This window comes from Xenopus laevis, chromosome 5L (assembly GCF_017654675.1).
Source record: "Xenopus laevis strain J_2021 chromosome 5L, Xenopus_laevis_v10.1, whole genome shotgun sequence".
Taxonomy (NCBI): domain Eukaryota; kingdom Metazoa; phylum Chordata; class Amphibia; order Anura; family Pipidae; genus Xenopus; species Xenopus laevis.
In genome coordinates, this window is record NC_054379.1 from 167,532,247 (window position 1) to 167,604,335 (window position 72,089).

Sequence of the window (72,089 nt, forward strand, 5' to 3'; positions counted from 1 at the left end):
GTCTAAAACATGAAAAGCGGAGATATAAAAGACATTTTAACCACCAGTTATAGTATCAAAGTGAAAACATACATTTGGAAAAGAATAAAAACATTGTATCAATACAAAAAAAGGTTAAAAATAATGTTACTAAATCACCGGTGGACAATTTTCATGAATTTGTTAATTATCTGAATACTGTACATCAAACAATTAAATTTACATCTGAAGTTAACCCTTTAGAGTTACATTTTTTGGACGTAAATGTGCAGGTGAGTGGCTCTTCGTTTACTACCACCGTTTATACTAAACCCACAGATCGAAACAATATCCTTAAACCATCAAGTTTCCATCCACCCGGTCTATTTAAAGGTCTGCCACGTAGCCAATTTATGCGGGTTAAACGTATCACGTCCACTGCTGAGCTATATAATCTTGAGTCAACTAAGATGGTAGATAAATTTGATGCGAGGGGGTACGACAGACCAACATTGTTGGCAACACAGAAGGAGGTGGGGGATATACCCAGGGTGACTGCTTTAACGAAAAAACCTCTAACAACAGCTAGTAAAATACAGAGAATTCCTTTTGTTACTTCTTATGATACCAATTCTTGGTTTTTTCGTAAGGTGATACTTAGACACTGGAAGGTTTTGAGTACAGACCAGAAGTATGGTCATTTGTTTAAATCTCCCCCCATTTTCTCTTATAGGAGAGGGAGGAATGTTGGTGAATTGATAAAGCGTAAGCCACCTCCTTCAAAAGGCAGTCGTAATCTGCTTGGTTCGCAGAGCAATGGTACTTTTCCTTGTAGGAATTGCAGCCATTGCAATGCTATTACCCCTGGCAGCTTTGTTACACACCCTCATTTGGGCACTAAGCATGACATTAAGGGATTTTTTACCTGTGACACGAAGGATGTGGTTTATTGTCTGAAGTGTCCGTGCGGACTGACCTATATTGGTCAGACAAGTCGGGCCATTAAATTGCGACTTAATGAACACAAGTCGAATATTCGTAATTATCGGCCGGCTCCGCCTCTTCCAAAAACCTCTTTAAAAAGTCTTAAAAATTCTGACGTCAGGACTGAAAGATTAAAACCTGAGACCTTATTGGCAAAACATTTCTTTATGCAGGGACATCAAGTATCCCAGCTGAGATGGCAAGTTTTAGAAAAAGTAATTTTTAAACCAGGTTTGGATAAAAAGAAATGTTTGTTACAGAGGGAATGCTATTGGATCTGGCTTCTCGAATCCCGGCACCCTAAAGGTCTTAATGAAGAATATAGTATGGCCTGTTTTTTGTAATTATTTCGCCTTCTCCCTCCACTCTAGATGAACAGCTTTGCCTTGGATGAACTCAGGGATAGATTTTTCTCTGCATATAAGGTTAGACAGTTTTTTCTTACGTTTGTTGAAATGTTATAATATTATCTCCTTATCTCTGCCTGTGGTGATTTAGTAACATTATTTTTAACCTTTTTTGTATTGATACAATGTTTTATTCTTTTCCAAATGTATGTTTTCACTTTGATACTATAACTGGTGGTTAAAATGTCTTTTATATCTCCGCTTTTCATGTTTTAGACACTGTGTTAGGCCAGAAGATTTGATTATGGACATTTATTCACTTATGAACATTTTATTCACCGAAGATAATGCTTTCACCTTTTCTTGCCAAGGATGCTTTGGCTTTTTTATCAGCACTTGCACTTTATTGACCTTTGAATTTTTAATGTAGTAATTTATTCATTGCTTGGGTCCACACCCATTTGGAATCACGTGACCCTTTTTCACCTATAAATTTTTAGTGCAATATGTGTTTGTTATGCTTGACAAAGGGGGTAACCCCGAAACGTTGCATGCTGCAATAAATACTTAGCAAGGTTTTTCCTGCTTGAAATATCCTGTGTGCCAGTGAAGTTTTTGTTCCAGTATTCTAGGGAGGTGGCCGATTCCTCCTGTTTGCTGTGCACCAGGTGTTCTCTATCCAATTGATTAGGGTGTGCGAGTGTTTCTTGAAATTCCTTACAACAGGTTACCCTATCCACCTTTCTAATAATTAAATCTCATATAACTATAGCCTGCCTTTCCTTCCTAGCACTCAGACCACCTGTATTAGAGATGCTGCCCCCAGGGTGCTCCGAGAATCAACCTGGTCCTACATATCAGTTCAAGTTCCTCCTCCTAACCCAAAATGGCGAATCTATTGCTTTGAACAAGCTGTGGACCAGTCCCCTACCCTTCACTCACCTGCTTCCCCCTTAACTGGGACAAACCTTTCTCCCTCATTAGTCTCCCTTCAACAACCACTACACTGGCCCTGTCAGTGGTTGCTCCATACACCTTGTTTCCTCCCATATGTTTGCAGCCCCCCTAGAGTTCCTCTTGATCTTTTGTGGTTTGAATGATGTGCACACATAGAGCCATGAACTACGCTGCACAAAAACTTCCCATGGTTCCTACACATGCAAAGCCCCTCCCCTTCAGTCCTTCCCACTGCAAATGAGCATGATGTCAAAGACTGTAAAGTGGCTTGCAACTTCATTGAATTGAAGCAGCTCCCCTGGTTTCATGTTAGTTTTGTATATGTGGGTTCCTAGAGCACATGCAGGAGATGAATATCAGAAGCCGCTGGATATATATACAGTAATTGTTACCATACTTCCTTCTAGATCAGAAATACACTCTCGTATATCTTGGAGGCACCATAACAGTTATTATGTTTAAGCACAATTATTGTTAAATCCCAAACATTTTGTACTGCTCTGCAAAATGTATCTACTGAATATAAATTGGGCCATAAGTGTTAATTCATTCATTCGCAATTTATGACAGGAACAACTGGTGATAAAATACTGTGTAGCGATGGGTAACTTTCTCGCATTTCATGTCACAGAAAAATGTGTGAATTTCCCAAGTATCCAATATTGCCTCCGAATATGCCATTAACTTCTGGACTTTGGCTGCAGAAGTGTCTTGGAAAACGAGGCACTTATTGTAGCTTTCTGGAGGGGGCTTCATTAGGATCTTAAGGATGAGCTGGTTATTTAGGATCCACCTACTTCTTTTGATGAATTTGTTGTCTTCATTGTCAATATAGATTCCCGAATGAGAGAGAAGTCTTCACTTAAGTTACAAACCCACAAACCCTCTGTTTCTACATTTGTTCAATCTGAGTTTCCTCCGTCTGTGGTTCCCGCATCACTGGTTCATGACGAACCTATGCAGATTGGAGCAACACACATCTCCTGAGGAGAGAACCCGTAGGAGAACTGCCGGCTGTTGGGCTTTGTTTTTTTCCAGATTCAACTTTTTTATTTCCTATCGTCCTGGTTTGAAGAATACGAAAGCGGATGCTTTGTCCAGATGTCTGGTTCAAAGAGAGGTTAATCCAATCCCACCAGCTCCTATTATCTCCCCTGACTTTTGATGGTCAGATCTTTCTAATTTGGAACAACCTCCCGGGCAAGATTTTTGTACCCCAGCAAAGGTTTTCCCAAGTCCTCAAATGGCCCATTCTTCTAAAATTTCCTGACATCCCTGCATCAAGAAGACTCACTACTTAATTTCAAGGTATTGCTGGTGGTCTTCTCTGGCTAAAGATGTTAAACTATTTGTCTCAGCCTGCTGTGTTTGCACAACAGAAGAGTCCTCATTCCTTTCCATGTAGTATTCTCCAACCCTTACCTATACCTACTCAACCCTGGTTAGATGTGGCTATGGACTTCATTGTGGACTTGCCTAAATCTCTGGATATGACTACTATTCTAGTAGTAGTAGACAGGTTCTCCAAGATGGCCTATTTTATTCTGAAGAAACTTCCATCTGCTGCTGGGTTAGCCCAAGTCTTCAATAAAGAGATGTTACGTTTACATGGTGTTCCTCAATCTATAGTGTCCGATCGGGGAGTGCAGTTTGTATCCAGATTTTGGCAAGCTTTTTCTAAACATCTGGGAATCAAGCTAAATTATTTTTCGGCTTATCATCCGCAAAGCAATGGTCAGACCGAGAGGACCAAACAGATCCTGGAACAGTTCTTATGTTGCTTTATTTCTCGAAACCAAGACAATTGGATTGAACTCCTTCCCTGGGCTGAGTTTGCTCATAATAACCTACAGTACAACACAATTCTCTGGGATGCTCTCCTTTTTTCGTTGTTTTTGGCTATAATCCTTCCGCTTTTCCATCTGATGTTTTCAAGACAGCGATTCCTGCAACTGATGCTCTTGTTCGTGATTTTAAAACCATTTGGTCTCAAGCTCATCAATCTCTTCTCAAAGCCTCTTCTTCTCAGAAACTTGCTGCCGATAAGCACCATCGTGCTAATCCTCCCTATGAAATCGGAGATTTTGTTTGGCTTTCCACTAAATACAGTATGTCAAGCTTTGTTTACCCTCTCCCAAGTTTGGACCTTGTTACAGTATGTGGGCCTCTTCAAGATTAAGGAGGGGATTAATCCTGTGTCCTCCTCCTGCTCCGATTATTCTCCATGATCAAGAATTCACGGTTCATGAGATTTTGGAAAGTGAGAGGCAAGGTCCAATATTTGGTTCATCTGAGGGTTTTGGACCAGAAGAAAGATCTTGGGTGAGAGTTGCAGATACTCATGCTCCTCAACTGATCAGGGCCTTTTACAGGAATTTCCAGATAAGTTTTGAGAGTCCCCGGAGGTTACTCCTGAAGTACTGTAAGATGAGTTGGGAGATTTCCCTTATCTCTTACCTCCCGGCGTGTCTCTTCACACACACTTCCGGGTTCGGAGGCCAAGTGACGATTTTGACATCATGATTTGGTGCCGAATATAAATTATTGCTGCCAAATACTCTTTAAAAGCCCAGTCCTCCATTTTAACAGTTCATAAGCTGATATTGTGTTTGAATTTCTGGTTTTTGACTTCTGCCTGACTTCTTGACTTTGATTCATGCTGCCTGCCTTGATGCCTTTGCCTGACCTTCGATGATATCTTTGCCTAATCCTTGCTGGTACCTAGTTTTGGACTTATTACTATTGCACTACGCCTTGTTGGTTACGCAGCGGAAAGCCCTAGGACCCAAAAAGGGCATTGGTAACACCGGAATCCACATGGGTGCCCTGTGAATCTGTATTGTCCCGCAGTCACTAAAGGTTCCAACTACTAGTATGTAGATAATTGACCCCCAACTGTAAGGGTAAATAAACCAGAAGCCTCTGTAACACAATACACATAGTTGTCTCCAAGTCCCCCTGTAAGAGCTGTGCACTGGATCCTACATTTAGACTAAACTGGGCATGCTCACCAAATGGCACCCCATTGGCCCAGCAGTATTAGCTATGAATGGCCCCTATAATGGCCCACCCAGACTATTACACGATTGGCCCCCCTGGAAGCTACCTTTGTGGTTGGCAGAAAGAATCAAACCCTGTTCTGCATCTACGACAGGGGATGTTCCCTTTCAGGCTTACAAAGGTGGCTACTTAGAATTCTAAACCATCGCAGCTGTATCCATATGTTCCAGTGACTAGTAGTAGCAGTGCCAACCCTGGCATCACTCACATGCAAAACTGGCTACCATAGAAACTCTGAGAAACTTTTTGTGTCCTACCCTATGCCCACATCCTCACAATGCTTGGTGCCATCACAGTGTGTACTTAGTCCTTTGCGTATATTTTTTTTATAATATACTGTTTATTAATGACCTTGAGGTGAGCTTTGTAAGTAAATTTTTTGCTGATGTTTTTGCATATTTTTTGCTGATTATACTACATTGTGCAAAATTATAATTTATATACAGGACATTGCTGCTTTTCAGAGCAATTTGACTAAATTGGAGAACTGGGTGGCAAATTGTCTAAATTAAGTTCAATGCCGATAAATGTAAACTCATTCAATTGGGTAGAAATAATATAAAAGCTATTTTTAATTTAAATTTAACTGTGTTGGGGTCCTCTTTTATTAAGAACGATTAGTTTAGAGGATCACATACTGCATAGCTCTATGCAGTGTCTGTCAGTGGCTACTGAAGCAAATAAAGTACTGTCTTACTTTAATTATTTTGAGGCATAAAAGCATAATTTTGCCTTTTTATAGGTCCCCGAAGAAGCTTCACCTGGAGTATACAGTGCAGTTTTGGGCCCCAGTCTTTAAGAATGATATTAATGAGCTGGAGAGAGTGCAGAGATGTGGGTCTAAACTGGTAAAAGGACTAGAAGAATTAAACTATGAGGAAAGACTGTTGGCCAGGGTTGTTTCTTTGAAGATAAGGCATTTGTGAGGGGACATGATTTCACATATACATTAGAGGACATTGCAGACAGATAACAAGGGATCTTTTTACACATAGAAAATAAAACCTACCCTTTACATAAATGGTTCTTCACAGTGAGGGCAGTGAGGGTGTGGAATAGCCTGATAATGTGATGGCAGATTAAATCAATGCCTTTAAAAGTAGCTTGTATCACATACTATGATCTCCATATCTCAAGGCTAGTAGATAAAAATCAGGGATAATATTTAAAAAATAGAATTATGTATGGTAGTATCCCGTTATACAGCTATGGTTGTGAAGAAGTGTTTCCAGAAAGATTATAGAAATTCAAATCTGTTAATGGATTTCCGTTCAGAAATCAAGCTAATCTTATTGTGTGTCAATGGTCAAATCTTTCACTGTACTTTCATAATCACTCATTGGCCCCACTGCACTTATAGAAAATAATTTGGGAAAAATAATTATTCAGACATTTAGTTTGGCAGGTTATATACAGACTTAAAAGGTTGAACTTGATGTCTTTTTTCAACCTAACTTACTATGTAACTTTTACATTTCAGTCCATTACAGTGGAAAAAAACTAGATTTTTTGGGATTTATTAAAGCTCAATGCTACAAAAAGTCAAAATTTGTGTTTCACTAATTTCTCACAGTTTTGCAAATTTCACAGGAAATTTGCAAATTTTTCGGCGAAGCAAAATGGGAGAAATTCGCCCATCAGTACCTCTAAGCAGAAGGTGTCATTTTAACTTTTATGGGGATGACTGGTTATTGTAGACAATGGATTGCAAACTATTCAAATTTGGTTCAGCCACTTCAGGAACTTCTAAAATAAGTTATCTTCCCCTGGCAAGTCTGATAATAAAATTCTGCCATGGACAGCAGATACTTCACAAGCTTTTTGATTAAAATTGTTTTAGGACCTCTAGACTAGTCCAAACCATTTGTGTTATTTTGTTGTGAATCCAATGTGCAAGATTATGGTGTTTTTGCTCAAAATGTTGTTACTGTGTAAGGGAACACATCTCAGGAGCTCTGGAGGCCTGAATTAGGATTTACAATTGGTCTGCAACAGTAAGGATCTTTAATCCTGGTGATGTCTTGTTACTTATGCCCACAGATGAAAGGAAGTTCCTGGCCAAATGGCAGGTGACTTGCGAATTCATTTTAAAAAGTTGGTGAAGTAAACTATAAGGTATGACAGCCTGATACGAAGAAACAGGTCCACATTTATCATGCATATTTATTAAAGCCGTAGAAGCATCAGGAGGTACTTGCATCAGAACCAGTGCCTCTGGACCATTCTGATACTGGAAATGAAAACAGCCAAAATCCTTTTTGTGTCATAGAAAGGAAGTAAAACATTTTTTGAGAAATAAGACTGCCTTCTCTGATCGTCCTGGGTGTACAAATCTCATTGAGTATGATATTGTTACTGAGCCTCAGGTAAAAGTAAAAGTTAAGCCATACACATGAGGCACACAGACAGGAAGTCTCTAAAGAGGTAAGGAAAATATTGGATCCAGGAGCGATAGAAATGATTGGTCTTGTAAAATTGCTTTGATCCCTAAGCCTGATGGGAGCAAAAAAGTTTTGCAATGACTTTCATGAATTCTAAAAAATCTCAAAATGTGATGCCTACCCCATTCCTATAGTAGATTAACTCATAAAGACATTTGGTCCCAGTGTCGGACTGGGACACCAGTGGCCCACCATAAAACCTTAGACCAGGGGCCCACTCTCAGTACTATTATTCTTCCTTTACTCACTCTATTTTCCTAGTCTCTTTTCTTTACATACTATAATCCATTATTCCATCTATTTAGCCTCTTTTTCTCATAGAAATAGAGAATGACCATGAAATAGGCCAAATGTTTAGCAGCATGAGGGCCACTGACACCTGGGAACCCCGGGAGTTTTCCTGGTATCCCTGTGGGCCAGTTCGACACTGTTTGGTCCTGCTAGGTATCTCATAAATCTAGATCGCATTAATGGTTATTGGCAGGTTCCTTTAAGTGAAGAGGCTAATGAAAATACTTATTTTTTAATCCTAAGGGTATTTTCCAATACAATGTGGTTTGGTTTACATGGAGCTCCAGCTACTTTTTTTAATGTGCCATGCCCTTATACCACATTATCACTATGTCTCAGCCTATTCAGATTATGTGGTTATTGTCAGATCTGATTGGGAGTCTTACTTGGCAAAGTATATTTTCACAGCCATTTATCAGGGTGGTGATACCTCTGGATAACAACGCTCTAGAAATACAATGTTACAGTGCTCTACTATGATAGTCAGGACAGAGCATTGTCTATTTATATTTCCAGCACAAATGATTGATCAAACAGCCTCACGTGTACTTTTTAACATTCGATTATATATATTTTTGCAACCTGGGTCAGAAGTGAGGGCCCTTGTGGATTTCAAAACCCGCACTAGTGACACTAAGATCAACTCCGCCTACAGGTTAGAGGCAATTATTAAGGGGCAGATTCACTAAGGGTCGAATTTCGAAGTTAAAAATACTTCGAAATTCGACCCTCGAATTTAAATCCTTCGACTTCGAATATCGAGGTCGAAGGATTTAGCGCTAAACGTTCGATCGAACGATCGAAGGAGTTTTCGTTCGATCGAACGATTAAATCCTTCGAATCGAACGATTCGAAGGATTTTAATCAAACGATCGAAGGAATATCCTTCGATCAAAAAAAGTTTAGCAAGCCTATGGGGACCTTCCCCATAGGCTAACATTGACTTCGGTAGGTTTTATCTGCCGAAGTAGGGGGTCGAAGTTTTTTTTAAAGGGAAAGTACTTCGACTATCGAATGGTCGAATAGTCGAACGATTTTTACTTCGAATCGTTCGATTTCGTTCGAATTCGAACAAATTTAACCAATTCGATGGTCGAAGTACCCAAAAAATACTTCGAAATTCGAATTTTTTTCATTCGAATCCTTCACTCGAAGTTAGTGAATCTGCCCCTTAATGTATGTAAAGGTGATAGAGATTCTACCTCATCTCATGAACGATTGAAACATTTGAATGTTTAATACAATGTAATCTACCAGCAGAAGTTACATGAGTTGCATGACCATATCAATAGACAGTGGGAATGTTCACCCTGCATCTGCACTTACAACAAATACACTGTGAACAGCTGTGTAGCATTTTGTTTTTAACTATTATGGGATAGATGATGTGCATTAAAAATAATGTTAGCACCTTCAAGTAAATGCCTATAACCTATTTGTCTCTCACAATGAAATAAGGCCTCCAGGGAAAAAATCCTTGAAGATAGAGAGGGAGTGGGCATGACTTGGGAAATAAACAAGGTCTGCAGGTAGTACCATAGTTGTGGGAGGATATGGTTTAGCATTATGGAATTTGATGTTTTGGCCAGGTCTAAGAATGAGTGGGCTTTAAAGGAGTAAGCTGGGGAAGTAGGGCATCCATCTTACCTGGTGGGAACAAACAACTTCAGGCTTTCCCACCCTTCAAGATATTGGGTATGAATTGCCACAGTAGATGGTGATGTGGGGCTACCATATGGCAGCTGCCAGGAAGGGAGGATACATATAGTAAGGTCTACATGGGATTTAAGAGATAGGCATGGGGCTAGGTTTGGACAAGGAGTACAAGTGTGCAAGTGACATGGGTAGGAAGAGGTTGAGGCTTAGTCTCAGTCTTGTTATGTGGTTTGTGTAAACTACTGGTGTTAAAATTTGTTATGGTGCTAAATGCAGCCTTCAGAGACTTGGATACATGGATGGATACAACCATGTTATAGTTAATGATAGACATGTCTATGTATAGCGTGTAAGAAATATTGATATAATGTTATTAATACTACCATAATAAATCAATCTGTGTCCTTTTGGTGTATTGTATGTTTTGGGGTGGGTCTTAGATAAAGTTTGGGGGTTGAGTTTACTCAAGTCAAAATCTGTTGGTGGCTGTCCCCTGTCCTTGTGTGGGAACTGCTGGGTTGGTCCATGAAAGGTATTACCGTTACGACTTCCTTCTTTCTCACAGCAGATTGGTGTATGCGGCTGTAGTTCTCACATGACCCAGAAGCAGCATTGCCCAAATAATAGATTCAATTATTTTATTATACCAGCCAACTAGCTACAAATCAACACAATGTCACAGTTTTTTTTAGGTCCTTTAAAATACAATACATTAAACTTAAAAACATGTGCCACTAAATATATTTATTATGGTACTTTGAAAATCATGTTAGGGATGCTGGATTTTTCAGTTTCAGCCAGATGAGGGGAACCAGCAAATTAAGGTTGTAATCTACTTCCAGGGCTGAATCCGCTTATTTGATACACGCTCGTCTATGTTTACCATTCCTCAACCACTTTGATTACTGGGAAGTAGTAAGAGCTCATTGTTTTCATCTTTCTTTTTAATTTTCTTTTATTCTTAGTTGTCTTTAACATGATCATGTTATTGATCGTTTTCTATTTTTATAACCCTTGTACTATCAGTTTCCTTGATTATACCATTCCTGTTTTTGGACTATGATTTAGTGTTACCAAGATTATATTTGCATCAGATTGTCTTTGTTGCTCGACCCTGGACTTCACAGCACTTATCTGTAGTAGAGGGCCAGTAGTCAAGACTGTTTAGCACCTGGCTTACGTCTCTGAGTATCTTTGCTTCCCTTTTCTGATTAAGTGCTTTCTTTATATAGCCCTCTTCTGCTACTGCATGAGATCCAGCACGCATTTAGTTGCATGTGATGCTACAGGAGTCCTGTGCCTCTGCTTTATGGGAGAGCAGGTACACTTTAATATGGCGTGCCTCCACCCAAGGTCAGGACAGGCTGAACTGTAATACCCCTCCCTGGGAACTTCTCTGATGCACAATACACATACACAGTGGAACGGTTGATGGATTTATTTGGCAGGATTACAGTGATCCAGGTAGCCTGCCAGCCAGGAGCAACTTCACTCAAATAACACAGCTGATGATCTCTGAAGGGAATCCCCACTTATGTGGCAGTTGCTTCAAAGTCCTGAGAAGGACTCCCTTTGGTTTTCTGTGCCCTGAGAAGAGCACGCTTTGCTTTTCAAAGCCCTAACAAGGACCCCTTTTCCTTCCGCACCCTAAAGAGAGCGAGCGTTTCTGCCACTGGGTTTCCGTACTAACTTTCCCACACAGAAACTCTGGGAGCATGAGCATACTTTGTATTCTTCTGCTTGTCTCTCCCAGCATGCCTTTCTCTCTCCCAGCAGCCCTTTCTCTCTCCCAGCAGCCCTTTCTTTCTCCCAGCAGCACTTCCTTTATCCCTCTTCCTTCCTGTCAGCTCACGTAGGGTCAATCCTAACACTTTGTCACCTGGAAACAACTCTCTGTACTTGACTTTAAGATCAAATTTTCTTTTGTTATTGGCACTCGACTTGCTAACATTCTCTTCAGCTAAGCGATAAGCAGTAGCCAAGCTTTCTCTCAACTGGGAAACATACTGAAAGTGGCCCCGATGTCTCACTCCATCTGTAGATACACCCAGCTGGAAATCAAAGGGCAACCGTGACTCCCTCCCAAACATCAAGACGTATAGAGAGAAACCAGTGCTATCATGCCAAGTACTGTTATAGGCATGCACCCTAGCCTCCAAATGCTTACTCCAGCTCCTTTAACCTCCACTGGCAGAGTACCTAGCCAACAATGTTCTATTAAATCTTTCAGGGAGGGCATCTCCCTGAGGATGGTAGGGAGTAGTTCTGCTCTTTTCAATGTTCAACAGTTGCAAAAGCTCTTCAATAAGCCAGCTCTCAAAGTCTCTGCCTTGATCCGAATGTAGTCTATTTGGCAACCCATAGTGAATGAAAAATTTCTCCCATAGTATTTTGGCTATTGTAGAGGGTTTTTGGTCCTTGGTGGGGCAAGCTTGAGCATACCTGTTAAAGTGATATGTGACTACCAACACATTACTGATGCCCCTTGAATCGTTCTCAATACAAAGAAAGTCCATACACTCTAAGTCCATGGGCTCTGAACTCTCCAGGTGACCCATGGGGGCAGCAAGGACCGTGAGTGTCTTCCGTTGCAGACATCTTAGGCACTTTCTACAATAACTAGTAACATCTCTCATTCTAGGCCAGAAAAAGTGGTCTTGGACCAAACCATAAGTCTTCTCCACTCCAAGATGTCCATGGTGATCATGCAGACTCCTTAACAACATGTTCCTGAACGTATGGGGCAACACTAATTGCTGGAAAAATTTATACCCTCCTGGAAAACTCTTCTTGAGTGAAGCAGGATTTCTGGCATTAACAGCTCTCCACAGGGGCCCTATCAGAGGAGCAGTTTTCTGGCTTTGAACCATGTCCTTATGGCTGATGAACTTGGAGTCTCCACCCACTAAGTCAACTGATGATCTCTGAACTGCTGAAGGGAATCCCCACTTATGTGGCAGTTGCTTCAAAGTCCTAAAAAGGCATTTGGTTTTCCATGCCCTGAGAAGAGCATGCTTTCCTTCCACACCCTAAAGAGAGCGTGCTTTTCTGCCACTGGGGTTCCTTACTAACTTTCCCACACAGAAACTCTGGGAGCTTGTACACCTTGCTTGTACTCTGCTGCTTCTCTCTCCCAGCAGTCCTTTCTCTCTCCTAGCAGCACTTTTTCTCTCCCTCTTCCTTCCTGTCAGCTTGCAGAGGGTGGAGCTCCTTCACAGAATCAATAGAGAGGAGAGACAGTGTACCTCTGTATGAAGGCACGCATCCTTGTATATTTCTACAGTCTTTGCTCCACTGAGCAAGAAAAAATCTAGCTGTCAAACAGCAATTGTGCTATTAAAGGGGGAACAGTCTTACAAGCAGGGTATGTGATTTCCAGATAAAATAGTTAAATGCAATAACAGATATAACTTGCTCAATATTGGCAGGTTGATAATGGGGCTAGTTTACTATTTTCTTATAGTGGTTCTTCTTGAATTTAATTGAGGCCTAAGGTATATAATGTAACACTTAGGGCCAAATATACAGCCCAATAATCCAGCACTAGAAGATAAGATGGCAAATATCTCAACTGCCACCATTCTACTCCCCTTACTGCTCAGGTATGAAGGGACAAATGTCACCCACACACTACAGAACACCAACATACTGAAAGTGATGTTTTTAGCCTCATTAAATCGGTCAGGGAAATCCTTGGCTAGAAATGCAGCAATAAAACTTAGAAAAGCCAGAGCTCCCATGTATCCAATAACACAAAAGAATAGAGTCACTGATCCTTCATTACAAAGTAAAATGATTGTGTCCATTTCGGAAAACACATCAGCTTCCACTAATGGAGGATTGGAGGCAATCCAGATAGCGGAAATCAACATCTCACCCAAAGAACATACAATGACTAGTATGATGGGCAGTTGGCTTCCTACATACTTCTTCAGCTTGCTCCCAGGCTTTGTGGCATTGAAGGCAATAATAACTGTGAGAGTTTTAGCCAACACAGAAGAAACAGAAATGGTAAATACAATCCCAAATGTTACTTGTCGGAGGAGACAACATATCTGTGTTGGGCGTCCAATGAATAATAAAATGCAGAGAAAACACAACATGAGAGCAAAAATCAGAATACAGCTGAGATTTTGGTTGTTGGCCCTTACAATCGGAGTGTCCCAATATATTAAAAAACTTCCCAAAACTGCTGAAGCTGTGATGAAGAGGAGCAAGGCAATGGAAGTTAAACTGGCTCCCAGGGTGTCTGTATACGAAAGATAGTTTGTAGCTTTTGGGATGCAGCCAGTTCTTTTTCTATCAGACATCTCATATACAGGGCATTTCAAACAAACTAGAGCATCTAAAATATTAAGAGGAAGAAGATCATAATGGATCATCATCTACAGAATTTCCCTAGATGGGTGCCATTTTCTAGAGCACATGTCTGGGGCATTAGGCAATCAATTATAATCAATGGGGGTGCATAGCATTTGGCATTCTCCAGTGCTTTTAAGTTTAGTTCTCATTGAAAGAGATGTATCTAAAAATGTCATGAATATCAAGGTTTTGTACTTCAAATATGCATTTACAATTGTTTTTGAGAGATTTAAAAAAAGGGGAGATAAAGACCTGAGCCCTCTGCTTCCACATTCATTTACCCTCCAGATATTATTGATATGGGTTCTAGAATAAGTGATTTTGGTGTGATGATCTTTAGACTGGGATAGCTTTACCTTGGTGGTTCTCCTGGCCTTACATTATTACAACAGCATATCTGAATTACACATTTAGGATGGCACCGTTAGGAACTCTAATTTCAGTGTGGGATTATTACATTGTATTTCTACTCTGTCTCTACAATTCCATTATATCTACATTTTTTTCACCTGTACTTTTCTCATTCTTCTCCTCCCTTTGCACTTTTCCTCTGTACCCAATTTCTCAGTTTTTATTTTTACACTGAACAATTCCTTTAAGCCCCCCTATACATTTACCACCTCCACACTCCCCAGACTCTTCTGTGCTCCTTCTCCCCTGTGACTGATGAGGAAGTCTCAAAATGTTTGGCTTTCTCTCACCTTACTGCCTGCCCACTTTATCCCATTCCTACCAAACTTATTTGAAACACCAATCCCTCTCTTATTAGACACTTGTATTTAATCTCTCGCTCTCAACCTGAATCTTTCCTTCTCAACTAAAACATGCACTTGTTACCACTATTCTGAAAAAAACCTCTCATAATCCCTCCAATCTTTATAACCATCAACCTATCTCTCTGCTACCTTTCTTCTCTAAGCTACTTGCACACATGGTCTATAGCCAACTGATATTTTTCCTCTCTGACAATAACTTGCTGGACCCCCTACAATCTGATTTTAGGCAACAACACTCCATTGAAACTGCCCTTATTTGACTAACTGATGACCTTTTTACCGCTATAGACAACAACCACTTCTTGCTACTGATACTGCGTGACATTATTAGTTGACAGTATTGCTAATACAGCTGCTTTTGACAATGTGGATCATCCTCTCCACCTCCAGTCACTCCGTTCATTTGGCCTTCATGACATGGCCCTGTCCTGGTTCTCTTTTTACCTCACTAATTGTTCCTTCAGTGTCTCTTACAATGGAGTATCATCTTATCCCCTACTTATTAAACTCTCTAAAATGGAAATGGTTCTTTTTCCCCCAGCTAACACTCATAACATCCCAGAGGTATCTATCATACCATTCAGTTATCTCAGACCCGGTGCCTTGGGGTAATCCTTGATTCTGCCCTGTCCTTCACTCCTCATATCCAGTCACTTATTAAATCATATCATTTTCATCTAAGGAATATATCCTAAATGGATAATTTATCATCCAAGATGCTGCCAAAATTCTTATTCACTCTCATCATATCACATCTAGACTACTGTAACTCTACTAATTGACCTACCCTGCCAGAGACTGTCACCTCTCTAGTCCATAATGAATACTGCTGCCAGGCTTATACACCTCAGCAACTGCTCCTCCTCTGCCATGACACTCTGCCAATCCCTGCACTAACTTCCACTATCTTTCAAAATAAAATTCAAACTAATAACCATGACATTCAAAGCACTTCATAACTCTGTCCCACCCTACATCTCTAGATACTCACCCAACTGCTTAACATGCACCTAAAATGAGCTGCTCCTCAACTCTTCTCTCATTACCTCCTCACATCTTCCTCTGGAATTCTTTCTTACAATCTGTCTAACTTTCTCCTAACCTTTCTGCTTTCAAATGATCTTTTAAAAAACACTTATTTAGAGAAGCCTACCATCACTCTGTTTAGCTACCAAGTGATACCATATACTACATCTGTCACCTTGCTTACTTCTGATCTTGCTCACTCCTTGTGATTTTGCTGCAAAATATGTCGGCACTAAGAGCTAAGAGACAATTTTGATTGGAACAACATTGTAAATGCCTTAAACCTTGGCATTGAGACACCAGGGTGGGAACTGACAGGGGTGTAACTAATATGCATTTCACCTATTTTAAACTATTATGCCTGTTATTGTCTGCTACTATATTGTTTACCTGTTGTGTTGGAAAATGTTCCATCTCCACACTGGACACAGTCATAACAACAAGATGGGGCCCCTTCTATTTTAGTCATCCTGTATCCTGGGGCACAAGGTGCATTGCACCGAGACTGTGGCATCTGCATTTGTAAAATAAAAATAATAAAACTCTGCCTTTGAGGAACATTAAAGACCAAAACAAATGACTTCAGCATTTTGATCTAGTTTTCACAGTAAACTGTGGGTCCTTGTCAGAATCTAAACATTAATTGCAAATTGTTCAGATTTATATTTCCACAGGGGGTCATGAAGTATATACAGAACAATGCTGAGACAAGTGGTGAGGTAGTTTATTTATTATATTGCAATATTTGTACTGGACAAGTCAAACCATTTTTAAAATATAATACTTGCTTATGGCCCCTTTTACTATCCATCAAAATTCATTGTTTCAATCCACAGACACCCTATTCTCAAATGTCTTGCATTAGTTCATGAGAAAATCATGGGACCTGAGAATATACTTGCTCTTTTTGTGGGCTTCGATTAAATGAGCCACATGTGTAGATGGGTGATGGATCAGACGCAATACTGAGCAATGTCTTCTGGCTGAATTAAGTCCTTCCATTTTTTATACCTTTTTCCTCTCACTTTGTCAATACAATTTGAAGGTTTAGGTTAAGTCTTGGTTATGAAAATGGCCCAGAACTCTGAATATGGCTTTGAAGCAGCATGTGAAGGCTTTTTCAGATGGAAACATTGCACCATTCCTACATTTTTGTTAATTAAGGCTATTAACAAAATTAAAGAATTCAGTTGTATATGAAGCATTTCTAGTATTTAACAATAGAAAACCAGGAAGGTATTAAGAGGCAAAATCACTGTCCATACACCAAATTATGCCCAGATATAACCCACGCCACCTCAAAACCTTCCCAATTTTGAGAATATTCTGTCCCCATGGGATCCTCAAGACTATGCTAACAAAATGAGGGCAGTTGGCTTGTAAAGAGGTGTCATGTAGGATTACAACTTTAGTAGGATTTAAGGGACCCATATGGTTATTTTCTCTATGGCTGAAAATTCCCTTCTTTAACAACCTGATTGGAGTTCAACCTGGTACCTGGTGTTTATGTGTAGTCTGCATTGCCACTGTGCTATGTGAGCAGACAGCTAAGGCCTGTGAAGTTTGGGGGGATCACAGCGGGATTGTTAGTATAAATACAGGCCACGCCAAGGTGAAAAGAAAAACAGTCCGTTTATTTTGAACACAAAGAGCTTCCAGCAGCAGTCAAAATGTAACAGAAAGAAAAACAGCTTCATTCAGCAATATAGTCCAGTAACAAACAAAATAGCTCACTTCAGCATTTTTAAGTTTTCAGTACCCCAAGGTACAATCCAGGCTTGGTCTGTGGGGAAAACAACAGGAAAATGTCCCCCTGGCTATCGGCCCCCCCAGGTCTCTGAAAGTTCAGCCGTTCCAACAATACAGCCCAGCCCTCCTGTGCAGCTCCTTCTCTCCCCCCCCTGCACACCTGCTGCTCACTCCCTTACACACCCCTTGACTGTCCAGCCCACCTTCTGGCTGCTTAACCCTCTGGTGTTTCTTAAAGGGCACACTCCTAAATGGATGGCTCAGGAACTAAAAACAGGGGATGCATATCTGCCATCCACTATAAAGCCCATCCGGCTTGTACAGGCCCTAGTTCACTCCTATTGCTTTCCATGTAATTGCAAATAGGCATGGCTTGTTTCACCTGTTCTCTGGCCACAAGTGATCTGTGTAAGCTATTAAGCTGCCTATAAAACCCCATAGGGAGGAACTCCACAATGCGTCTGGTGCCAACATGTCACCATGCGATGAAACACATGCAATGTGTCGGATGTTGTGAAGATAACATAAAGTGAAGGAGAAATCGCAGGTAAGAACTACATTTATCCGACTGTCAGATAAAAACGCAGTATCGTGGAGTTCCTCCCCTACATTGCACTGACTCATTTCCCAATGTAGGTCTATTTACAATAGTTTCTGGGTTCGATTCAAGCTTGTTTAACTGGTTCCTGATCTTGCCTGTCCCTAACCTTCCTTAGTTCCCTGCCTGTTTCTGATGCATGCTTGTTTCTGACTATTCCCCGTATCATGATTCTGGTGAGCGCTAGTGGTGTGTTTGACCCTGGCCTGTGACCTTTACTATGCTTCTGCTTCCTGATTTGCTACCGTATTATCTGTTTGGTATTGACCTGGCCTGTCACTTGACCACGCTCCTTGTTCCCTGTTCTTCCTGTATACATTATGGTTCTTTTACCTGCCCAGAACTCCCCCCTTGGTCCTCTCATGTTAATACCTGGTGGCATCTGAGTAGCAGAGGTGGTTGTTAGAGGCAAAGACCAGGACCTTAGCTTTTTTTCTAGGTTTTGAAATAGTTGCTATATCCCATTTCTGTATGTTATCTAAATGACATATCAATATTGACCACTAAGCTCTCTTGTAGACATAACTGTCCTGCAGTGAATGGACCACAGTTCTAAAGGGGTTCAGGTTTAGGATTCCACTCCCTGAACAATTCCACTGGAGGAGATCCTGATTCCTGACTACTAGCTGGTAACCTGAAAGTGTTTCTTAAATCTACCAAATGTCTTCACAGTGATGTCATGTGGCTAAGTTCTGCCTTAATTGTATCTAATTACCGTGTTGTGTTTGGAAATAAACGTTGTCCTTGTTTATGTTTTTATTTACTTGTAATTGCACAAAAGCCTCTCTCTTCCATTTAGCAAGGGCCCATCTGGGAAAAGGAGACCAATGCACCACCATGTTTTTCATGCAGTGAATTATTTGTTTTCCCAACTTTTTGGTCACAGCAAATTTTTTCATCACTATTAATAAAGATGTTATAAGTCACCGAGGAGTTAGGTGACTATTTAAAGTGCTTTTATACAGCTCACATAGCTGCCAGGTGATTTCTTATACCTTTACAATTTTAAGTACAGGGTTAATTATTCATTATAATATACAGTTAAATATGTAAAGTAAAAAATCAATGTATAGGTCAAAATCAAGGGAGAGCTTTCTCCCATAGCTGCAACAAATGTGGCACAGGGTATGATCCTCGAGTAATAATTGCTCATATTAGGTCTTCAGGGTAATGGCAGGAACGAAAGTTCTTGTAGGGATCATCATAAACAAACAATACAGATGACGCTATTGGCCTTTGAACAGTGGCAAACACAGGGTTAAAAGCAGAGAGCTTCAGAGAAGGCAGGGGCCAGTGAGGGAAGTGCAAGAAAAAGAGATGGAAACTTGGAGCCTGTCCATTTAAAGGTATACAAAGAAGGGCACCATTTATGAGGATATCATTTACAGTTTGGCCCATAGGAATATAGCCAAACTGCAGATTATATAGTGAATAAAGTATCCCCTCCTGTAAAATATAAGGATATTATAAGTTACCAAGGAGATCCATGACCATATAAAAGCACAAGGCCAAAGTGACTTCTAATATTCTCATATTTTGTTAATTATTATAATACACAAGTTTCAGTGAGTCATGTGACAGAAATAACATCAACATCAAACGTTGATTATAACCGATGACATCACTAAGCTCCGATTATAAGGAAATCATTTACAGGATATTCATGACTCTTGTGTATTATATGCAAAGACAGTTTTCTCTTAAGATTTCCTGTATATGAAGAGAGGTTATAAAAATGATTCTATGGTGGCCCTTTTTCGGTGCTCACAGGTGCACAAAGCACCCCATTTAGGGAGCAGCAAGTGGTGGCTCAAAAGTCAATGAGCAAAACTATATGAAAATATGTTCATCTGTTCAACTTGTTTTCCCTCTTACCTTTTCAAAGAATGGACCAAACAGATCCTCACTGTTGTTGATGTAAATCTGTTCCCTGGTTGATGCATTGAAATATCCAACTTTATTTTTTAACATATAGTTGTTTGATAAGAAAACCCACTTGATAATGTCAAAACTGGCTGGCGGGTCTCCATATTCATTGAAGGAGTGAGTGTTGCCGTTGGTGGTGAAACTTACATTGCGAACGAAGACATTCAGCTGAAGAAAAGAAAATCAGAATGAGACTGATAAGAATAATTTGATCTTCTGAACATTGTGTACAGGTATTGTTCATTGGATATGGTGCCTACAAACAAGATATCCATAGACAAGTTAAGCAATCAATATATCTTGAGGCTATCCTCTTTCCCCTTTTAATGTATATAACATACTTGAATGGAGCAGGGACAGGTACAGGGCTGCTATCAGAAATCTCCAGTCCCTGCACAATAAAGGACTCCCTACACATTCAAATAAAATTGGTGCCAGTGCCCCCAACACATTAAAAAACATTGGTCCCAGGGTCCCTACAAGGCTCACCTCCCACATACAGCAAAGTTATCACAGGCAGAGTATGGCACACACAGGCAGAGTTGGGCAGGCAGATTATGGCACATACAAGCAGAATATGGCATACATATGCAGAGTAGAGCAGAAGACAGGGAAACCAATCAGAACCATACAAGTAACTCATCAGGACCAATCTTAGATGAACAGTACAATACTGTCTGAGGTGTGAATAATACAGGGACCAGTTAAAAGAAGTATTGATCCAATTTAAAGCTTAGCCACAGTAAAGCTTAGATAGACTTAGGTCTAATAGCAGTCTCACTTAAATGCAGGGTCCCACAAGGTAGACCCTTGGAACATCAGTTGGAGAGCACTGACTTAACTGATGCTCAGATGTGATTCCTTAGATTCAAGTCTTCTGCACCTTTCTTTGTAGCCCACATTGGGAACCTAGCAATAAGTGGCACTTCAGGGTGGTGGTAGCTCCATGGTTCCCCTGCATCAAGAAATGCACTAGCGCAAGATTCTAAACAGGAGGTGGGACAGACGAAGCACACCAAGCACAAATATAGAGAAGAACAAGGAAGAGCCATGGAAGCAATTACCTTTAATGAATGAGGTTTAAGTTTGTGCAATAACAGCATGAATAATTAACAATAAAGTATGCTGGGATAAACTATTGCAGTATTTATCTGTTTGAAAGGCTGGCAATGACTACAATTATAGAGCAGGCACTCAAAATAAAGGCATTCTTCCACCAGGCGAGTAAAAGCATTTGAAAAAGCTTATTATGTCCAAATATAAAGCCTAACGCATTTTGTGTTACAAATATTTGGACATAATAAACGTTTTCAACTTGCTTTATTTTGGGTGCCTGCTCTACAAATTCCCTTGATCTGCTCCCATTGCTGAAGACTCTGGGTGGTGCACCTGGGCCTCTTCCTCAATGTGGTGAGTCATTACTCTTTTGGGACCTTTGATTTATTTATCCTTACTTCAATGAATACATTTATTCTTATGAAATAATTACTAGTAAAGGATAAATCTAGTTGTTAGATATTAAAGGATTGAGATGGCCGCCTTTTGTGCTGAACAGATTTCAGAATAGCCATACTTGGGTCATGGGTCCTATGTAATACATGCTCGGCTCCTCTGATCCTGCTGCATTGTGTGCTGACAATATACATTTGATCCAAATATATCAGGTTGTATCCAAGGACAAACTTTGGTTTCCCCACAGTTCAGCACTTGCAGGTCCTCCTCCACCTGTTTGAGACGATCTCCAAGTACAGAAAATAAAGTGCTAGAATCCTCAAAAATTCATTGAGGAGGGGGATTTAACAGAAAGAATAAAATATAGTATAGTATTTTTTTAAAAATTTTTTTTGTTTTTTGTTTTTTAAAAAATTGTTAAGACCCACCGTGATTATTAACAGTGATAATAGTGTTCTTTTATTTAACTTAGAAGAAGAGAGCCCAAAAAAATGAAAGTGGTGAATTTTAAATGAAAGATAACAAAAAAAGAATAAAAAATAAAAATAAAATATGAAAAATAAAATTAAAAAATTAAAAAGTGAACAAGTGAATAATTTAGTGAATTAATAAATGCCAACGATTTCTCTCCAAGTGATAGTGAATTCAGTGTTATTTATTACTTAAAACACATTCAATTGTGCAATAGGTGAATATTAATGTAATTAAGGAATATTTGGTGTGGGTTCAACTTCCCCTTAGATTTTTCCCGTTTAAGATCCACACTCTATGGATTAGAGGAAAGGTAACATAGAATACTTTGCCACAATTCCGGTACAGCCGGTTGTGCAGCTCACTCACCAAATGTGAGTTAAGGGAGAGCGTCTGATAGGTCCTGTTCGCGCTGTTTCCACTCTTTTTCTACTATCCAGGTTGTTGTAGGAGGGATAAAAATAGAGAGGGGCATGTGCAGGGATCACTTTAAAACAGTTTAATAGAATAAAAATACACTCACAAACACGATCGGTAAAACTGCAAAAGGATTGGTAAAAGTCCCGCGAAAGTCGCTGTGTCTCCTTGGCGTCCCTCGGAAGATACAGACGTCTCTCTGGATCGGGTACTCCTGCAAAAGGTTAGCGTGGTCCTTTTCGCTTACGCGTTTCGCCTGGCTGGCTTCTTCCTGAGCGATGACGTCCACATACTTTCTTGCCCCTTTATTCTCTGTGCGCTCTCAACCAAACTTACAACAACTTTATTTACAAGTGTTTCAGTGCATTTAGGCACTGTTCTTTATACAGCTAGTGCGTATCATAACTTCAAAAAAATCCTGCCCTATTGTTTCTACACCCAGAAGGGATTTAGTGCACTAATTTATACATATAGAAAGATTAAGCATATGTATTCAACAATTCTACAGCATTAAACATCCATAATTTTAAAAAACTTTTTTTTAAAAAACAGTTTAGAAAAACAATTTAAAAACAATTTAAACACTTGGACTCCAACATTAATTTAAGCGATAATTGTCACATTCAGTGTTTGTCACACTCTTGAGTATAACCTGTATGGCACCACTCTGTATTTTTTTAAAATTACATTTCAAAGTGTCTATTTCTGTCTTTTGATAAGACCTGAAAAGAGTAGCCATTTCCTTATCTAGAATTGTCTAAGGGAAGTGTCAATTATCATTACGAAAGTAACAGTTTCAATCCCCATAGTGTTATCAGTAGAATATAGTTACATTCAGGATTCTTGTGACTATATTACTTGTTTATTTGTCTAGAAACGCTTTAAGGTTAAAATCTATATTTAACCCCAAAGGAGTAAGGGATTTTATCCTATGTATCCACCAGCTTTCTCTTTGTAGGGTTTTGGTCACCAGGTTTCCTCCTCTCCAATTATTTTTAACTTGTTCTATACCCCACCATTTCAAGCCTGACGGATTTTTGTTATGTTTCTCTGTAAAGTGTTTAGATACGGAATGCTTCATATTTCCTTTTTTTATATTATTTATGTGTTCTCCAATCCTTTCCTTTATCTTTCTATTTGTTTTCCCTACATATTGGAGTCCGCAGGGACATTCTAAACCATATATAATATTCGCTGTTTCACATTTAATCAAATCCTTTATTTCAAATGTTTCATTTGTTACTTTACTGATAAATGTCTTATATTTTGCAATTTTTTAATTTTATTTTTCATATTTTATTTTTATTTTTTATTCTTTTTTTGTTATCTTTCATTTAAAATTCACCACTTTCATTTTTTTGGGCTCTCTTCTTCTAAGTTAAATAAAAGAACACTATTATCACTGTTAATAATCACGGTGGGTCTTAACAATTTTTTAAAAAACAAAAAACAAAAAAATTTTTTAAAAAAAATACTATACTATATTTTATTCTTTCTGTTAAATCCCCCTCCTCAATGAATTTTTGAGGATTCTAGCACTTTATTTTCTTTAATATACATTTGATGTAACATTGATCAAAAGGCATCCTGCAAATGTAAAATCAATGGCATCAGCACTATTTACCTTTTATTTAAGCACTGCTGATACTACTTTAACTGCCACCAAAAGAGATATAGAAAAATGATGGGGGCTACAGTAAAAAGCACTAGAGATGCTTGCGTAACACTATCTAGGCAGGTAGGTAAGATTTATTGTTTGGGATATCGCTCCTCCTTGATCTGCTGCTGTTGAACTTATCTTTCTTTTCCCAGGCCCATTGAGTTCCTTCAACTGCTAACAGAGCATGGGCTACACACAACTTCTTCTATCAGATGGGTCTTCACTTTCCACACTGATTCTGAGACACAAAGACCTTGCAATAACTTGTTCTTAGAATTCAGTTAACTGTAAGACTGTTATGCATAGTCTCTTAGATGTTACTTCAGGATAAACCGAACATTTTATATTCAGTATATTTACCACCTATAATGACATAGGCACAGGCGGGACGTTAGCAACAGGCAGCGTTTGTAATCTCTATCAAGTGTACAGTCTCCAGAGTACAAGGTCATCACAATGGTGCTACTCATAGGATTTCTCTATACATGGGCCTATCCACTTGACTCCTGCTGCTAGAAGTTGATGTCTAGGGTACTACATTTTTACCCCTCCTTGTTGGAATATCTGAGTGCTCTATTATTTTACATCAGTCTAAATTTCACTCCTTGAGGTGCAAACTCTAACCTTTCTAACTTTTCCGATTTTCTCCTCCTACTGAGGTCTGATGCCCCAGGCACCAAAGCACCACCTACCTTTCTAGGCAAGTGTCATCTGAATGTCAGGAGCACTCCATTGTGGTCACGTAATGAGCTGTGGTATTACCAAGTGGTGTTTTGATGCAAAATTCTAAATAAAATGGCACCAGAGACCCGGATTCAATGCCTGAATATAGGTCTTTCTCTATGAAGTTCCTGAGTACCCCAAAACTGGTATTTCACCTTGATCTTTCAGTTCCTGACCCCCTGCCTTGATTCTGACTTTGCTAGTCACTGTCAGCCCTAATATTTTGCCTGGATATGTCTACAAACTCTTAACCCTTCGGATACTGCAAATTCTACTTTTTGTTATACAGCTGCCTCCTTGGTCCCAACTTCAACCTACTAGAGCTGCTAGGCCCTGAGACTGAAGAAGCAACGCCTTGGGGTCCTTCATTTTTTAGGGTTAAATGAATCAACAAACATCCCTGGCTACAGAGAAACTCCCAGCTCCCCCAGGGAATGAGGAAATTATCTTATCCCAAACTGTGAACAAATACAGCCCATGTTTACCAAGCTGGAGTTAATCCCTAACACTTTTTTTTTAAATAAAAAGACCCTTAACCTTATACCCTTACACTTGCATAGACTATCTCCTGTTATAAGTTATAATTCCACATGCCTCAAAGAGATAGTAGGTAAACCTAGCAGGGGTCGGGGAAACTGATGTGAACTGCTGAAGTATTTAAATTGAAACCTTGATTCTAGATCTTACAGCTTTTATTTCATCACAAAGTTTCATATAGATTCAAAAACAAACAAACAATACAACATATACTGTAAGCAACAGGTCATTAATGGCCAGATTAATTTCAGTCAAGAATAAATACTAGTACATATTTAACATTCAAAAGGCCGAATCACCACAGTTTACAATTTTTTTTACAAATTTTTGATATGGGGTTTATCTAGTTCTCCGTGAGACTCAATCTCCAAATCTGTACAACTGCCCTGGAAATCTTAAAGGAACACTTTGAAAACTTACAAACAAAACCCTATTCAAAATTACTTCTGGAGCTAGCCATATACACCCAAATGATATCTTAGAAAACTGCCAGCACATTTATGATGTCCAACTGTCAGGGAGCCGGGAGGTCCCTCCAGGGAGGTAGTCAGGATCGAGGAGGAAGCCCTCTTGAGGGAGCAAGGTCGCGGTGTCCAAAGGGTTAATCAAAAGAGTAGTCGGGATCCAGGCAAGAGTTCAAAGGCAGGCAGAATATTAGCAAAGTCCAAAAGTCCAGGCAAGAGGTCAGCAACAAACAGGAACAAGATAAGTCTTCAGCGAAGCAGACAGGAAACCCAGGAAACTTCACAGGAATGAATCCTATACTTGGGCGCCATTCTGGCGTCTTGGTAAGGCTTTTATATTTGAATTTGGCGCCATTCTGACGTCATCGGCGTCCTTGCCGATGTCGACGTGCTGACGTCATTGCGCCATTTTGGGAGCGACGCCGGCAGGGAAGGACGCGCCGCCCGGAGCTCCTGGACCTGCTCCGGGCGGCGATCGTGACACCAACCTATCCCAATTGATATTCATATGGATTTTGGTCAGTTTGGGGAATGGGCAGGTTTGGTAATGTCATCTGCTGGTGTTCCATGTTGGCCAATGTATGAGCCACAACATGTGATTAAGCCAGAGTATGGCCTCCTTAAATCTGGGACCAACTATATTTCAGGAATTTAAGTTTGACAAAAAATTTTTTAGGAGATCTCAGTTATAAATTCTTTTTGCTTATTTAATTACTACATTCGCCTTAGAACATGCAGTAACTGAGCCCTTCTTTTGGGCAATATAAAATATAATACTTACTTTAGGTAAAAACCTACCTGCCAGGGCTTCACATTCATTTGTAGAGTTTCCAATCGGTCCCAGTGATTGGCTGGTGGCTGAGCAGAGTAGAGATTGTGCAGGGCGTGTGCCAGTGCATAGACTGCAGTGTAAACTCTATAAGTGATTCTGTAATTGTGATTCCCATACAGTAATAAATGTCTATCACTGAGAGTCTCATTCCCTGTGCAGTATTTTACTTTGGCTCCTGGGACAGTTATTATCAAGCTGATAGCATCCAGGAAATAGCAGCGAAACAAACCTTCCCATATAATTCGTGTTAATTCATTTTTGGGATATTTGTTAGGAGTAAATGAATTAAAAAAATGTTCAAAACCAGGGATCTGTCCTTCCTGAACTAGCACCATCAGGGAACCATTAAATGTGGTTTCTATTTTCTTTTTCCTTAAATTAAAAATTTTTGTGAAAAAGGAAGACATGACCCAAATTCTCCTTGGCATTTTATTGAATAAAAATAGACTAAGAAAGCTGAGAGTGGATTTAGTGCTAGAAAACACAACTATAACTTTAGCACTGTTTTTCCGAATTGTAGCAACAATTGTATCTTCATAATATTTCTCAAGATAAAATGTGTTATTGATAATAGCGGAAAAAGCTACACAGCCCTGAACACTTGAAAGTTCCTCAGTTATCCTTTCCCGGGCTCTGTATCCAGTGTCATCATCTGATATAATGAGTCCGACCCATTTCCAGCCAAAGTGCTTCAGTATCTGCACAATCCCATCAATTTCTGCCTTCACATTGGGGATAGTTCTGTAGAATGATGGGAACTGGGTTCTGTCATTGAAAACTGGATCCATGGCACCGTAACTGATCTTTAAAAAAATATTGGGAGTGGAGTGTCTGCTGTATCAATTTCGATATACAAATTGCACAAACATCACATCACCTATATATATATATATATATATATATATATATATATATGTAACCTTGTTATCAGCTTTTTATAAGGAATATACCTGGAACTATAGCAGGGTGACTGTTACCCCAATGTTTCTATATATCTGTAACCTTGTTATGAGCTAAGGAGGCCCAGTCTGAAGGTCAGTTAGGGGGAGATTTGGGGTGAGTGTTTATTTGTGCCCTGGGTACCCCTGGAACTATAGCAGGGTGACTGTTACCCCAATGTTTCTATATATCTGTAACCTTGTTATGAGCTAAGGGGGCCCAGTCTGAAGGCCAGTTAGGGGGAGATTTGGGGTGAGTGCTTATTTGTACCCTGGGTACCGCTGGAACTATAGCAGGGTGACACCCCAATGTTTCTATATATCTGTAACCTTGTTATGAGATAAGGGGGCCCAGTCTGAAGGTCAGTTAGGGGGAGATTTGGGGTGAGTGTTTATTTGTACCCTGGGTACCGCTGGAACTATAGCAGGGTGACACCCCAATGTTTCTATATATCTGTAACCTTGTTATGAGATAAGGGGGCCCAGTCTGAAGGTCAGTTAGGGGGAGATTTGGGGTGAGTGCTTATTTGTGCCCTGGGTACCCCTGGAACTATAGCAGGGTGACACCCCAATGTTTCTATATATCTGTAACCTTGTTATGAGCTAAGGGGGCCCAGTCTGAAGGTCAGTTAGGGGGAGATTTGGGGTGAGTGCTTATTTGTGCCCTGGGTACCCCTGGAACTATAGCAGGGTGACACCCCAATGTTTCTATATATCTGTAACCTTGTTATGAGCTAAGCAGATCTTGGAAGATGGCCATCATTTTGTTTAACTGTATAGTGTACACTAGATTCTTAATTCTAGGTCTTATTTTTAAAATGTAAAAATGAAAAATGCCAATTATCCCACTGCATAAATGCTGCAGTGAATTCAATTAGGAAAAGATAGTATTATAAATACTATAAAAAATTTAAAAACCAAGGCAAATAAAATATTCCTGACCCCCAAGAACAGCAAAATGAAAAAATATTCACAGCAAATTTTCAGTACTTTTAACTGGGAAAAGCTTTTAAATTACTTTTAAAAATCTACTTATTAAATATACATGCCGGTATTTTCCCCTTGTAGCAAGGAACATCATGCAAAACAAAATGTTTGTGGTTAGAAGTGTTGGTGTCGAGGATGGTAAGAAAAGACATGCTTTTAAGGCTTTGAACTTACCTTGGACAGCTAAAACGATAATCCGATACAAGGAGGCCAATAAATCATACAATGATGGTTGGGCATTTTGGGGCAAAACTCGAATGTTTCAGTTTGTTTGTTTTTTTAAAAAAACAAATTTTTTGAGATTTATTAAAGCCTGATTCTGCAAAAAGCCTGAATCTGAAAATCTGCCATCTCAGACCTGCCGAGGTTATGTAGAAGTCAATGGCAGAAGTTCCTATACTATTGTGACGTTTAGCCTGAAAATCTGACCATTTTGGTCTTTTCGGGTAAAAATCCAAAAAATTTAGGCTTTTTGGGAAAAACATCCAAAAAAATCGAGCTATTGGGGAAAAAAACTAAAAAAAACTAACGATTCCGATTTTCACTCAATATTATAGAGTTTTTACCTGAACCAAATAAATCAAGCTTTTTAAATAATAAATAAGGTAAAATTGGGTATGGGAATGTGGTCTTTTTTATTTAAATAATGAGATAAATTCAGATTTTACCAAATAACCCCCCATTTGGAGGAAGGTCCAATGTTTGATGAAAGCAGGGAAAAAGCAGAGATTCAGAACTGTTATTTTATGTCTATACAACTGAGGAGCCTAATTATGGTTTCTTTTTCAACTGACCTAATTCTAATTATATATCTATTGATGCATGGGTGACTCAGGAGAATATTCAAAAGAGACTGCTGCATGTAAAGGTAAACATAGGTTCAGGACCAGATGGTATTCATCCCAAGGGTACTAAATCAGCTTAATGCTTTGATTGCCAAACCTCCTTACTCAATTGTTCAGGATTCATTGAGGTCTGGTATAGTGCTGAGAGACTGGCAACTTGCTAAAATGGTGCCGCTATACAAATAATAACTGTCATTATCAGTGCTAGGAAAGCTTTTGAAGGGGTAATAAGGGGCAATAAGGGTAATAAGAACTAAGATACTTGAATATTTTGAAAATCAAAATTAATTAGAGGAGGTGAGTAGAAGCAGGAACCTTGACTCTGGGATGGCAGTGGATGGGATCTACTTAGACTAAAGTATTTGATACAACACAGAAGGTTACTGGTTAAATTAAGGAATATTGGCCTGGAACATAGTATTTGTACCTGGATAGAGAACTGGCTGAAGGATAGATTCCAAAGATTGGTATTAAATGGAGCATTTTCTAATTGCACCAGTGTTGTTAGTGGAGTACCACAGGGGTCTGTCCTTGGCCTTTTGGTTTTTCACTTATTTATTAATTAGCTTGAAGCAGACATTAAGGGGCCTATTTATTAAACCTCATAATGTTCTGGTTGAGTTGTTAAAGTTGAAAACTCTAATTTTTAGAAGAATAAAAACTTGAATTTTTAGAGATTTATTATAACCCAAAGTTGCTAAAAATCCAAATCCGAAAATACTCCATCTCAAACCTGTGGAGGTCATGTAGAATTTAATGATAGATGGTCTGGTAATCCGATAAATTCAAGTTATTGCAGTGATAATTAGGGATGTAGCGAACGTCGGAAAAAAAGTTCGCGAACATATTCGCGAACTTGCGCAAAAATGCGAGCGGTTCGCGAACGGTTCGCGAACCCCATAGACTTCAATGGGAAGGCGAACTTTAACATCTAAAAAAAAAATTTCTGGCCAGAAAAATGATTTTAAAGTTGTTTAAAGGGTGCAACGACCTGGACAGTGGCATGCCAGAGGGGGATCAAGGGCAAAAATGTATCTGAAAAATCTGCCTGTGTGTGCTTGGAAGAGATAGTGTAGGGGGAGAGCTGTTAGTGATTTCAGGGACAGATGATAGTAAGTTTGCTGGCTAGTAATCTGCTTGATACTGCTCTGTATTGGAGGGACAGAAGTCTGCAGGGATTTGAGGGACATTTTAGCTTAGGTAGCTTTGCTGGCTAGTAATCTACTGTTCTCTTTAAACAACTGCCATACGTTGACCTTGTAGGCATTGTTTGCCCAGTTTTTTTGGACGCAGCCACTGAAGCACAGTTGCCAGAAAAAATATGCCATATAAATGCTGAAAATAGTAATTTTTCGCCATACGTTGACCTTGTAGACATTGTTTGCCCAGTTTTTTTGGTTGCAGCCACTGAAGCACAGTTGCCAGAAAAAATATGCCATATAAATGCTGAAAATAGTCATTTTTTGCCATACGTTGACCTTGTAGGCATTGTTTGCCCAGTTTTTTTGGTCGCAGCCACTGAAGCACAGTTGCCAGAAAAAATATGCCATATAAATGCTGAAAATAGTCATTTTTTGCCATATACGTTGAGTCAACGTATGGCAAAAAATGACTATTTTCAGCATTTATATGGCATATTTTTTCTGGCCTCTGTGCTTCAGTGGCTGCGGCCAAAAAAACTGGGCAAACAATGCCTACAAGGTCAACGTCGTTGACCTTGTAGGCATTGTTTGCCCAGTTTTTTTGGCCGCAGCCACTGAAGCACAGAGGCCAGAAAAAATATGCCATATAAATGCTGAAAATAGTCATTTTTTTGGTCGCAGCCACTGAAGCACAGTTGCCAGAAAAATTATGCCATATAAATGCTGAAAATATAAATTTTTTTGGTTGCAGCCACTGAAGCACAGAGGCCAGAAAAATTATGCCATATAAATGCTGAAAATATAAATTTTTTTGGTTGCAGCCACTGAAGCACAGAGGCCAGAAAAATTATGCCATATAAATGCTGAAAATATGCATTTTTTTGGTCGCAGCCACTGAAGCACAGTTGCCAGAAAAAATATGCCATATAAATGCTGAAAATAGTCATTTTTTGCCATACGTTGACCTTGTAGACATTGTTTGCCCAGTTTTTTTGGTTGCAGCCACTGAAGCACAGAGGCCAGAAAAAATTAAACCAGTAGGGTTTGCACCCTAGTTTGTAACGGTGGCGGAGGGAGGAGGACGCTAAAGGACAGCTGTGTGTGGAGTCATGAGGCTTGAAGAGAAGGACAGCTGCATAGAAGTCAGAACAAGTCTTCCGGCGTGCAGTAACCCTCCGAGATCCACCCCTCATTCATTTTAATAAAGGTCAGGTAATCGACACTTATGTGACCTAGGCGAGTTCTCTTCTCAGTTACAATCCCTCCTGCTGCACTGAAGGTCCTTTCTGAGAGCACACTTGAGGCTGGGCAAGACAAGAGGTTCATGGCAAATTGTGACAGCTCTGGCCACAGATCAAGCCTGCACACCCAGTAGTCCAGGGGTTCATCGCTCCTCAGAGTGTCGATATCTGCAGTTAATGCCAGGTAGTCCGCTACCTGCCGGTCGAGGCGTTCTTTGAGGGTGGATCCAGAAGGGTTGTGGCGCTGCCTTGGACAGAAAAACATTTGCATGTCTGACGTTACAGACTGGCCAAAGGGCTTTGTCCTTGCAGGTGCGCTCGTGGCAGGATTACTGGCACCTCTGCCCCTGGAATGTTGATGAGTTCCTGAAGTGACATCACCCTTAAAAGCATTGTACAACATGTTTTGCAGGCTGGTTTGTAAATGCCGCATCTTTTCGGACTTGTGGTATGTTGGTAACATTTCTGCCACTTTATGCTTGTACCGAGGGTCTAGTAGCGTTGCGACCCAGTACAGGTCCTTCTCCTTAAGCCTCTTGATACGGGGGTCCTTCAACAGGCATGACAGCATGAAAGACCCCATTCTCACAAGGTTGGATGCAGAGCTATCCATCTCCGCTTCCTCATTATCAAGGACTGCATCATCCACGGTCTCCTCCCCCCAGCCACGTACAAGACCAGGGGTCCCCAAAAGGTCACCACTAGCCCCCTGGGAAGCCTGCTCCTGTTGGTCCTCCTCCTCCTCCTCCACAAAGCCACCTTCCTCCTCTGACTCCACTTCTGGCACCTCTCCCTGCGTTGCAGCAGGTGCCTGGGTTCGTTCTGGTGATTCCGACCAGAAATCGCGCGCTTCCAGCTCCTCGTCACGCTGGTCTACAGCCTCATCTGTCACTCGTCGCACGGCACGCTCCAGGAAGAAAGCGAAGGGTATTAGGTCGCTGATGGTGCCTTCGGTGCGACTGACCATATTTGTCACCTCTTCAAAAGGTCGCATGAGCCTGCAGGCATCGCGCATAAGCACCCAGTAACGGGGGAAAAAAATCCCCAGCTCTGCAGATCCAGTCCTACCACCCAGTTCAAAAAGGTACTCGTTGACGGCCCTTTGTTGTTGCAGCAGACGTTCCAACATAAGGAGCGTTGAATTCCAGCGAGTCTGGCTGTCAGAAATCAAACGCCTGACTGGCATGTTGTAGCGCTGCTGAATGTCAGCAAGGCGTGCCATGGCTGTGTAGGAACGTCTGAAATGGGCCGACACCTTTCTGGACTGGGTGAGAACGTCCTGGAATCCTGGGTACTTGGAGACAAAACGTTGGACTATTAAATTTAACACATGTGCCATGCAGGGCACATGTGTTAAATTGCCCAGTCTCAACGCTGCCAACAGATTGCTTCCATTGTCACACACCACTTTTCCGATCTGCAGTTGGTGTGGGGTCAGCCACCGATCGGCCTGTGACTGCAGAGATGACAGGAGTACAGATCCGGTATGGTTTTTGCTTTCCAGGCACGTCATCCCCAAGACAGCGTGACAACGGCGTACCTGGCACGTCGAATAGCCTAGGGGGAGCTGGGGGTGCACAGGTGTGGAGGAGGAGAAGGAGGACCCAGCAGCAGAGTAAGAAGAAGAAGAGGAAGAAGACGAGGTAGAGAGCGATGGAGGAGTAGAGGTGGTGGCAGAACCGCGTGCAATCCGTGGCGGTGACACCAACTCCACTGTTGTTGTTGAGCTACCCATTCCCTGCTTCCCAGCCATTACCAAGTTCACCCAGTGGGCAGTGTAGGTGACATACCTGCCCTGACCATGCTTGGAGGACCATGCGTCAGTAGTCATATGGACCTTTGGCCCAACACTAAGTGACAGAGATGCGGTAACTTGGCTCTGCACATGTTGGTACAGGTGTGGTATTCCCTTTTTAGAAAAAAATTGCGGCTGGGTACCTTCCACTGCGGTGTCCCAATTGCTACAAATTTGCGGAAGGCCTCAGAGTCCACCAGCTGGTATGGTAAAAGCTGGCGGGCTAAGAGTGCAGACAAGCCAGCTGTCAGACGCCGGGCAAGGGGGTGACAGTCAGACATTGGCTTCTTACGCTCAAACATGGCCTTCACAGAAACTTGGCTGGTGGCAGATGACTGGGAATGGGAACAGGTGGTCAAGGTGGAAGGCGGAGTGGAGGGTGGTTCAGACGGGTCAAGGAGAGCAGAGGTAGAGCAGTAAGATGCTGGACCAGAAGGAGTGTGGCTTTTAGTTTGCCTGTTGCCTTTGAGGTGTTGCTCCCAAAGTGCTTTGTGCTTGCCGCTCATGTGCCTTCGCATAGAAGTTGTACCTATGTGGCTGTTGGGCTTACCAAGGCTCAGTTTCTGACTGCACTCATTGCAAATTACAATGCTTTTGTCAGAGGCACACACATTAAAAAAATCCCACACTGCTGACTTTTTGGAAGTGTGCGATCTGGCGGTAACAGTAGAAGTTGGCGGCATTGGCGGCAATGGCGGGTGCGTTGGCCGGCTGAACACAGGTGCCGATACATGTTGTTGCCCTACTGATCCCTGCGGGCTGTCCTCCCTGCTTCTTCTAAGTCTTATTCTCCTACTGCCTCTCTGACTCTCCGTCTCTCCATCTGAACTACCCTCCTCTTGCTCTCTTCTACTAGGCACCCACAAAACATCAATCTCCTCATCATCATTCTCCTCAGATGCATCAATTTCTTCTGACACATCACAGAAGGAAGCAGCAGCGGGGACCTCCTCCTCATCACTCATTATGTCCATCTCTATCGTGTTCTCTGCCAGAATTAAATCTGGTGTAAGGTCCTCATCTCCTTCATCTTCTTCTGGCAATAATGGTTGCGCATTACTCAGTTCAAGAAACTCATGGGAAAATAACTCCTCTGACTCCAGTGAAGAAGGGGCACCGGTGGTGGAGGAAGTGTTACGTGGGGTGGCCATAGCAGTGGAGGATGAGGAGGATGTTGTGGTAAAGTTAGAAACGGTAGAGGATGGGGTGTGCTGTGTAAGCCAGTCAACTACCTCTTCAGCATTTTGGGAGTTCAGGGTCATTGGCTTTTTAAAACTGGGCAATTTGCTAGGGCCACAGGATTGCATAGCAGCACGGCCCCTAGCACGGCCTCTGCGTGGCGGCCTGCCTTTGCCTGGCATTATTTTTAAAAAAACAACAACAACAAAAACTCAGTTGGTTTTTCTGGAAACGATAATACACACAGCTAGATGGCAGTTTGAAGAAAACAGTGTGCAAATAATGCCTACAAGGTCAACGTATACACTACTACAGTGGTGGATACGGATTACGTAAAATATATGAATGCTGCTTGAAAAAAAGTAACTCAAGTGGTTTTTCTAGAGACGATAATATTATCAATATTTAGACAAAATGTGAACAAGCTCACACAGCTAGATGGCGGGTTGAAGAAAACAGTGTGCAAATAATGCCTACAAGGTCAACGTATACACTACTACAGCGGTGGATACGGATTACGTAAAATATATGAATGCTGCTTGAAAAAAAGTAACTCAAGTGGTTTTTCTAGAGACGATAATATTATCAATATTTAGACAAAATGTGAACAAGCTCACACAGCTAGATGGCGGGTTGAAGAAAACAGTGTGCAAATAATGCCTACAAGGTCAACGTATACACTACTACAGCGGTGGATACGGATTACGTAAAATATATGAATGCTGCTTGAAAAAAAGTAACTCAAGTGGTTTTTCTAGAGACGATAATATTATCAATATTTAGACAAAATGTGAACAAGCTCACACAGCTAGATGGCGGGTTGAAGAAAACAGTGTGCAAATAATGCCTACAAGGTCAACGTATACACTACTACAGCGGTGGATACGGATTACGTAAAATATATGAATGCTGCTTGAAAAAAAGTAACTCAAGTGGTTTTTCTAGAGACGATAATATTATCAATATTTAGACAAAATGTGAACAAGCTCACACAGCTAGATGGCGGGTTGAAGAAAACAGTGTGCAAATAATGCCTACAAGGTCAACGTATACACTACTACAGCGGTGGATACGGATTACGTAAAATATATGAATGCTGCTTGAAAAAAAGTAACTCAAGTGGTTTTTCTAGAGACGATAATATTATCAATATTTAGACAAAATGTGAACAAGCTCACACAGCTAGATGGCGGGTTGAAGAAAACACTGTGCAAATAATGCCTACAAGGTCAACGTATACACTACTACAGCGGTGGATACGGATTACGTAAAATATATTATGGCTGCTTGAAAAAATTCACTCCGGTGTTTTTTCTGGAGACGTTAATATTATGGATATTTAGACAGAATGTGAACAAGGTCACACAGCTAGATGGCGGGTTGAAGAAAACAGTGTGCAAATAATGCCTACAAGGTCAACGTATACACTACTACAGCGGTGGATACGGATTACGTAAAATATATGAATGCTGCTTGAAAAAAAGTAACTCAAGTGGTTTTTCTAGAGACGATAATATTATCAATATTTAGACAAAATGTGAACAAGCTCACACAGCTAGATGGCGGGTTGAAGAAAACACTGTGCAAATAATGCCTACAAGGTCAACGTATACACTACTACAGCGGTGGATACGGATTACGTAAAATATATTATGGCTGCTTGAAAAAAGTCACTCCGGTGTTTTTTCTGGAGAAGGTAATATTATGGATATTTAGACAGAATGTGAACAAGGTCACACAGCTAGATGGCGGGTTGAAGAAAACAGTGTGCAAATAATGCCTACAAGGTCAAAGTATACACTACTACAGCGGTGGATACGGATTACGTAAAATATATGAATGCTGCTTGAAAAAAAGTAACTCAAGTGGTTTTTCTAGAGACGATAATATTATGGATATTTAGACAGAATGTGAACAAGGTCACACAGCTAGATGGCGGGTTGAAGAAAACAGTGTGCAAATAATGCCTACAAGGTCAACGTATACACTACTACAGCGGTGGATACGGATTACGTAAAATATATGAATGCTGCTTGAAAAAAAGTAACTCAAGTGGTTTTTCTAGAGACGATAATATTATCAATATTTAGACAAAATGTGAACAAGGTCACACAGCTAGATGGCGGGTTGAAGAAAACAGTGTGCAAATAATGCCTACAAGGTCAACGTATACACTACTACAGCGGTGGATACGGATTACGTAAAATATATTATGGCTGCTTGAAAAAAGTCACTCCGGTGTTTTTTCTGGAGACGGTAATATTATGGATATTTAGACAGAATGTGAACAAGGTCACACAGCTAGATGGCGGGTTGAAGAAAACAGTGTGCAAATAATGCCTACAGGGCAAATAATGCCTAAAAGGTCAACTTATACACTACTACAGCGGTAGTAAAATAAAAAAAAGTAAAATAAAAAAAAATGAATATTAAAAAAAAAAATTAAAGTTGGTGCTGCTGAACTACTAGGAGCAGCAGATTAGCACACCAGTCCCACTCCCCAACACTGCTAGACTAATAGCACTGGGCTCTTATAGTAGTAGTAGTAGTAGTAGTAAAACAACAAAAAAATAAATAAAAGCAGTCCTTACAAGGACTACTGTTATTGCAGCAGTCAGCAGATGAGATCAGAAGCAGGACAGCTGCCCACAGCAGCTACATACAGAGCACTGCAGTAGAAGGTAGATTACTAGCCAGCAAAGCTACCTAAGCTTAAATGTCCCTCAAACCCCTGCAGACTTCTGTCCCTCCAATAACAGAGCAGTATCAAAACGATTACTAGCCAGCAAACTTTCAACTGTCCCTGAAATCACTAACAGGCAGCAGCTCTCTCCCTACACTATCTCTTCAGCACACACAGGCAGAGTGAAAAAACGCTGCAGGGCTTCGGTTTTTATAGGGAAGGGGAGTGGTCCAGGGGAGAGCTTCCTGATTGGCTGCCATGTACCTGCTGGTCTGGGGTGAGAGGGCAAAAAAAAGCGCCAACAATGGCGAACCCAAAATGGCGAACGTCGCGCGACGTTCGCGAACTTCCGGCGAACAGTTCGCGACATCTCTAGTGATAATTCGATAAAGTCGAGTTTTTGGTGTATCAGTTCGAAAAAAGTTGCACAATTTGAACTGACATTCAATTTTGTTGCAATGTTTTTTCACACTGACCTTTCCAAGCTTCTTTTTTGTTAAATGCTTTACGTTCGTGGAAGGGAGATAGTTCGACTTTGTTGCAATAAAAACTTTTTTAAAAAATCAAATTTTAGTAAATAACCCCCTAAAAGTACTGTCTATTTTTTCTGATCATATTAAATTGCATGAAGGATACTGTCACTTTGCTGAGCGATTTGACTAAATTGGAAAACTGGGCAGAAAAACTGGAAAATGAGGTTCAATGTTGATAAATGCAGGTTATGCACTTAATATAAATGATATAAATGCGAGTAATACACTATGGTAATGTATAACTGCAGTGCAGTTTTGGGCTCCAGTCCATAATAGGGATATAAATGAGCTGGAGAGAGTGCAGAGACTAAGTGCAACTAAACTGGTTAGACTTTTAAATTTGGGATTGTTTTCTCTGGAGAAAAGGTGCTTGTGAGGGGACATGATTATTTTTAAAAAGTACATTAGAGAACAGTATAGACAGGTAGTGGGGAATCTTTTAAAATATGTATTTCAAAACATATTTCAGCAGCACTCAGATATAGTATTCATTATATCGGAGTGCTACTGAAATATGTTTTGAAGTATGAACTGGACCTGAGCAGACAGCGTCCCAGTCGGCACCCGATTCTACAAAAGGCGGTGAGGAGATTGTGTAGCACTACTTTGTTGGCTTTTAAAATATGTACACACATAGGGGATTAATTACTAAACTCTAAATGCTGAAAATCCAGAAAAATTGTGTTTTTATAGTATAAAAATCAGATTTGAACTGAGTTTTTGTCAGAAAATATTGCGATACAATCGGAACTTTGATAAATGGGCCTCCACGTGAATTTATGAACTCAATAATATCGGCTAAAGAAATTAATCCCCCCTTGTACAGTTCCAAAAGCACTTGAGAGATATAAATAAAACCCAGCCTGGCATAACAAGAATATACTGTAAGTACATTCGGTAACCAAATCTTGAATATATTATATAATATATATTGAATTACAACTACTAGATTATATTAAGTATAGTATAAATGTTATTCAGGAGTTCATTGATATAAGCAGAAGACATGGCTTACTTGAAAATAAGTTGTTGACTTATGTTAAACAGCTTTTACTGAAAAGAAGCCTTGGGCTTAAAGGAGAAGGAAACCCCCTGGGCGCAAAACCCCTCCCCCCTCCCGTGTGTTGCCCCCTCCCTCCTCCCCCCTGGCCTACCTGTCCCCCTGGGCAAATGCCCCTAACTTGTTACTCACCCCTCTGTGCAGGTCCTGTCCACGGAGTTCACAGTCGCCATCTTCTCCCATGCGCGTCTTCTGGCGCATGCGCAGTAGGAACAGTTACCGGTACGGATCTACTGCGCATGCGCCGAATGTCACAAAGTTTTTTGATTTCATGACATTCGGCGCATGTGCAGTAGATCCGTACCGGTAACTGTTCCTACTGCGCATGCGCCAGAAGATGCCAGTCAAAGCAGGAAGAAGTCGTTTGCACATGGATAGGAAACTGGCTACAGGATCGGGTACAGAGGGGGGTTGTTAATGGGACATTCTCTACTTGGAGTAAGGTTCTTAGTGGGGTCCCTCAGGGCTCAGTATTGGGGCCACTTTTATTTAACTTGTTCATTAATGACTTAGGGGAGGGTGTTGTAAGTGATGTATCAGTGTTTGCAGATGAGACAAAACTATCAGCCCAATTAATTCCATCCAGGATGTGACACTTGCAACAGGATCTTGACTAACTGGCAATCTGGGCAGCTAAGTGGCAAATGAGATTCAATGTTGATAAATGTAAAGTCCTGCACCTGGGATGTAACAATATCCACTTATACCCTTAATGGGACTGCACTAGGCAAATCCATAATGGAGACGGAGCTTGGAGTCCTTGTAGATAATAAACTTGTCTGTAGCAAGTAATGCCAGTCAGCAGCATCAAGGGCAAATAAGGTCTTGAGCTGTATTAAATGGGGCAGAGAGTCACCGGAGGAGGGGGTCCCACTGTATAGAGCACTGGTAAGGCCCCATCTAGAATATGCCGTACAGTTTTGGTCTCCATCACTCAAACAGGACATTATTGTATTAGAGAGGGGACAGAGAAGGGCAACTATGTTGGTAAAGGGAAAATCTTAGCTATGAGGAAAGACTGGCCAAATTGGGGATGTTCACACTGGAGAAGAGGCGCTTAAGGGGTGATATGATAACTATGTATAAATATATAAGGGGACCATATAATAATCTCTCTAATGATTTATTTACCAGTAGGTCTTTCCAGCTGACACAAGGTCACCCATTCCGATTAGAAGAAAAGAGGTTCCAGCTAAATATTGGGAAGGGGTTTGTTACAGTGAGAGCTGTGAAGATGTGGAATTGTCTCCCTGAATCAGTGGTACAGGCTGATACATTAGATAGGTACAAGGAAGGGTTGGATGCTTTAGTCACCAGTAGCTCCTCCCAGCAGACAGGAGGGAGCCAATGAGATTAGAGGAGGGAAAGGGGTGTTACAGGGAGAGCTGGGAAGTGAATCAGGGGTACAGGCTGATACATTAGATAGGTATAAGAAGGGGTTGGATGGTGTTTAGCAAGTGAGGGAATACAGGGATATGGGAGATAGCTCATAGTACAAGTTGATCCAGGGACTGGTCCCATTGCCATTTTGGAGTCAGGAAGGAATTTTTTCCCCTCTGAGGCAAATTGAAGAGGCTTCAGATGGGCTTTTTTTTGCCTCTTGATCAACTGGCAGTTAGGCAGGTTAAAAAAGTTGAAAGGTTGAACTTGATGGACGTGTGTCATTTTTCAACCTAACTTACTGTGTTACTGTGATTCACTGATTCACATGCTCTGTGCTGCTGTCACTTACTGAGCTTAGGGAGCCACTCACAATATACAGTACACATAGAATAGAAATGTCACAATATAAGGCTGATTAGTAATTAATACACATAATTACTACATGGCAGCACAGAAACCAGTGCAATTAGCATCAGAATTGAATAATCAGCAAACCTGTAGCATCAGCTTATATTACAGCCAGGGAAGCTCATTTTCTGCTGGATAATTAGTGACGAGCCCTAAGCTTAGCTTCTCAACAGCCAATCAGAGCCCACTGAGCATGTGAGTGTCACAGACACTTTCCAAGATGGTGACCCCCTGTGACAAGTTTGAAGTCCTGGATCATTGCTGCTATTGACAAGCTCAAACTTTAGCCTCGTGCAATAAGTTCACTGTATAAAATAGGACATTTTTAGCCATATTAATTTTTACGGTTTAGTTCTCCTTTAAGAACTGAAGTGGTAAGTAGAGGAGAAAACATCACTCAGAATTCACATTATGTAAAAAAAATAAAATGTCATACCTGTGGGTAACTAAAAAGGCTTGCAATCTGGGCAATGACATATGTTGTACTAGTGGAGAAGTCTCCCAAAAAACCCACCAGCTTTCCATTTTCCCAACAGTTGTAATTAGGAATTGTATGTTCTGTTCCAGAAATGATGTTCAGTGTTCCAGCAAGAGACCTATATTCTGATGCGCAGGAGTCAAATATTTGGAAACCCAGGGAAATATTTGGTAAAATCTGTGGATTCTTATTTATCTCATCAATTGCAAACATGAAGACCAAGTAATGGCGGTAATATTGGAAATATTGCCTACACAATAGAATTTAAATACAATTTTGAAAAAATTGGCAGTGGGTAAAATAGTTGTGTAATCCTAGCCTAGAGTTAAAATGAGATTTGTAATGAGGATTTTTTAATGAACTGAATCATTTACCCCAACCCCAAATATATTATTATTATTAGCCTGAATAGCCTTTCAGCACACATAATTGTTGTTAAGCAGGACATGAATTATTTTTAAGCAAAAAACGTATTTTATTGTAATTCAGCTGCTGGCTTTCACATAGGCCTTAATTGGGCTTTCAATAAATTAACCAATAATTCTTTTGCCATCACATTAAATCTTCCCAGTAGCAGGACAATTTTCAAATATTAAGGAGGTTATTTACTAAACCTTGAATTTATCTGATTGGGCTTTTTGGTGCAAAAGCTCAAGTTTTTCAAGATTTATTATACTATAACGATGTTACAAAAAAGCCAGATTCTAAAAATCCGCCATCTCAGACCTGTGGAGGTCCTGTATAAGTCTACGGGAGAGGCACCTATCTCAATTTGAAGTTTTCGTGGTCTGCGCTGGGTTAAGCCCAAAAATCTGACTTTTTCAGTGTTTTTGGCCAAAAAAACAATTTGGAAAAAGCCTTAAAAATTTAAATTTGGGTTTTTGCTTTTTTATTGAGTTTTTCCACAATCTGATTAAATCAAGTTTTTTTTATTAATAAATAAGCTAAAGTTGGGCATGGGAGTTTGGTTGTTTAGTTTGGAGTTTGGAGTTTAGTGAATAACCCCCTAAATATTCATATTAAATCTGATGTTATGACACTAGGGGGCAGATTTATCAAGGGTCGAATTTCGAAGTGGAAAATACTTTGAAATTCGACCATCGAATAGAATCCTCTGACATTCAAATTCGAAGTCGGAGGATTTTATTAACCGTACGATCGTACAGGTATGGGACCTGTTATCCAGAATGCTCGGGACCAGGGGTTTTCTGGATAATGGATCTTTCCGTAATTTGGGTCTTCATGACTTAAGTCTACTAGAAATTCATTTAAACATTAAATAAACCCCAATAGGCTGGTTTTGTCTCCAATAAGGATTAATTATATCTTAATTGGGATCAAGTACAAGCGACTGTTTTATTATTACAGAGAAAAAGGAAATCATTTTAAAAAATTCGGATTATTTGGAAAAAATGGAATCTATGGGAGACATCCATTCCGTAATTCGGAGCGTTCTGGATATTGGGTTTCCGGATAAGGGATCCTATACCTGTACTCCGATTGTACTTCGAATCATACGATTCGAATGATTTTGTCGTACGATCTTCCTTCAAAACCCAAAAACTTAGAAATGTGCTCTGGCAGGTCACCATAGGCTAACATAGTACTTCGGCAGGTTTAAGTTGGTGAAGTATTGATGTCTAAGTTTTTTTTAAAGAGACAGTACTTCGATTATGAAATGGTCGAATAGTCGAACGATTTTCACTTCGAATCGAATTCAAAGTAAATTCTAAGTCATATTATCCTATTCGATGGTTGACGTTTTTTAAAAAATTACTTCACTTTGACCCTTGATAAATCTGCCCCTGAGTGGCCGATTTATCAAAGGTCAAATTTTAGTGGTTTTTAAACACAACAAAATTAAAAAAAACTCACAAATTTATTAAAAACTGTGATTAAAAAAAGCACAAAAGGAATAATCAGAAAAATATTATGAAAACCTCAAAAAATTTGAGTTTTTCGGACAATACCTGGTGAAAATAAAATCTGAAAACCTCAAAAGCACGAATTGATTTAAACAGGTCCAATAGGATCAGTGCAGCTCCCCTGGATTTCTGTAGGACCTCAACAACTTTTACCTGGCAAATTTGGTATTAGAGATTTTTGTGGTTTTTACTTCATAAATATCACATTTTAAGAGCTTTTTTTAAAAAAAATACCATATTTTTTATACAAATTTTTAGAGTTTTTTGGAAAAAATGTAAATCCGATTGTTAGTAAATGACCCTCTAAGATATGTGTAGGAGCTACTAAACATATTCATACCCAGGTAAGGGGAATGGCTCAATGTATTGTTCACTTCTTCTCATGTAGTAATGGAAAAAATGTGCTTACCGTGCGCATGATACTTTGTCAGGATTTGATCGAAATGATTCTTTATACCCCAAAAAAGCTTCATGTAACTGGATAAAGGCTCCAATAACCAAGTCTCCAGCTTTGAAGTTTGTGAAATAAGTGTTAGCATGTAGTGCACATCCAGGTCCAGGAAGGAGATCAGTTTCAGATGCCACAGGCAATATATGGAGGAGTATGGCCACAATTAACATGATGCCTCTAGTGTGTGCGCAAGATTAAAATGATTCCAGTACTAGAAACATCACCGATATTTATCCTTCCTGCAGTGACTGATTTATAGCTACCTGTGCTGTATTTTTAAATCCAGTTTGTCATGATAATTACTGTTTTTTTCTAAATAAAAAATGTCATCAATTGAAATTTAAAAATGTCTTTGTTTAGTTGATGAACTTTTCCATGTTCACAGTCAAAGAATTTGCATTTCATTAAAATGCAAATTCTATTGTATGAAAAATATTGCTAAAAAATAAAATATTGTCTGTGATGTTTATATTTTAGGGGTCTGCCATCGACCTGCATGACACTGACACTGCACGGAATCTGGCCCATAAACTTCCCATTACCATAACATCACCATTGACATTATAAACAATGAGATCATTTTTCTGAATTTAAATTCGTTCATGGGTTTTCACAGAATGAAACTCTTCCTTATTAAATTGACTCTGGCCTATAATGTGCTTTGTTTGTAGAAGAAGATCCAGTCAAGAAAATTCTTACTCATTATTTTAATGTTGGGGTCTCAACATTCCACATGGCCTTTTCTAACTCACTTTTTTTAAAATACAAAAAACTTAATCAACCCCAGAAAACTGGGGTTCACTGAGGACAACTCCCATTGACTTTTACAAGATCTCATCAGCTTCTAGATGGCTTCACATAATAAAACTCTTTCTCATTAAATTGACTCTGGCCCATAATAGTGCTGCTCCAGCAGAATTCTGCACTGAAATCCATTTCTCAAAAGAGCAAACAGATTTTTTTTATATTCAATTTTGAAATCTGACATGGGGCTAAACATATTGTCAATTTCCCAGCTGCCCCTGGTCATGTGACTTGTGCCTGCACTTTAGGAGAGAAATGTTTTCTGGCAGGCTGCTGTTTTTCCTTCTCAATGTAACTGAATGTGTCTCAGTGGGACCTGGATTTTACTATTGAGTGTTGTTCTTAGATCTACCAGGCAGCTGTTATCTTGTGTTAGGGAGCTGCTATCTGGTTACCTTCCCATTGTTCTTTTATTTGGCTGCTGGGGGGGGAAAAAGGAGGGGGTGATATCACTCCAACTTGCAGTACAGCAGTAAAGAGTGAATGAATTTTATCATAGCACAAGTCACATGACTTGGGGCAGCTGGGAAATTTACAAAATGTCTAGCCCCATGTCAGATTTCAAAATTGAATATAAAAAAATCTGTTTGCTCTTTTGACAAATGGATATCAGTGCAGAATTCTACTGGAGCAACACTATTAACTGATTCATTTTTTAAAAAAAATTTTTTCCCATGACTGTATCCCTTTAAGCATTTGTGGCTTATTCTTGTTTTTTTCCCTTGCCAAATAAAAATGTGTAATAGTTTTGGTAATTCATTTAGCAGAGGTTCCCCTATAGGTAGTGGGAGCGGATGAAAGATGTGATATTCATTTTTTATGACATTCATTCTCCCAAACCACAGGATAGGTTTATTTTTCCATGCTTTCAGGTTTTTTTTGATGTCGAACTCAACCCAATTCGAGATGTCCTTGGTAAGTTGGAGACCTAAGTAAAAAAAATCGTTTGTGATGAGTATTTATAAGGAAAACTGGGGGATATAATCTGGACCATCTCTGTATGAATAGAGATATTTAATGGATTCTGGATTCTGAGAAATTAATCTTGAAATTGCTACGTTTCTCCGAATTCGTGGAGTTCCCGATTAAGGGTTGGGATGGATAGTTTTGGATCAGTCAGTAAAAATAGCAAGTCATCTGCATAAGCTGCAATTTTGCTTTGGGTTGCCTGTAAGGGAATGCCCTTGATGTTAGCATTTAACATTATGTGGGACAGTAACAGTTCTAAAACAAATAAAGTAAGGAATAAAGGACATCCCTGTCGTGTACTGTTCCTGATGTTGAAGGAATCTGATAACATTCTATTCATTTTTAAGCATGCTGTCGGGTTGTTATATAATGATGAGTTCCACTTTAGCATTTTGGGGCCCATAACAAACTGTGAGAAACAGATGAACATGCACATACACTTCCTCCCTATCGGTGGAGCTTAACATGGTTTAAATTTTATGGGTTTTTTTTTATGTGTTTTAATGTGTTCCTGGAATGAGTGTGGGGTATACAACACCAGGACTGGTAGATGATAGAGTGGCATGTAGAACTCTCTAAAGGCAGAGGCAATCTTATCCGGAAGATGTTCAGTGAAGCTTGTTTATTGTGTATTGAGGGAACGAAGTTCCTGGATTCTGAGGATTTTAATAATATAGTAACTTTCTGCATTTGTTGCCATGTTCATAAAAGCGATGTTTTGTCATTGTGATCACACGATTTGTAGAGTATTCCAAATTGTCCACTAATTGTTTCCTAGCCTCTGTCAGTTCTTGGGGGGTGACATGAGAAGATGTGCGTTTATGTGTTAATTCTAGAGTAGTTATTTTTTCTTGCAGTTTGTGATATTTTTATTCTTTTTCTTTTTTCTCTCGGTGCCCCAGTCGGAATCAAGAAACCTATAATCACCCATTTATGTGCTTCCCAGCAGGTCACTGGTGAGGTTTCAGGTAGATTATTTTCAAGAAATAGGTAGAAATTTTGGAGGCTATATCTGTAATTATCTGTTCATCTTTTAGTAATGATTCATTGAATCGCCACAAATTTGTTTTTTATCTGGTGTGTGGTGTCCGAAGGATAAGGGTAATCATGGCATGGTACAACCATGTTCTAGAAAAAAATTGGCTGTGTAGGACCTCTTGCAATGAATTATGGGAGAGAAATATATGGTTAATTCTTGAGTTCTTTTTTTTAAAGTTTGCTGTCGATGGAAATAAAAGGTGTAGTCCTTTACAGTTGGAAGAAGAATTCGGGAATGGTCTGCTAATTGTATGAGGTGCAACAGTTTTTTAGTTTTGGTGATTTGTGACATGGGGACACTTGTGGGTCCTGAGGAGCAGTGTCTATTGGGAGGTTAAATTCTCTGCCCAAGACAAGTGTGTCTTTGGTAAATGATATTAATTGGTCTGTAATACATGCCAGTCACTTGGTCAGCATTTGGGAGGTACGGATTGGCTAATGTTTATACTTGTCTGAGTAAGGTATAAATATGTATTGTCTTTTAGGGTCGCTTTTTTTTATCTAGTACTGCAAACTCAAAGTTGCATGCAAATGCGATTGCTACCCCCTGACCTTAGAGGATTGAGATCTGCTATAGTATAAGTCTGGATAATGTCTGTTCTTCCATTTGGGTTTGTTTCCGTTTTGAAATGCATCTCTTGTATGAACTGTACACTAGCCTTTCTTTTTTGCAGTTCCGGAGAAAGAAGTATTCTTATAAAAAATTAAAATCTCTGGTGTTACCAATGTAGTATAGTGTAGCAATAGTAGTATTTTTAATTCTAAGCAGCATATATTACATCATAGGGTTAAAATAATAAGGTTCAAGCCAAAATACTAAAGTCTGGGGGAGTAAGAAAGTGAGGAGGACAACCAAAGAAAGGGGGAGAATAGTAAGTAAGATTTTTAGAGAAAAGAACTTAAGAATCACATTTAGTAATTTTTTAAACTCTGGCTGTTTATAAGCTCTAATGTAAATTCCTTGCCTGTTATGAGAGCTGCCAATGTCTCAGGTTTAGGTACTACTAGTATTGCCACTGAGAGTTTGTGTTACTCTTCACATTTGCTTGTGTTTAGCAACAGGAGAAAGTGGAGAAGTTTAAATACCGAACTGTGCCGTGGTGCCTATCCAGGGGCGATTGTGTTTCTTGGCAAGGTCCGTATTCGCAGAGTGTTCTACTAGATGCAGTGGGGAAATAATTCAGGGATACTGCATTATGTCACAGGAGCCAATTCAGTGTAAAATGGTGTCTCTATGGGGTTCCAATACTTACTGTTCATGATGCCTCCATGTTACAATAAAGTAGAGGCCAATGCCAGGAACCAGGGAGTTATTGCCATTTGTTTATCTACTGTAGCGCTATAGTAAATTGAGTGCACTGTTCTCTGACTATGAACTCCACTCCCAATACTGTGCTCTGGATGAGACCTTTAATCTTAGGGAGTAAGGGAGTGTACATACGAGTAAGCTGGATCATACAGAACAGTGGATAGGCATATACTCATAGCACCTTTGGTCAGTATTAGTCCCCACAGGGAAGAGAACATACACAGCAGCAATGAATGTACACCCAGCTTTCAGCCTTTTCCCTAAGTGGAACCCAGGGGGATTACTACATCCCTAAATCTATGCACTTAGTCCCTACTTCTGGGCAATTAGTACCCGGGATCTTTCAACTTTGAAATTCGACCCTTAATAAATCTGCCCATAACTGTGTTAGAAAAATAGCAGTTCACCTTCATTGCTTTTTTTTAAGCAGTTATAATTTTTCATTTTATAAACGCTTGCCTCCACAGATATTGTGTATGTCATCTTACAGCAGGGATCCCCAACCTTTTGAACCTGTGAGCAACATTCAGGAGTAAAAGGAGTTGGGGAGCAACACTAGCATGAAAAATGTTCCTGGGGTGCCAAATAAGGGCTGTGATTGGCCATTTAGTAGCCCCTATGTGGATTGTCCACCTACATTGAGGCTCTGTTTGGCAGTGCACCTAGTTTTTATACAACTAAAACTTGCCTCCAAGCCTGGGATTAAAAAAATAATCTCCTGCTTTGAGGCCACTGGGAGCAACATCCAAGGGGTTGGAGAGTAACATGTTACTCACGAGCTACTGGTTGGGGATCACTGTCTTAGAGTATATCCCAAGCTTTACAAAAAGAACTGCCACAGAGATCCTACATATTTTTGTTTGGTATTAATCTTCCTCTTGTTTTTGCAAACTTTGTAAAAGAAAAAAACAACAACATTGTCTTGGTCATTTGGAAGCATGTTTCATTTTTCAGCTTGTCAGTAACCCACAGCAAACATATTTTTCCATCCAGCAGGTAGAACAACAAAAATATCATTATTTGGCATGATTTACTGCACTTGTATAAATCTTTACATCATTATAAATGGGGCACAATTTTTTTAAGAAAAAATGCATTTCAGTGGTCATTTCACCATGCATGTGTAATTTGTTGGTAATTTTACCAGAAGCTTATTATAGAACAAGACTCGGAGACAAGTTTCCCAACATGACTGATGGTTTATTTGTGAAACAAATACAGAGTTTTGTGAAAGCTTCCACAACACAGAACTATATCTGAAATTAACCCCACATTTTCTAGGTGATGATATAACTAAATTTAATAGCAAATGTCTTGGTCATGGGCTATAACAACTAGATCGCTGGTTAAATGTTAAACCCATGGTGGAGATGCTGCACCAAGTAATAGTAGTTCCTCTGCTACATAGGCAGGCACGTCATCTACTGAATCCAGTTCTCTGGCCTGAGTGAGAGTTCTCAAGGCCAACTAATTTTCCAATGAGTCTTACTTGTGCATTACATTGCTGCAAGACCAGATTAGGTTTGCTTAATTCAGCAACCAAATGTTGTGATGCAGCAGTGGATACCACACCCCTTCTACCCTGAAATCCTATAGGTGGCTTTATTTTATAGAATATTAAGGAATCACCTAGGGGCAAATCTACTTATGGTCAAATATCGAGGGTCAATTAACCCTCGATATTCGACTGCCGAAATTGAAATCCTGCAACTTCGAATATCGAAGTCGAAGGATTTACCACAAATAGTTCAATTCGAAGGATTTTAATCCATCGATTGAACGATTTTTCTTCGACCTAAAAATTGTTCCAAAGCCTTTGGCGACCTTCCCCATAGGCTAACATTGACTTCAGTAGGTTTTAGGTGGCGAACTAGGGGGTCAAAGTTTTTTTTAAAGAGACAGTACTTCGACTATCGAATGGTCGAATGGTCGAATAGTCGAACGATTTTTAGTTTGAATCGTTGGATTGGAAGTCGAAGTCGAAAGTCGAAGTAGCCAATTCGATGGTTGAAGTAGCCAAAAAAACAAATACGAAATTCGAAGGTTTTTTATTCTATTCTATTAGGCCCCCTAATGTATGTTCTTTGGAAGTGGCAAATATACCTTAATAATTCCAAAAAATAACTAGATCATTATTGAAATATTAGACATTTATTACATCTTAATGCATAAACATTAGCTAAAAATGAGATCTCCTATAGGAATTTTTGTTTGTACCTCTCCCATCTACAGGACAGGACATATATGAGCTGACTTTTTAAAGCTGTCCAGGGAGACCCCTACAGTATAATATAACATAACAGATAACAGATTAAAATCAATAAACTCTACCACCCCATTTTAAATGTGTACTTTTAGTCCCTAAAAATTAAATAAAAGGTATATGCTAAAATATTTAAATGCATGAATAGCTGATTTACTTCGTAATGAACTCTTGTGTTTAGTTCAAGTCTAAGAAAAAAGACATATCACTTAGGAGTAAATATACAGCCCAATAATCCATCAATGGAGGATAAAATAGCAAATATCTCTATAACGCATTTCCTAAATCACAATGATGCACTTTCATGCACAAAATTAGTATTTTAATGTTGGCTCTATGAATCATCATTTGATGTTTTTTGCTTTTTAAATATATGACACTTTGTAACTTTGACACATTTGACTAAATCACAATGACAACATTTTTTGCTTAATTGGTTCTTACCTTAATTGGTTACGCAGAATGTTTTGGACTTAAACGGGTTAAAGGTAAAATGTGCTTTAAATAGAAACACATGGTTATGGTTCTTGTACACTTGATAAAGGGTTCTGACCTGAAAAATGTTGTCTTGCCACTACCTGGAATAAATGTTTTGCAGTTAATCTGCTGAAGTTTCTTTTCCTTTCAACCTTTGATGTTTTATTTTTTCTCCAAACTACCAAATTGCAATTCTTTCCTAAAGTTATAATTTTTTATAGAAATTGGCAATTTTTTTTTTAATTAGATCAAAGATTTGAGTCTGCAGCATAATATCTCCCACATATCATTAGCTACCAAGGTAAAACACCCTAAATATGAATGCCAGGAGTCCACTGAACAATTTGAGGCCAATTGTCTATTGGTTTACCTAAGTACATGGCATATAAGGGCCCCAAAAGGAAGACACTCCATACGAGCTATCATTGCTGTAATTCCATATACAGAAAAATCAGCACATTTACATTATTTTATAAGGGACAAAGCTACATTCACCTCAGAAAAACAAATATTTTTGGAAAGTACACAGTTCCTTGAATCCAAATTGGGTATGTCTTTCTACTCCAAAGTCACAAACCTTTCCTAAATTTGGCGATTGTGGTGACATTCCCGGAAATATTTCTGAAAATCACCCCACCACTTCCATTTTGAAGCATTGTATCCTTTACATATCATTAGGTACAATGCATTTCACCACACTAGCTTTAACTAAGCTTTAACTGCTTGAGAAAGCCCAAGTGTGGTGAAAAGCGTTGCAGTATCCAGGTGGGATCATTCCATGGTGTGGACTTTTACTCTTTTATGGTTTTCCAAACTACGAAAAAATCGTGAAAAGTTGTAAGTTGCCGGGATTCCGTGATCCCCTAGTTCTTGAAATCATGAAATCGGTGAAGTAGTGGGAGATCGTGAAAAAGGCTTGAGGCTGCTGAGAGTTCAAATCCGGCTGTGCCCTTGAGAAATTCCGGAACTGTGTATCTGGTGAGACCATTCCAACTTCTTTTCGGGGGGGCTTTTGCAGCTGGCAAGGAGGAGGGAGTGGGGGATGCCCCAATACATCCCTTTGATAATTTGCTCTCTAAATTCAGCCATCTATCGGTCTGCCCGTTCAATATACTTAGTTAAGCACTCTGCATACTCCACTGCTTCACCATATGGAAAAATCTTGACTATGATTCCTTGGAATTAACTTTTCTGCCTTGCTGATCTACAACTCACAACCTTTTCTTGTCCTTTAAATTACAAGCATACACCAAAACCAAGGAACTGTCATCCTAATTTTCCCTACAGGAAAAGTGATTACCAACCTGGATTATATTTATTATTGGTTTTATAACTATTTATTCATAATTTATTCACTGTGTTTCCTGGCCGGCCAGTGTTGTAGAGATTATATAATAAATTGTATTTTTAATATATTGGTTTTGGTTAATATCTTGTCTTTTATCCCCAATAGGACATTGGAGATTGAAGGTGTGCAGTTTTGACCAGTATAATACTCTTCCCCTGTCTGTCACAACACTTTTATTTGTATAAAACTACAAAAAGTTATGGTGACCCCTAAAAAAAAGTATATTTTTGGAAAGTACACATTCTGTAAAATCCAAAATGAGTAGTCTTTCTACTCCAAACTATCCAACTGCAAAGCTAAACTAAAGGCAACGGTTTTTATAATATTTCTGAAAATCACCTAAAGTATGGCAATGTGCCATATTTATCTCAACTAATTTTTTCTATACAATTGTAAAACACCCTAAATATTGACACAAATTGTCTACTGAACAGTTTGATGCCCAATATGCATATATATACCAAAGCAGTTGGCATATACGGACCCCGAATAAAAATAGTGCACATGAATTTTCTCGGCTGCCAATTTTCCTTCTGTGAACAAAGGCCCCTGACTGAGTATTATTTGCCGTAAGACCCACTTACGGTACAAAGACCCCCAAAGCCATATATTTTTGAAAATTACATATTCTGACAAATCTAAAATTGAGAATTAGGTCTTTCTACTCCAAACTACCATACTGCAAAGCTACGCTAAAGGCAGCAGTTTTTATGATATTTCTGAAAATATTGCAATTGGGCTCATTTATCTCACCCAATTTATTACATACAATTGTAAAACGCCCTAAATATTGACTCCAAGGGTCTACTGAACAGTTTGCTGGCCAATATGCATATATATATATACCAAAGCAGCTTTCATATGTGGACCCCAAATAAAAATAGTGCCTACAGTATATATTTTATTCACCTTCTGTGAATAAAGACCTCTGACTGCGTATTATGTATTGCAAGACCCCCTAACAGTACAAAGACCCCTCCAAAACCATATATTTTTGTAAAGTACACATTCTGATGAATGCAAAATAGGAAATTATGTATTTGTACTCTAAACTACCATACTGCAAAGCTATATTAAAGGCAGCATTTTCCATGACATTTCTGAAAATCTGACTGTGTATTATGTGCCGCAATACCCCCTTACAGTACAAAGACCCTTCCAAAACCATATATTTTTGAAAAGTACACATTATAACAATTTTTGTAAAGTACACATTCTGATGAATGCAAAATAGGAAATTATGTCTTTGTACTCTAAACTACCATACTGCAAAGCTATATTAAAGGCAGCATTTTCCATGACATTTCTGAAAATCTGACTGTGTATTATGTGCCGCAATACCCCCTTACAGTACAAAGACCCTTCCAAAACCATATATTTTTGAAAAGTACACATTATAACAATTAAAAAAATGCTAAAAATGTGTTTCTATTCCAAATGATCAAAGCGGAAATGATGCTAAAAAAAATAAAACATATGGAACAACAATGCAAGCATAAAACCGTAATACAATCACAAAAATCTGATATAATTAGGCAAATCAATGAAATAACAAAACAACTGATCTGACAGTGTGATTAGTGTTTGTGTATGCATGTGAGTACAGCTCTAAAAAGTGTGTAAATGTGTATCTGAGTGTGCAAAACTAAAAAGAATCTAGAAAAGTGGCACTGGATCACGAGGTTGGGTCCTGTGCTACAGTACTACGGAGGAGGAATAAAGTCGGGTCTTGTGACAATCACGTCACAGGACCCTCATGGCAGCCCCAGCGCCGATTCAGACCTAAGCGCCGCCTGAGGCGGCTCCTGCAATGCCGCCCCCCCTCGCTGACTTACTTGTCGGGAGGGGAGGCAGGAACACTAATGCGGAGAGCGCAATTGCGCTCTCTCGCATTAGTAAAGCCGAATTTCCGGTTTAAAAACCGGAAATTCGGCTCTTACAGGTGCAGGAGCGGCTTTTTGCCGCCCCTGGAAACCGCTTCGGCGTTGCCGCCTGAGGCGAGCGTCTCAGCTCGCCTCATTGGCGGCGCGCCCCTGGGCAGCCCCCTTGGCTCATTGCCTAGGGGCTTAGGGGCACATAGGACTTATTGCCGCTAGTGCTATAAGGTACCTACTTGCTTGGCAGTCAGAGCATTTTCATGCCAGTATGTAGTGCCTACATGCTTGGCAGTTGAAGGGTTAATCCACAACGGCTAATGATGTCTGTCTATGCCAAACTACCAAGTTGTAATGCTTTTCTAAATTATTTATCAGGTTTTATATACATTAATATACATTTTTTGATCTTGCACAGTTTCTTACACACAAGGACAAAACACCCTGATAGGAATGTAACTAAAGTTAATATTTAGTGTTGGTCTCTGACATGTGATACTCACCTGTAAGTGTTGGCAATATGGTATTGTTGTATTTTTTTACCTTTGTGCATATCTGTACTAAGGTATTTCCATTAGCTTATTCTATAAGACCCCAGTTAAGGAAAATATCAGGATACTGTCATACCTGTTTAAAGCCTATGTCTTGTCTTTGTGGAAATATCAGGTTTTCCACAATTATTTCCATTTGTGGAATTTCCGATTGTAGGGAGTATTGTCTCTTTGCCATGTTACAAATCTTAATGGTAAAGTTTACCGTGTGTTGATAATATGGTGCCCTATAATGGTATATAAAGTCCCCAAATTAAGTTATTCAAATGTAGGGGTTGCACTGCAGTTCCTTTTTATTAAGGCCCATTTGTTATAGGATCAGCTATACTCTATTAAGATATCTTGTATTTCCCAATATCAAGGACTGCTAAGGGGATTAAGGAAGGGGTGGCTGACTGATAATCGAATTATCTACCCCAGAAAGACCAAACATAGTAGTTTCACTGTTTACCCTGTTTATCTTAAAACAATAAAAACCATAGATTTATTTTGTGATTAAAACAAGGAGTTAAAAGTATGTTCAGCACAAGCTCTATTCATTTCACTGATTTTGAAATGGGGTTATACTGTCCCCTTTAAAATATGGTGATCCAAATTACAGGAAAAAACCTTTATAAATAAAAAAACTCAAGTCCCAAGACACAATACATATTTTAATACAGGGATTATTATTGTTGGTATTATTCATCTTATTTTCCTTTCAAAATTGATAACTGACTATATACTGAAATAAAAGGAAGTGCTTTATAAATAGACACTCTGCAAATAGAATGTAAGAAACGTCCATGTTATTTTAAAGATATTTCATTGGGTTCAATATTAAGGGGGTTATTTACTAAAATCCAAATTTTTCTGATTAATTAATTTTAAAAAATCAGACAAATTTACCCTTTTTTACCATTAAAAAAACACAAAAAAAATCAGATGGAAAAAACGCAACTTTTTCGGATTGTTGCACAAAAACTGCAACTTTTTCGGATTGCCACAGGAAAAATCAAAAATTGTTTAATTTGACTCCCAAAAAGTCTGAATCTTTTGTAAAATCGGGGGAAAAGCTCAATGTTCGGATTATTGAAAAAAAAACCCCAGGGCAGACAATAATATCTTTAAATTGCATTAAATTAAAAATTTATAGTAAAAAAACTTGAATTTTCAATTTTTTTTTTCATTCAGACTTTAATAAATAACCCCCTTTAAGTGATGGTTCTTTAAAAGTTGTGCAATGGTATATGTTGTCCTGAAAGACAAGCCTCCTAAAAATCCCACCAGTTTACTGTTCCCCCAGCAGCTGAAATTTGGAATAGTGCGATGTTTTCCAGAAACGGCATCAAGTGCACCAGCCAGAGACCTGGTTTCCAAAGCACAGGAGTCAAATATCTGGTAGCCCAGAGTAATATTAGGCAAAATAAAGATATTCATGTTTATCTCCTCAACTGCAAATATGAAAGTAATGGTGGTAACATCGTGGGATTGTGCTGTAGAGAAATAAAAAAAATATGTACATTCAAAATTCCATTTCACTAAACTTCATGTTCTCGTCATCCAGCTTTCCAACTTATTTTTTGGAAAATATATATGAAAAAATTATCTAAACAGTTGAAGAACCATAACATGGTAGTCTTAATCTCAAAAATTGCTCTGCATGAAATTAACTGTGCTACAAGTCTGGTGCCTAAATATATTAAGGGTCTCACTCTCTTTATTTTCCTATCACTTTTTTCTTAGTTAGTCACCATTTTGTCTGAGGTCCTTGACTTTTCTCAAAATTGACAAACACAACTTAAAGTTGGTCAAAAAGAAGAGACTAACCCTTCAATGTTTTCTGTAAAACTCAAAAATCTTTAATATACACCAGAAATATGTCAACAACACCCTGTCACTATAAAGACAAAGGTCTTACTCCCTTATATGATATGTATATTTTCAAAAAACAGCACTTTAACTATAATTCCAAGGCTCCCAAGCTGGAAATATCTGCTCTTTATTCATTGTGATATGTCCCCTGTACTTTCAGCTAAAAATTATTTTACCAGAACATGTAATTGTTTCTCTCTATATTAAGAAGAATTAAAGAAAGCGATCTACTGAAGTAAAACAAAACATTATTTTAACACATCCCAGAGAAGAGTAATAATTATGTCCTCGAAATTTATTTTAGATCAGGAATCCACTGCAGCTTACAGAGGAGGTCAGACACCTATAGGACTAAAATTTGGCGCTCACCCAATTTGAATAATGCTAATCCTCCTGACCTCTTCAGTACAAAGTGTAAGGATTGCACACTCATTTGCTATAAAAAGTTTAAATGTATTGTATAACAATTTACACAAATCAGCAAATAGACAAAAAAATATAAAAAGGCAGAATAATCGAGTGCATTTGTGCAGTTTATATACCTTCAAAGTAAACTCATTTCCTCCTGTCCGATCATTCAGTGGCATGTGACATCATATCTGCATCCTATTCTGTAATGTGCCGAAGTAGATAAACGTGACTCAAAATTGGAACGCAAATGCGTTCCATAGCTTGACTATCAATGTACATCATATCCGCCTCCTATTTTACATCTGGTGCAGAAGTGAGTGATCACAAGTGCGTTCCATTGCATACACTTCAAAAACAACTTTACCTGATTCATATAGCTATTTCACAGTATGGGGTAACGTTACGGATTCACTTTAACACTAAGGGGCACATTTACTAAGTGTCGAATATCGAGGGTTAATTAACCCTCGATATTCGACCATCGAAGTAAAATCCTTCGACTTCGAATATCGAAGACGAAGGATTTACCGCAATTACGTCGATCAAACTAACGTTTTTCGAAGTTGTAGTCGATGGTCGAAGTAGCCTATTCGATGGTTGAAGAACCCAAAAAATACTTCGAAATTCGAAGTTTTTTTACTTCTAATCCTTCACTCGAGCTTAATAAATGTGCCCCTACATAATCAACTTTTAACATTTTTTGCCTACTATATAGTTACCATGTAGAAAGAATGCAAGTAAAAAAATGTCAATCGGTAGTTTTGTATAATGTCTAAAAGTCATTGGGGGTCATTTATAAACTTTGCATGGTTATATTTATAAAGCTGACTAAGAGGGTGCAAACAAAATTGCAAATTTTTTTTTTCACAATGTGAATGTCTATAGGAGCTTTTTAAATATATCACAATTTGAAAATTGTGAATATTTATGCACACACTCTGCGACTCAATTACGCCACAACTTTGGTGGTGGATAAAATATTCACAAAACAGTTTCACAAACTGCGAATTTAATTAATAGTTAATTAATAGTTACTGTCAATAGTTACTGTCAACGATATTTATGCGCACAGCAACTTCACACATTGGGTGCGCTTGCGCAAACTCGCGTCTCATTTGCGCGTCATTTGCGAAAATTTATTCACACTGCGAATTCGCAAAAACCAAAAAAAACGGGCAGAGCAGTGCAATATATTAGCGTTCGGGAAAAAATATACGCAATACAACCATTTGCGAAAAATATGCACTGCGCGAACTTTATAAATGACCCCCAGTATGTTTCTATTAAAGAAAAACGCTATTGGACAATTGTCAACATTGTCAGATTGATGTCACTATCAGGCCACTGTAATTTCCCATGAAAAATAAAAGTTAAAAAATTATCCAATAAAAACCTCTCAACATTATGGAAATAGTCATCAAGATAATACAGTATATGAGAGCAGTCATACCTGCTCAGGAATGTAGAGGAATTTTAATGATGTGTGGAGGAGCTGAGCAAGTTTCTGTTATTATGGAATAATAAGAAACAGGACAAATTCAATGAGTCATTGAGACCATAATGGGTTACAGTATTCAAACTAAAAATCAATTCTGTCAGGCCAATCTTGTAACCGTCAATGTATTGGTTAGAGTGACTGACGTAGTTGGATATTCATTAATGTTAGGGGAAGCCAAGCCTCCCCAAACCTCTGAAGCCTAAAAAAGACACAGAGGGTAAAAATTCCATTACTGGGAAATCAAGGTATTTTTGGAAATTTCTATCCCACCTGCATTTCTGCTTGATTCCCACTGAAGTCAGAAAGAACCATTACACCAGTTGCAAATCCAAATCTGATATTCATTTTAGGTCAGGTCATAAAAGGGGACCTCTGTTCAAAATAGTTTTTGTATAATTAAAGAGGCTTTTAAAATCTTAACATATTTATCCCTGCAATGGATTATTTCAGCCTAAGCCCTGACAGATAGTCCTTCCAAACCACGATTCTTTGGAAAAATATTGTAACACACTAGGAGGCTATGAGAGGATTAATAGGCTATGAGAGGATTAATACTAACCAACCTAAGAAATTCTCACCTGATTGAAGATGAACTGCAAGATGAGCCAGTAATGTCACCATTGAAATGTTGCATTGTAAAACAAGAGACAAGAATTACAGAAGCTCAATAATTTGACTCTTATAGTTTAAGAATTACAGAAGGACTTTAAGCCTGTGTTTGGCAACTTTCCCGCAGTTACAAGTAAGTAAGTAAATAAATGAAGCCTTTAGTGGAACACGAGAATTGCTTTATTTGAAAATCTCACCTGTCACTTTAGAGGAAAAAAACATGGTATTCCTTGATATATGCTTAGAAGTGATACATCTGTTTCTTTTACATTTCACAATGCCTAGCCCCCCCCCCCCCCTGATTTGGTACTTTTGTTTAGAAATGCCTGACTGCAAAAAAGGCTTGCTGGTTCTTAGCCATTCTTGAAAGAGATTGTGGGTGTCTTATCTAACAATAATTGAAGATACGAGTATGATAAAATACTACAATGTTTATTGAAACCAAGTTGTATTTCTTTATATAGTGGATTTAAAGTGGTGGTACAAAAATAGGATCTTTTTAATGTCCAAGTATTTCTAGAAGAAGATTTATTAGAATTTTTTGTGATATTTTTGGTTTTAAACATTTTAGAGGGAAACTCATTATTTGTGTTTAGGCTGAGGAGTTTCTCATCTTCTTTACTTTTAGCCTTCATTATAGCCATTTCTATGAGGCATTTTTGTAGCCCTTCTTTTTAAATCTTGCTGAAAGTAGATCTGCTTCTATATTGAATGATATTGGACAACCATCTTGGATGGTGATTGCTTGATCTATTTAGAACCAATAAATGTGATTTCTTTAAATTATGTGCAGCTGTGAATCTTACCATTCTAACCCGTATTAGTTAAATCTAAAAAAATAGATATTCAAATTTTTCTAATGCTATGCATTTTCCATAGTCGCCCGAAGTTGCCTGTATGGCACCATTCATTAGTATCCAAGTGCCTATAAATAATAAAGATGGCACACTTTTAAACAGTCCATTACATAAAATTAAGCTTTTCTCACCAAGTATGTGCCCCACAAGTCAGCGCTGCTGTTAACATATAATTGTATCTCATAGTTTGATTCATTAAATGTTCCAACTTCTGTGTTAACAATACGACAATTTGCTGGAAACAGCAACTTTATAATGTTGAAATGTGCTGGTGGGTCTCCACGTTTGTTGAAGGAGTGGGTCTTTGGGAAAATTGGCAAAGGTCACATCACAAACAAATGTATAAAACTGGAAAAGAAAGACGTGAAATAACTGTAACCTTACTTTTTTTGCTTTTGTGAATGAACATAAACATGTTGGTAGAGATTGTCTTTATGATGATCACACAGGGAACATTCAGCACAACAACTTGTGAATCACTCAGGGATAACACAGATCATATTTAACATTGTGGAAAACAACATGGTGGAAAGAGGAGAAAACAGAAACAACTGAGTGCAGTAATACAACAGCATAGGTAATTGCAAACACACATTGACAATATTCACAGTGCCAACTTGTGACCATTTTATACAGCACACAAAGTTTAAGCATGAGTGATGTTACATATATTCCAAGTGCTACCTTTAGACACTTTCTGATACACGGGGAGCCTGCATCAGTGGTGTGAGGAATGATCACAATGACTATGTCCCCCAGGAGGACTTTGGCCATTTAAAGGCTGGGAATGTTATACAGTTTGGAGGGAAAACATCTTCTCTGTTCAGTATTTGGCCATGGGGTGTCAGGGTTCCCTGGTTTTTTTAAAAAACAAACCTACCACATGCTCTGTATCTTTTGGTCCACACATTCTGGAGGAGAAGATGTGCTGAATTGCCTGGGATGGAGATATTGTTCTGCAATCTGAAACCAGTTACAGTTTGATGCAATATCATACCGACTAAACTAGCACCCACCAATGATATTTTGAAGGCATTCCATAGAATAGAATAGATATTCCAAAAAAGTTTTAATTGTTTTTAAGAACCACTGGTGCCCAAGTTATTTGCAAGATCTATTTTGTGGTGATATACAGTGTGGTTAACCCTTCTTCCAGCAGTAAAGCAAGGACCTACTGAGAAAAGATTCACATGTAATACATGTTCTACCAGGAGTTGTGACGGCTTTGGTGGATCTGAGGTAAAGCATTTGAAGTAACTGAGATCTTAGGTACCCCCAAATCCAAAAGTCCATTATATTAGTATACCTGTTAATATACTCCTACCCAGCTGAGGTGAGTCATATGTAATAGTGCTCTATGTACCTATAAGTAAAAAATCAAAAATAGTAAACACCTATAATAGTGAAACATTTATAGTAGACAAGAGACAAGTTTACTGATTTCAACTAACAGTTATTCTTGTGTTCAGCTCAGGTCCAAGAAATATGATGTAACATTTAGGGGCAAATATACAGCCCAATAATCCAGCACTGGAAGATAAAATAGCAAATATCTCAACAGCCACCATTCTACTCCCCTTACTGCTCAGGTATGCTGGGACAAATGTCACCCACACACTACAGAACACCAACATACTGAAAGTGATGTTTTTAGCCTCATTAAATCTGTCAGGGAAATCCTTGGCTAGAAATGCGGCAATGAAACTTAGTAGGGCCAATGTTCCTATATATCCAATTATACAGAAGAAAAAGTGACAGATCCCTCATTGCACATTAAAATGATTGTGTTCTTCTCGGAAAATATATCAACTTCCAGAAATGGGGGATCAAAGGTCATCCAGACAAAACAGATTCCAGATGAACCAAGAGAACATATAGTCACTAATACAATAGCCAGTTTAAATCCTACATACTTCTTCAGCTTGCTCCCAGGCTTTGTGGCATTGAAGGCAATAATAACTGTGAGAGTTTTAGCCAACACAGATGACACAGAAATGGTAAATACAATCCCAAATGTTACTTGTCGAAGGAGACAACATATCTGTGTTGGGCGCCCAATGAATAATAATGTGCAGAGGAAACACAACATGAGAGAGATGAGGAGGAGACAGCTGAGATTTTGGTTATTGGCTTTCACAATCGGAGTGTCCCAATATTTCACAAAAATTCCCTGAACTGCAGAAGTTGTGATGAAGAGCATCAATGCAATGGAAACTAAACTGGCTCCCAGAGTGTCCTCATAGGAAAGGTAGTTTATCATTTTGGGAACACAACCAGTTCTCTGTTTATTCGACATTTCATTTCCAGGGCATTTTAAGCAACTTGGAGCATCTAAAATGCAAAACATATTAATTTAGACATATTTTCTGTATTTGAATGAAATTCTCAAACCATTTAATGACATTTACTAAAATTAAATATGATCCTTTCTTTGCATTTTCTTTCTTTTTAGTATTGATTTTTTTTCATATAAAGCAGTTGGAAGCAGGGGCTGTAGGAAGATGTGGCTGAGCCATAATGCCCAGTTGGCCCAGTGTTTTGGTGTTAATTGTAGTAATTATTGGACAGGGATGGCATCATCTCATATGTAGCATGTTCTTTGATTAATTTAATCAGTTCTTGCATATGGGGGGACAAAGTCCGACTTCCACTTCCTATATATAAGTAGTCTGTCAGCTGTAAGTATGTGGAATATTATGCCTCTATGGTTCCATGGGAGTTGGTTTAGCTCAAGGTTTAGTAGGTCCGGCTGTGGTGAAAAAGGAGGAGGAGTCAGGTACCAGTGGAACTGGATATAATCAGCATTTTCCAAAAGAAATGATGCATTTTAGACATTTGGGATGTCATATTTATAGCTTTGTCTTATACAGATAGGAGAAAGCCAACAGGTGCTGATCACCATATAGGTGTATGACCTTGGTCAGTCCTTGTTATATTCAATTGTTTAGATTGATACCTGATATTGAGAGAGCAATAGTTTTCATAAGAAGTTTGGAGGATGGAAAAGGGACTAAGACATGTTTGTCCTAGTTATTTGCCAGACCCTCAAGGTACATTATAATTGCTGATTTGGAGCAATCGCTCTCTTTTTGCAGGATCCTTGTGTGTCTGGAGCCATAGCAGGTGTGCATGACACACATATTAAAATCCAGAGTCAGCAGTGGTGGGTGCACTCTTGCCCTATACTTTCTACCTAACACAGGACAGTTAGTAAGTACTTTTGCTCTATGTATCTGGTGGTGCTTCCAGTCTTGTGTCTAAATAGGTTGTTCCACCCTCTAAGTGCAAAGGCGTATGTTTATAGATAAGGCAGTTTTCAAAGAGTAGAAAATATGGATTCTTGCACCTGTTTTGGCAATTTGCACCTGGTCCTAGGAATGGTAAATAAACTCTCTAATCTAATATCTAATGCAGGATGCCCTCATACTGCTTGGAATATATTTTAATAAAAAATGGGTTGTAGTGGGGCATAACACACCTGTCTCGACCTGTGCTACAAGGGACCCTATAACTTGCATTGGCTGACTGGTTTTAGGTGTATTCTAACCACCTTCTGTTTTGCTGAGACTCCATTGGGTTCCATCAATCATCAATCAGCTATATAAGAATGTCTCTTTATCTCTTGATTATTATTTTGCACTTAATCACAGACCTTTGATTAACTGCTTGGTAAGCATGAATTTCGTTAGGCAGGCCAATTTTCTGGAGTTAGTCAAGTATTTTAATGCAAGCCCAGAAAAGTGTAGCCTTCATTACTCAGATTGCTAATCAAGCAGCCATGTTTACTGTACATTTACATGCTGTAGACTTCATCCTAGAGCGCTGAGTCTGCATTACCCTTTAGAGGAGTCTACCCTTAAAAAATAATCTGAAGTTAGCATGGTCATTATTAGTGATGGGTGAATTTGCGCGAAAAATTCGCGAAACGGCGCCGGCGTCTCGTTTTTGACACCGGCGCCCGTTTTTGACGCCGGCGCCCGTTTTTTCGACGCCGGCGCCCGTTTCAGTTTTTTCGAAAAAAAATTTTTTTGACGCCGGCGAATTTTTGCCGCGAATTTTCGCGGGCGTTTTGCGAATTTATTCGCTGCCAGCGAAACGCGCAAATTCGCCGCAAATTCGTGCCTGGCGAATAAATTCGCCCATCACTAGTCATTATTGCTTCTATTTAATGTTCTGGCATTTCTTTCTGCAATCAGATTTGTCTCTTACCTGATGTGTTGGACATTTCCCCATCTACACACGGGACACAGTCATAACAACAAGATGGTTCCCAGTGTCTTTTAGACTTTCTATATCCCGGGGCACAAGGTGCATTGCAGAGAGACTCAGGGGTCTGTATTGTGATATACAAAAACATAGCAAGTAATGGATCAGAATGAATTTAGCATGCTGAGGATACAAATTTAATTTTAATCATTACATTCAATCTGTGTGTATAATGTTTACTTCTATAGCACTGAGGGGAATGTGATCAACATGACAAATGAAATACATATATATCTTGCAAAAGTAGACATTCATTTGATTAACTAAGACTTTGCAAAAGGCAAATTACAAAAACATTACTTAGCAGGTATTTAGGGACAGGACAGAAATAGCTGTCATTAAAAAATGGTATTACTGTTATTACTGTTCTCAATGTGTTTCCTTAAGGAAGATATTTAAGAGCAGTAATGTCTGCCCTAAATGGCTGTTGGTATCACGAATTGGCACCCAGAACCAATGCTAAGCTCCCTGGTGTAACGGTCGGCACCCAACACCAGAGCAAATGCCAAGCACCCTGGTCTCGGCTCGTGCTGCACCAGTAGTGTGACCGCCTTTGGCTTCGGGAGGAGCCCTCAGCTACTTGGATGCCACCAGGTCTTAAACGAGAGGTGCAAGGCTATAGGTTCTGGACAGGCAGGGGCACGACTGTAGAGCAAAGTCTTTGGGCAAAAAGTCGTAGTACAAGGCGTTTAGGCAAAGGAGTAGTCAGATCAGGCAGAGAATAAACATAGTCAGGCAGGCAAGGGTCAAACCAGGAAGTCAATCAGAGGGTTAATCAGAAGAGGTAATCGGTAATCAGGCAGGGGTCAGGATCCAGAGGTCAGAATAGTCAAAAGTCAGGCAGGGGTCACAACAAACAGGAAAAATTATGTTAAGGAGGAGTTGTAAGAATGAAGAGAGTCTTTTGGTCTCAGATCATTAAACCAATGAGCCAATTGGATGTAATAGAATTTTTCTTTATCCAGAATCAAAAATTTGGACTTAAAGTCTTCCCAAGATAATATTTATCAAGGGTCGAATTTTGAATTGAAAAAACTTCGAAATTTGAATTTAAAAAGACCAACCGAAATTATGTGGAAGTTTTATTTGGTCGAACAGGTCCGTTTTCGATCGAGTAGGTCTGTATTCAGCTGAATTCGAATTGTTTGAATCAAAGGAATAGCACATTCAATCAAATTCAATTCAAAGTTTTTCCCAAAAGTCCACCAATTGACTCCAAATAGTTTCTAGGAGGTCTCCCATAGGCTAAAACAGCAATTCTGCAGGTTTTAGATGGCAAATGGTCGAAGTTGAATTTTTAAAGAGACAGTACTCCGATACTCGAATTTCAAATTTTTTACAAATCCAAATCGAATTTGGACTATTCCCTTGTCGAAGTACATAAAAAATAGCTTGAAATTAAATTTTTTTTCATTCTAAAATTCACCTTGACTTTTGATAAATTTGCCCCATAATGTCTCGTAGAAATCGCATTTCTTTCGTTTTCCAGGAAGTTGAAAAAAGTGAAGAGGCTGAACTCGACAAATTATGATTTTTAATTACTGGTAAGTACAGAGTGAGTTGATTGTTGGACATATAGTTTGTGAATAATTCTCCATATGGCAAAAGTGTCTCTGTATATTGGGTTTTCTTTAAATTCTAGAAAAGGGTTTTTAAAAGATTTGTGTATTGTTACCAAAATATCTTCATGAAATTCTGTTAAAAGTTCGACGTATTGTTGTATTTTCCAGTATTACCAATCCATTCCAGAATATAACAAGTAATGGCTGATAAATTAAACAATCTTTAATCCGATACTCCTGATCCTCCATATGTTTTTTGAACTCTTTAGTTTTGGAAGGGGTAATTTTGGTGGGTTTTTTGTTCCATAGGAACCTTGAGAGTGAAGATTAAGGTCTTAATGTCTTTGTGTTTTAGCATTAGAGGAAGGTTAATACGAGGATAGATGCATTGGGGAAATGCTATCATTTTATAGAGGGCAATTCTCCCTTTTAGATTTAATGCTGCATTTATCCATTTGTCACAGAAATAAATGATCTTTTTTATTATTTGAGAGATATTTAAAAAGAGACCCAAGTATTTTATATAAGTTTGTCTTTTATCTATTCCTAAATTGGAAGTTTGACCATAAATATTAATTTGCTCAGTTTTAGTAATATTTATTTTAAACCCCAATATTGTTTTGAAATCTTGAAGTATGGAAAATATTTCTTCCAAATTAATGTTAGGATCCTTAATTATTAGCAGGATATCATCTGCTAAGGCAGTCAATTTAAAATACCTTTTATTACCATACCAGGTAAGTGAATAGATTTAAGCAGACATATGATTAGAGGTTCCAAGGAGAGGTTAAAAAAGGAGTGGTGAAAGAGGGCTGCCTTGTCTGGTTCCTCTCTTCAAGTGGATAGTTTAGACATTTCACCTGCTGCAATTATCTTAATTGTTGGGAAAGAGTACAATAATTTTATAAGGTCCATAAAGGGTCCTTGAAATCCAAAGGCATAGAGGGGCAAATTCACTAACCTCTGAAAATTCACCAGCAACAGCTTTGCTCAAAGTGCAACACTTTGCCAGGCGTAGATTTGCCAGGACAACGCTAATTCACTAAAATCCGAATCTGCGTCCAGGGCGCTAAATGCTGGTGAAGTTGCGCTAGCATTACCGTGCCAAGCAAATCAAAGTTGCGCTAGCGTTGCCTAATTTGCATACGTCAGGACGTAGTTCAATGGACGTATATGTTGCAGCAAATACATTACACTATACAAGCCCGGGAAAAGAAAAGAAATTTGTTATATTGCCCTACACATGAGCCCAGTGTATAATTTATGTGCCATATGTTAGGAAATGTAGGGGGGAAGCGGTTTACCCCAAAAGAAAAATTACGCTCTTTTGCAGCCTATCAGCCTGAAAAAGGAAAAGACGCTAGCGTTTTTTGGGACTATTTCAAGTTGTTGTTGAAGGGTTACCTTTATGTTACACAATGCTACACAATCAATGTATGTGCTGTTTCTTCTCTGCACATGTTATTACTAGTGATGGGCGAATTTGCGCCGTTTCGCTTCGCCGAAAAATTCGCGAATTTCGGGCGAAATTCTCGAAACGGCGAAAAATTCGCGAAACGGCGCCGGCATCTCATTTTTGACGCCGGCGCCCGTTTTTGCCGCCGGCGTCCGTTTTTTCGAAAAAATTTTTTTGATGCCGGCGAATTTTTGCCGCGAATTTTCGCGGGCGTTTTGCGAATTTATTCGCTCGCGGCGAAACGCGCGAATTCGCGCCTGGCGAATAAATTCGCCCATCACTAGTTATTACTTACTGATAAGCGATGTATCCTGTCACAAGATGTGTCTTACTCCTATGCTACAGATCATATGATTCATATACATCAAAGTGTTCTTTGTCCTAATACTCAATATAGGCTGTTGTAACACTACCAATAAACTGAACTTGTTATGAGTCTCACTGCTTGCTAGTCTCTCTGTACAAGCTCCCGGATCTGAGGAACGTACGGACACGCTTTCTTAGGGACCCCTGGGCGTCAGTAGCCGGTTACCCCAACAATCGTGTTTTAGGAACTCCTATCTAATCTATTGCACTTCACCTGGTCTGTGGTGGTGAAGGCAAGTCTGACGCAAGAGGTAACGTTCAGTAAAATCCGCATCTTAGTGAATTTGCATAGTTACGTCCATTCGCAAGAGCGCAAATTCGCCAGGCGTTAGGGAGCGAAGTATCGCTAGAGTCTATCTTCTTCACTAGAGAAGTTACGCCAGCGACCATTAGTAAATCGTGAAGTACCGAAATGACGTCACGCTGGCAAATTTTCACCCACGTTAGTCACTTCTCCCTTTAGTAAATTTGCCCCATAGAGAATCGTTCAAGTGATTCCAGCAGATGTTATCAAACGCTTTTTGCTTGTCAGTACCTACTAAAGTAGTTGTTATCTTTTTTGCTTTAGCAGTATACTGTATATGAAATTAATAATTGTTCTCATATTTTTAGTTCCAGCTCTCCCTTTGACAAAACCCCCTTGTTCAGAAGAGATAAGATTTGGGAGAACCCCTGAGAGATGATTGGCAAAGATTTTTTTTAACATTTTTAGATCCTGGTTGAGTAATTGGTCTATATGAATTAATTTGGGTAGGTGTAAGGAATACTCACCACCCTGGTCCTCTTCGGCAAGATGTCAGTTCCGGTTCCCTTCGGCAAGATGGCGGCCTCCAGGACTCCCTCGTGGCACGTTCTGATGCCAGTGCATCAAACGTGCACAACGTCTTGACGCCAGCGGGTCAGAATGGATGCAGTGTCCGTTTGGCATGAAAACTGGCCTATTTAAGTCACCAGAACAGTTCAGAACTGTCAGGGAGCTGGGAGCTCCCTCCAGGGAGGTAGTCAGGATCAAGGAGGAAGCCCTCTTGAGGGAACAAGGTCGCGGTGTCCAAAGGGTTAATCGAAGAATAGTCAGGATCCAGGCAAGAGTTCACAGGCAGGCAGAATATCAGCAAAGTCCAAAGTCCAGGCAAAGGGTCAGGAAACAGGTCAGGAACAAGATTAGGCAATAAGGCACACAGGAAACCCAGGATACACTTTAGGGAAGGAATCCTATACTTGGGCGCCATTCTGGCATCTAGATCGTCTTTTTATTTTGAATTTGGCGCCATTGACGCCCTTGCGCCGACGTCAGCGCACTGACGTCATCGCGCCGGCGCCGCTTACCCACGTGGCGGCCATGGGCGCCGCCATTTTGGGAGCGACGCCGGCAGGAGAGGACGCGCCGCCCGGAGCTCCTGGATCTGCTCCGGGCGGCGATCGCGACAGTACCCCCCCCCCTCACGGGGGGCCTCCGGACCACCAGGACTTGGTTTCTGGGGAAATTTGGAGTGGAACTCCCTCACCAGACGAGGAGCATGGACATCAGAGCGTCTCTCCCAGGAACTTTCTTCAGGGCCAAAGCCTTTCCATTTGATGAGGTACTGAAGAGATCCCCTGGAGATTCTGGAGTCAAGGATCTTCTCCACTTCATATTCTTGTTGACCATCCACAGAGATAGCAGGAGGAGGAGGCTGGACAACAGAAAAGCGATTGGAGGTAGCGGGCTTCACCAAGGAGACATGAAACACGTTGGGAATTCACATCTCAGGAGGAAGCTGAAGTCTGACAGCCACGGGATTGATCACCTCCAAGATGGAAAAAGGACCCACGAACCTCGGACCCAACTTAGGAGATGGTACCTTCAACCGAATGTTCCTGGAAGACAACCAGACTTTATCACCGACCTTGTAGGGAGGAGAGGGTCTACGTCTACGATCTGCAAACATCTTATGAACCAGAGCACTCTTCTCCAGGTTGGACTTGGTTGCCGCCCAAATAGCAGACATGTGGGCTGCATGGTCATCAGCGGCTGGAACATCGGACAACACAAAGTCTTGTGGGAAGGCTTGAGGATGTTGACCATACACCGACATAAATGGGGACCTTCCAGTGGAAGTGTGGCAGGCATTGTTATGAGCAAATTCCGCCCACGGGAGGAGATCAGACCAATCATCTTGACAAAGGGAAACGTGGTTTCTCAAGAACTGTTCCAAGGCTTGGTTCACTCGCTCAGCCGCTCCATTCGTCTGGGGATGATAAGCTGAGGAGAACTGAAGATTAATACCCAGATCTTTGCACAGGGAACGCCAGAATTTTGCAGTGAATTGGGACCCTCTGTCAGAAACGATCTCGGCCGGGAAGCCATGTAGGCGAAAAATGAACTGGATGAACAACTGTGACAACTCCACTGCAGATGGAAGCTTCCGTAGAGGGATGAAGTGGGCCATCTTACTGAAGCGGTCAATGACAACCCAGATCACGGTGTTCCCACTGGAGGGAGGAAGTTCAACAATAAAGTCCATTGCCAAATGTGTCCAAGGACGAGAGGGAACAGGCAACGGCTGTAGTAACCCGCTAGGGCGAGAATGGCTAGACTTGGAAGTGGCACAAACGGTACAAGCAGCAACAAAGTCTTTGACATCTTTACAAATTGTCGGCCACCAAACTAGACGTCGTAAAAGTTCAAGAGTCCTAGCAGGACCAGGATGTCCCGCCTGCTTGGAACTATGAGTAGGGATGTAGCGAACTGTTCGCCGGCGAACTGTTCGCCGGCGAACTGTTCGCCGGCGAACTAGTTCGCGCGAACTTCGACTGTTCGCGTCCGCCGCAAGTTCGCGAACGGCGCGCGCCGTTCGCCAATAGGCGTTCGCGTCAAAATCGTTCGACCATTCGACCATTCGATCGCTAAAATCGAACGATTAAAATCCTTCGATCGTTCGAATTGAACGATTTTCGGATGTTCGAAGTTCGCGAACAGTTCGCGAACTGTTCGCATTTTTTGCCGGTGTTCGCGAACGGCGTTCGCGAACACATACTCGGCGGTTCGCTACATCCCTAACTATGAGTCTGTTGCAGGATAGACAGACGTAACTCGGGGGGGACAAACGCCATCCCAATGGGGGTATCAGGAGGAGCAGAGGATTGACCAGCCAGGATTTGATCAGCGAATTGAGGGTACAAGGAAGCGATGATCTTGACAGGCGGAATAATAGGCTCTAGTCTTTCAGGAGTACGATCCACCGGAGTGAAACTTCGAGACAGAGCATCGGCCTTCCGATTCTTGGAGCCAGGGCGAAAAGTCAAGACGAAGTTAAATCGAGAGAAGAAGAGAGACCACCTTGCTTGTCTGGGATTCAGCCTCTTGAGAGATTGGATGAATTCAAGATTCTTATGATCTGTGTAGATCGTGACTGGGATCAAGGAACCTTCAAGGAGGTGACGCCACTCTTCTAAGGCAAGCTTAACCGCCAGGAGTTCTCGATTTCCTACATCATAATTTTGCTCCGCAGGAGAGAACTTCTTAGAGAAATACCCACATGGATGCAGCTTCCCATCAGAGGGATGTCTTTGGGACAAGATAGCTCCGGCTCCAACTTCAGAAGCATCCACCTCGATGAAGAAAGGTAACTCTGGATCAGGATGGCGGAGAACCGAAGCAGAAGTGAAGGCATCCTTCAAGGATTGAAAAGCTTCTATAGCAGGTGGGGGCCATGAGCTGGGTTTACCCCCTTTTCGGATGAGGGCCAGGATAGGAGCAATACAAGAAGAGAACCCCTTAATGAATTGCCGGTAGTAATTGGCAAAACCAATGAATCTCTGGATCGCCTTGGTGCTCAACAGGAGGGGCCACTCTTGGATTGCGGACACTTTAACGGGATCCATCTCGAAACCCTCTGGGGAGATGATATAGCCCAGAAAAGGAATCTTGGACACTTCAAATACACATTTCTCCAACTTGGCAAAGAGAGAGTTCTTCCTCAAACGAGAGAGTACTTCCTTCACCTGGGAGCGATGGCTTGCAAGGTCCTTGGAGAAAATCAGGATGTCGTCTAGGTATACGACCACAAACCTTCCCAAGAGATCCCGGAAAATGTCGTTCACGAATTCCTGAAAGACAGCGGGGGCATTGCAGAGACCAAAGGGCATTACGAGGTACTCATAGTGCCCATCCCGAGTGTTGAATGCTGTCTTCCATTCGTCACCTTCCCGGATGCGGATAAGGTTATATGCCCCACGGAGATCCAACTTAGTGAAGATCTTAGCCCCCTTCAGTTGGTCGAAGAGTTCGGCAATCAAGGGCAAGGGATACCGGTTCTTAACCGTAATCTTATTAAGACCCCGGTAGTCGATGCAAGGACGTAGGCCTCCATCCTTCTTTTCCACGAAGAAGAATCCAGCCCCGGCAGGAGAAGTAGAAGGGCGAAAAAACCCCCGCTGGAGATTTTCTTGGATATACTGCTTCATAGCAGTGGTCTCCGCTGGAGAGAGAGGATAAGTACGACCTCTAGGGGGCATGGTTCCAGGCAGGAGATCGACAGGACAATCGGATTGTCGATGAGGAGGAAGGAATTCTGCAGACTTCTTACAGAACACATCAGCGAATTCCTTGTAAAAGGGGGGTAGAGTCTTCAGATCAGACAAGGAGATATTCACCCTCTGGAGGGGTTCAGCAGGAAGACAGTGCTGCTGGCAAAATGGGCTCCAACGGGAAATCTGTCCTGCGGACCAATCAATGGAAGGATTATGCAGGCGCAGCCAAGGGAGACCCAACACAACTGGAACGGATGGGCAGGAAATAATTAGGAACGAAAGTCTTTCTTTATGCAGCGTCCCAACCTGCACAGGCAATTCCCCAGTCGT

General features: G+C 39.8%; 1 protein-coding gene and 1 pseudogene across 1 annotated transcript; both read right to left on the reverse strand.

The window, feature by feature from the left end:
- Window positions 1-13,143: 13,143 nt before the first annotated feature.
- On the reverse strand, window positions 13,144-27,475 carry LOC108716272 (vomeronasal type-2 receptor 26). The gene is made up of 4 exons (XM_018262394.1): window positions 26,654-27,475; window positions 20,081-20,299; window positions 16,249-16,372; window positions 13,144-14,039 (listed from the first exon to the last, which is right to left on the reverse strand). The coding sequence occupies exons 1-4, from the start codon at window positions 27,473-27,475 to the stop codon at window positions 13,144-13,146; spliced, it is 2,061 nt and encodes a 686-aa protein (XP_018117883.1).
- A 33,564-nt stretch (window positions 27,476-61,039) lies between these two features.
- Window positions 61,040-63,954, reverse strand: LOC108716273 (annotated as a pseudogene).
- Window positions 63,955-72,089: the final 8,135 nt, after the last annotated feature.

What these genes read in the sequence shown, in the direction of transcription:
- LOC108716272 (XM_018262394.1), bottom strand. Translation starts at nt 27,475, where the DNA reads ATGGATCCAGTTTTCAATGACAGAACCCAGTTCCCATCATTCTACAGA. An exon ending in TGAATGTGAAGCCCTGGCAG is followed by an intron (nt 20,300 to 26,653) that starts GTAGGTTTTTAC and finishes TCTTTTCTTCAG; the next exon opens with CTGAATGTCTTCGTTCGCAA. An exon ending in AACATTTTCCAACACAACAG is followed by an intron (nt 14,040 to 16,248) that starts GTAAACAATATA and finishes TTAATATTTTAG; the next exon opens with ATGCTCTAGTTTGTTTGAAA.